Consider the following 69545-nt stretch of genomic DNA (forward strand, 5'->3'; position numbering starts at 1 on the left):
GTGTAAAGCAAGAACGCAATCTATTTTACTCCAACTGTTTGCATTTGTCAATGGATGACCCTGTTTTAAAAATGTTCCATTCATTTCATTTTCAGATTTCGTCATTTTTACAAAAATGCATTTCTGTTGCAGAGACAAAAAGAAAGATGGGGCGGGGAGGGGTGGTGTGGTTGGGGGCCGGGTGGTGTGCGTGTACTGATCTCCACTCCTAACTTGGCGAAAGTCGAATCCGGTGCGAACTGACCTCAGCTGCTTTCCGCCTCCATCTGAGTGGCTCTGTCCCACCGTCACCGAAGATGGACCGGGGAATGTGCCGATATGATACATAATCAATGACTTATCTTCTGGCCTGTTGTTTCATGCATTACATCTGTGGCCTCCCGCTGTTTTGTGGCTTTGAGTGGAATTCACGACTTTAACAGAGAGAAACTTGACGTCATCTTATTTGATTCATATGCTTCCCCTGTTTTTCTTCATCCACATTAGTTTTGATTAATAGCTTTTATACAATCACACAGAACAAACCGATACGATGACTTTCTCAGTTCAGTGTTTTCTTCTCCACACTCCTGCGTTTCCTGTCGTCTCATACGATGTGTAAGTTTATCGACATGGACTTATTACCTTTATCCGTTTGCATTGCCCCTGAGTTTTTTTTAAACCACAAGATTGATGGTAGATGATGCACTTTGCTCTGAAGGGGGCAGACGTAGGGAAGCGAGGTGGAGGCCGGCCCAAGTTTAGCATTACAGACCACCCCCGACCCCCTACCCCTCTCTCTTCAGTCATGTTAAATACTAAAACCGTAGCATTTTGCAAGATAAATCTCCAGAGACAACTTCGGCCCCTGGAACGAGAGTTCTGTTCTGCACAACGAGGCGATGAAAGGTGAGTCGGAAATTTTTCACGGCTCAGTTATTCAAGTTCACTGTGATCAGTTGCTAGCTGTACTTGATTTAACTCACAAGGTTAGTATTGCACCTGTAATGCATAATGTACACAAAGCTCTGTTTTTTCTCGATTTGTGGAAAATGTTTAGTTTGGAAAAAGTAAAAGAAGTTTATGCCCTCCTTCACATTCATACTTTTAGTTATCATCTGTGCAGCTGTAAGCGTTTGGCATCTGTGTTTTTTTTTCAGTCAAGGGGCATCTTGAGAACATGGATATCAGCTCCTATTCAGGCAACGGGCAACGACAAGCAGCTTTTTAAAAAATTATTATAACTTTTATTTAACCAGGAGTAAGAAGAGAAACTCATTGAGATTAAAAAATCTTTTTTCAAGACTGTACTGGCCGAGATAGGCAATAGCTCTTTATAACACTGTTGCAGACAAAGTACAAAAAGCCGTAAAACAAACTTCTATAACCTGCTGAAATATTCCCCCCTGGTCTCTGTCTGAATTGTAGGAGAAGTCCCCAATGGCAGGAGCCAAGCCAAGGACCTGCTGCCCCCCTCAGAGGAGAAGATGGAGGAGCGGGGCCAGTGGGGCAACAAGATGGAGTTCATCCTGTCCGTCGCCGGCTCCATCATCGGCCTGGGCAACATGTGGCGCTTTCCTTACCTCTGCTACAAGAATGGAGGAGGTAAGGGGCTGACGAGCCGGCAGGAGAATCAGCGAGCCTGATTAACCAAAGTGTGTTTCCCCCCCACCACTTGATTTTGGAACGCGTGTCCGTGTATAGCTGCTGAATCGGACCCCTCTCTCTCTGCCTCCCTCCATGGGGTGGCAGGGTCAAGGGGTCGAGGGGTCAGGGCCGAGCAGGGTCAGACAGCTGTTGCACCTTGAACTCAGCAGCTGTCCCTGTGGAGAGGGGCGGAAATCTGAGCAGGGCAAACATCCTCGGGCCGCCCGACGGGACGTCGGCACACACACTGAAAAAGAGAGGTGGCGGCGGCGGCGGCGGCTCAGTCCAAAAATATAAAAACTATAATATAACACTTTGGTTTTTCATACCTTTAAAAAAAAATGTCTTGCGCGTTTAAGTGACCTTTCAGCCTATGTTCAGGCATGTATTCTTTCATGTAGACAGTCTTGTACACCTTGGCATGGTTCTTAAATTGGATGTGGTTTACTTTTGTTTTTTTCCAAACCGGGTTGAAATCTGGTTGAAATCAAAGATTATTCAAAGGAAATCCCAACCAAACAGTAAGTTAGAGAAAGATAAACTCAACTCAATAGGTCACAGGTCCCCACCATCTTAAATAAATCTTCCTGTCCTTAAGTTGCTGTAGGATACTCCATAACCGGGGACTAAACATTGACTCTTATTGTAAATACTTGCCTCTACATTTGTAGCAGTTCAAGATGGCCCTGCGTTTGTGTTAAGATTTTACCTCCGCATCCTCCTTGTGTTCCTCTCCATGCTGGCGGATCGGAAGCCCTTAATATTTGTGTGAATGAGAGTATGCGTAAAAGGCGTTTTCACCTGCCCTGAATCCTTTCGCTTTCCCCTCTTATCTCAAGGTGCGTTCCTCATTCCCTACATGATCTTCCTGTTCACCTGTGGCGTCCCTGTCTTCTTCCTGGAGACGGCCCTGGGCCAGTTCACCAGCGAGGGAGGCGTCACCTGCTGGCGGAAGATTAGTCCCTTGTTTGAAGGTAGGGAGGGGCGGGTGGCGTATCACCTGAAGACGCACATGCGTTGAGTGAATGAGCCTTTTGGACACAAAGAACCAGGGGGCTCAGGATATCCCTGTGCTGGAGTCTGTGTATTATTAACACTCGCACAACCACAAAAACAACAACAGAAAATGACTATAAAGAGACTCAAAAGGGACTATGAATGGACAAAAAGATGGTAAACAACACAGACACAAATGATTCAACAGACTCAAAACATCCACAAAGAAACTGGAAATGACCACAACATTTTCTACAACAACAACGACAAAGACTCTCAAAATTACTATGAAGGTGAAAAACAACCACAAAGAGACTCAAAACAGCAATAAAGAGACAACAAGCAGCCACATTGAGGCAACAAATAACCACATTGAGGCATCAAATAACCACAAGAGACTGCAAATGGCCACAAAATATACTGTGTAATATCAACTACAAGGAGGCAAAATGACTTCAGTCTGGGGTTCCTGCACAGATGCAGGAGGCTTTAAATATGTCTGTGCCCAGCGGCCCATTGTCTCATAATCCATTCATGTCTTGAGCCAAGATCACTGTGGTGCAAATTCTTCTCCCTGAGGTAATTGCCAAGTTGTCAATTCATCACGATGCTATAAAAAAATATTTGCCAACATAAGACACAGCATAAGACATAAGTTGACAACTTTTCAAGATTTAAGAAAAAATTGGCAGCTTTTCACATTTAACGTGTCATTGTTGTTATTATCGTTATTATTTGTGGTGTTTGCTCCATATATGAAAATGTCCGTCCCGCAGGTCTTGGCTACGGCACGCAGGTGATCGTGACTCTGCTGAACTTCTACTACATCATCGTTCTGGCCTGGGGCATTTTCTACCTGTCTTACTCCTTCTCTTGGGACCTGGCCTGGTCGTCCTGCAACAACACATGGAACACAGGTAACAAGCGTGCGTCAAAAAAAGACGACGCGGCGTCCCGCCGATGCCTTTGGCCCGTTTTAAAGATTGTTATTTCCATTTTGTCCTGTTCCGCGCCAGAAAACTGTGTGGAGTTTCAGAAGAGGAACTACTCTTTCAACTCGATAGCCACCCTGAATGCCACCTCTCCTGTCCTGGAGTTCTGGGAGTGAGTTTTTCAGACTGCCTGGCCTCATGATGTGATTACTGATATAATGATAATAATATTAACCATGATGTGATTCTTCGTCACCTCTGCAGGAGAAGAGCTCTGAGAATTTCCCCAGGCATCGACCACATGGGCTCTTTGAACTGGGACTTAGCCCTGTGTCTGTTCATTGCCTGGGTCATGTGCTACTTCTGCATATGGAAGGGGGTGAAGTCCACAGGAAAGGTGGGTGAGAGGGGATACTGAGTCTTGACCCAATGACCCAATGACCCCCCCACCTTAAAGAAAATAATAAATGTATTATTACAGTTGTAGGGTAAATTAAGGCAGACATCTGGTATTTATTTTTCCTTTTTTGTGACCATATTTAACATCAGTGTGTGTGTGTGTGTGTGTGTGTGTGTGTGTGTGTGTGTGTGTGTGTGTGTGTGTGTGTGTGTGTGTGTGTGTGTGTGTGTGTGTGTGTGTGTGTGTGTGTGTGTGTGTGTGTGTGTGTGTGTGTGTGTGTGTGTGTGTCTTTGTAGGTGGTCTACTTCACTGCCACCTTCCCATATCTGATGCTGATCGTGCTGCTGATTCGAGGGCTCACTCTGCCCGGTGCTGGGATTGGCATCCAGTTCTACCTTTACCCCGACCTGGGACGACTGGCGGACCCACAGGTACCAAGATCCAGCATAAAAAAAACAATATTGAATACTATCTGACATCAACCTTAAGGTTAATTCAAGATAAAAGAATGTGGGGCAGTTTTGAGTTCCGCTCCCCACGGGCAAAGGGTGCACCAGGCGCAGGAATCCCATGGTTTTCCGCAGGGGGAGCCCAGTTTCTGCTGGGCCCATCTGCTCTCCATGAAAGAGCCAGAGTCGGCAGGGATCGAACGCAGGGCCAGGACACCACTGGGACTGTAAACACGAGCTCCACCAGGCCTGAGACACACACACACAGTCTGTTAACCAGAGAGAGAGAGAGAGCAACTAACAAAGCTCTTTACATCAGCTCAAAACATTTAATCATATCTCTTGTTATTAAATTCAGATGTTGTGTTCTCATCTACCTACTGGTCCGGTCCTGTCCTAGTTTGCCTCATCATAAGGTGTCAAAATCATTCAGCACCCGATTATGGCTCATTATCATAAAGGATCTTTTTGTAATTTTTTTTTAATCATTCTATTTAGCTTCTCATCTCAGCTCCTGCTGCTCTCTATATGTACGGAAACTTGGTTAGTTAATCAGTGTTAGGACAAACAAGACGGAAAACAAGACTGCGATAACCAAGTTAACAGTTTACTGTCAATGATTATGCACGGGAAAACTTAGCACGTAAATTCCTTTGGATTTTCTAAACAACGTTTGACGTATGTACATCAGCCTCAGTGTGTGTGTGTGTGCGTGTGATGTGTGAATACTCGCACATACATTGTATGTAAGTCTGCATCACTGTAAAGCAGCAGCTCGGCAGCTTTTTTTGAACCTTTTTGAATGTTTCTTTTGTGTCAGGTGTGGATGGATGCTGGCACCCAGATCTTCTTCTCTTATGCCATTTGTTTGGGGTCACTGACCGCTCTGGGCAGCTACAACAAATACAACAATAACTGCTACAGGTTTGTGAGGAGTATCCTCAACTTCCGTCCTAGTACATTGTCGAATGCACAGGTGATTCATTTTTAAGATTATGAAAAAAGAATAAAGCCATTGAAACTTAATCCTTCTGTTTATACATTCAAACAAATCGTCGTCCGCTGAACTATGCTGCAAAATGAAATGTGTCCATTTGCGTGGCCAGTATATGTTTTTTTTTAAAGCATCTTCTGTCTTTTTGCAGGGACTGCCTCGCACTGTGCATCTTGAACAGCGGCACCAGTTTTGTGGCGGGCTTCGCGATCTTCTCTATCCTGGGTTTCATGGCTTATGAACAGAACGTTCCCATCGCAGAAGTGGCAGAATCTGGTGAGGGTTTCTACAAACTTAGAAATATAGCAACAGTGATCTGTTGTTATCCTAAGTTTTCTTTCTTCCCTGTCATCCCTGTAGGTCCTGGCCTTGCCTTCATAGCTTATCCCCGTGCCGTGAGCATGATGCCCTACCCTCCTTTGTGGGCCGCCCTCTTCTTCATCATGATTGTCTTTCTGGGGCTGGACAGTCAGGTAAAAAGTCGTGTGCTACTTTTAGTCAGCGGATGATTCTCTCAGACCTAAAATCAAGGAGTATTGAACAAAAGTCTGTGTCTGCCCGTCTTCCTGTTCGTCCCTATCCTCTCCCATCAGTTTGTGTGCGTCGAGAGCCTTGTGACGGCAATAGTCGACATGTATCCTGCCGTGTTCCGCCGCAAAAACCGCAGGGAGCTCTTCCTCCTAGTTGTTAGTTTCGTCTCCTTTCTCATGGGCCTCATCATGCTGATGGAGGTAGGGGGGGGGGTCACACTCTGGGACCACACACGCACACACACACGCACACACACACACACACACACACACACACACACACACACACACAGATGCATGCACAGAGACAAATACTTGCATGGGAAATAACAGTAGTTTCATAGAAAAGGTGACAACATTTTGCATATTCAGTATTCAAAAGTAATTTTAATGTCATTATATCTTGCACTAACATCGTGAAATAGCTTCTAAAGCAGCGTTTAGACCATGTGGAATTGAATGTGTACTCTGAACCAAAGTAAACACACATGTACACACCAACTCGGGCTGTTGCTCGAGGAGAAGGAAGGGAGGCAGCTGATGGTTGTTTAGGGATAAACCAGGTCAGGATGCTTTGTCATGATGATATAAATTCTTCCCGAGTCCAACGTAGTTGACATGGTTTCACCTCTGCACAGCTGGAAACATGAATGCTCTGCAGAGGTGTCAACAAGTCCTCATTTTGTAAGTACAAGCTGAAAGGTTTTGTGCCACACGTCCCAGGTAAGTCTCAAGCATCGTTACGCAAGTGCCACTAGTCCCGAGTCACGACTGACGTCTGTGTGCTTTCAGCCTCAGCGTTCAAATATATCTCTTTGATACACTGTGTACAATGAGCATGCAGACGTCCTGGAAAAGATGCCGCACAAAAATACTGTTAACATTTGTACTAACACACACACACAGACAAACGAGTAGTCAGTGCAAACAAGGTAATGTTGTCTAAATGAGCACCACGAAAAAGTTTGTTGCTTTTCCTCGTCCACATACGGTTTGTTTCCAGTCGAAATGATTCCCTGACACAGATTCACTGTACTTTATCCATACTTCGTTCCATCACCCGCCCTCTATCAGTTTCTCAGCGACAACACATGAACATTAAAAGCTCAGACATTTCAGTTGACACAGAACACAAATTATTTTATTATTTGTCAAATGTCAAGTTGAAGATTTTCAGATTGTTTTGTTTCTGACCGTCCCAAAAAACTGTTCCTGAAAGTCCCATAACTTATGTATTCACGTTCACAAAGAGCATAACCTGAACTTGATTTCAATTCAGCTCTTTAGATTATTTTTAATTAACCATCAGTCTGTTTTGTGTGAAAACTCATTAAGTGACGCACATTCAACATCCTGGTATAATTATGGCCTGATATCTTTCTCTCTCTAGGGGGGCATGTATGTCTTCCAGCTCTTTGATTACTACGCGGCCAGTGGCATGTGTCTGCTCTTCATGTCGATCTTTGAGACTGTCTGCATTGCATGGGTCTATGGTAAGTGTGATGCACAATTATTTTCCGGTGATACTGTTTCTTTTGTTGTTGTTTTTTCAAATCAATGTAGAATGTTATTGAGGTGCATGCATCTGCGTCGTGTCCTATGTGTTTTTGCAGGTGCAGATCGCTTCTATGACAACATTGAGGACATGATTGGCTACCGTCCAGGACCTTACATCAAGTACTGTTGGTTGTTCTTCACCCCGGCCACGTGCATTGTGAGTATCAACAAATGAATCTGTGAAGCATTGTGGCTTTCCAAAAGTGACAAAGGCCGACCAACAACCCCGAGGCCTTCTCTTCTCTCCCCTTGCAAAAAGGAAAAAAATTTAAAAATAAATATAAAATCAGATATTCGTTATTCGTCAGTAGTAATATTTGTCCACTTGTTTCCCCAAGGGTACCTTTGCTTTCTCCCTCATCAAGTACACTCCTCTGAAGTACAACAATGAGTATGTGTACCCGTGGTGGGGCTATGTCATCGGCTGGCTGCTCGCTCTCTCCTCCATGGTCTGCATTCCGCTCTGGATGGTTTATAAGATCAGCACTACCGAGGGGACACTCCGAGAGGTAACGTTGAGTCAGAAAAGACGGGCACAGACCCATGGTACTTATTAAAGGGGCAGTAAGATTTTGGAGAAAGATAATTTCTCTCTTTGTTGTTGTTGATGATTCGACCGCACTGGCCGGGGCCTCGAACCCGCAGCCTTGGGTACGGGAGACAGCCGCGATAACCACGAGGGCCAAAACCCCTAAGTCGCTTACTGCCCCTTTCAGTGTGACATGTCTTGTATGAAAGCTAATTTCCCCCTGGTCTTACTTTGACTGATTTGGTCTTAAACCCCTCTGAGCTCTCGACTTAAAAATAAACGCAGCCCCATTAACGCTGGTTTGTTTTCCAACAGCGCATCCAGCTGCTCATCACACCATCTGACAAATTACCCAAAACCAAGAGGGAGCAAGAGCGACTACTGGCCATCTTTGCTCCTGAGGTAGATGCCACTGTGACTAGAAACGGCTACTCCCCGGTCTTGGAGAAAGACTCTGACGTATGAGGACCCCAGTGGTGAATGTGAATGTGGGTTTTGGTTCCATTATTGACTTCCTCCATCCCAAAGATCACTGCAGGGAAAAGGACAACAAACTGTAACACCATCTACTTTAATTTGTGGAGGACTCAGGAGATCGTAGGCCTTCAGTGTTGGGGTTTGGCAGCGCCTGTACATTTCAGGGATAGCAGTAATGTGATAAAAGACCGATAAAGAAAAAGATTTTAAAAAGTAGCTTGTCATTTATTGGATTAAGCAGAAGCTTTAGAGGGGACAAGGGCATTTTTTTTCAGGGATTAAAGTAATTTGCTAACACGTTCGCATATCGTTCAGCTTTGCATTTCATAGACGATGTAAATAACATAATCCGATGTCAGCTGAAATTCATGAGTCTGCCTTGTACAATTTTATAACTGAGGTTAGTGGCATTTTGGCTTCATCCAAACGTGGTTATTGTAGACACAGACACACGGGCGCCACCAAGAGTTTCAAAATAAATGTTGAAGGATGAGTTTTCCGGTAGTGTGCATGACTACAAAATCAGTAAGAGTACAGGTTAACCATGTTTTGCCACTGAAAAGTGGGCTATGTGAAAGTTAATGTCTCCTTGTGTATCTTCATTATATTTGTATCATACATTGTATTATCATAACTGATTGTGGAAATTCTTTTTGTATTTAACGAGGATTCAAATAAAATGTGTTTTACGTGAGAGTAAGAATTAAGAATGCAAGTGGAAATTATAACTATTACTCTTATAGCAGTGCAGTAGGTTGAGGACTAACACGGTACACACAGTGTAGTTTCATATTTTGTGCTGTGTAATGTGAATCTTGTACATTTTTGAATAAACATGAAAATGTTCACGTCTTGAAAGGTCATCAACTTTTAAAAAAAATTCCTTTATTATGAACTGAGTCTGGCAGAGAGACAAAAAATGACACCACTAGGTTGCATCATGGGAAGTGTAGGACAATGCTTGCACTACAAGTCTGTATAAATTTAATTTTGATCAGTGTTTTTAAATCCATCTCTCACAAAAGTCCCTTAATTTGATGACAGTGCAATACTACATTTTTGGAGAGCCCCTTTAACTAACTAACTTTAAGCCATTATCGATTCATAATTGAGCTCACCTTACTGATTCATTATTAGTCGGGATGCAGAAAGTAAAATGCATTGTTATACAATAGACAAACAATGTTTCATTAGTGATCGGTAGACTGTGCCAACACAATGATGGGGCAGTTTTGGAACATTTTCCAGAATAAGTTCACCAATAGGTGTCACGCTGCCCCCCCCCCCCCCTCCGGCTGCGAGCCGCTGATTGGCTGCGAGGGGCGGGTTCACTTTCTACGTGCCTCGGTGACGCCCCACGCTTTCCCAGCATGCAGCGGGTGATGTCCGAGGAAAGATGGCGGAAGGAGGAGCGGCGGATCTGGATACCCAGAGAGGAGAGGTCGCGGCACTGTTGAAAACACAGCTGAGGAAGGGAGACACTTGGTAAGACTCGAGCGGAAGCCTTTTCCGGAGGCGCAGCGCGGCCGTCGGCGTCCTCCACCGGGGCTGTCAGCGCCATGCGGGACGAGGAAGCCGAGGTGACGAGCCGTGTTGACAGTTAGCTTCGAGCTAGCTAACGGACTGTCGTCAGCTTCATGTGTGTCGGTCGGGCAGGCTAGCGGCGCTTGAGCTAACGCGAGCTAGGCAACCGACAATGAAGAACGACAGTTCCCCGCGGGTCTTATAAGCACTGTGATGTGGGTACTGGACTCACCACTTGCAAACTACCGCCTCGCGTTTTATCTGATGACATGATCTCAGCGAGGCTGCAACCAGATCTCGTTAGCAGGCTAATAACCGGCTAGCCGACTAGACCACCGAAGTGGTTCCACAGTCAGAGGGTTTATCTGTCGACTTCGGCAGGGCGGAGTCGGGGAAAAAAAAAAAAAAAAAAAAAACACCTGTCAAAATCACAGAGCCAGCTAGCCAGGCATGCAGCAACCTGAACTCAACTCGGCAGTCCCGACAGAGCGCAACTGTTACAACTGTCCATTAGTCCGTGCTGGCGGAAATGTAGCCTTTCCCTGCCGAACATTTTTAACCTGTAACACCAAATGCTGAATATGATTTGTTGTCGTTGTTGCATAAACGTTGAATAAATCTCACTGTCCCAAGCTTGCTTTTATCAGAGCTGATGTGTCACCGCCTGCCCTCCTCTGCAGGTACCTGGTGGACAGTCACTGGTTCAAACAGTGGAAGAAATATGTGGGGTTCGACAGCTGGGACAAATACCAGATGGGTGACCAGAATGTCTACCCGGGACCGGTTGATAACTCTGGCCTCCTCAGAGGTAAGACGGACCTGTGTCTCTTTTCGCGTCGTGGGATATATATCGTGAATACTCTGGGGGCTTTCCTTTACTCCAGGGCCCCTGGGTCAGACAGTGTAGCTTAATCATTCTGGAAGTGGCAACAAAGAGTTCAGAGGAAAAGGGGAATGAAAGCAACATTGTTGGCGAACTCTACAGAGTGTGCATTTTTGCGTGAGGCTCGGGGGGGGGGGATAGAAAGCTTTTCCAGCATTACCTTTTCTTTGTGTTCTTTGTGTTGTTGCGGAGTCATTAGTGTAAGGTGACTAGTTATCACAAAATATCCGTCTACCTTCCCCCTCCTCCTAGACGGGGACGTGCTGGCCATCAAGGAGCACCTCATCGATGAGCTAGACTACATCCTGGTCCCCACGGAGGGCTGGAACAAGCTGGTCAGTTGGTACGCGCTGTCCGAGGGTCAGGAGCCAATCGCACGCAAGGTAACGGTTCCGTCATTAAGCATGAGAATGTGAACGGATGATTTTTTCGTCTGATGAAACATAATGGTTGTGGTTAGCAGGTGTTCAATGTGGCCGAAAGAGAAAAGTGTGTGTGTCCTCTCACGAGGCCACTTGAGATCTGGGTGTCAGGAATGCTGCACGATCGCAAAACTGTAAAACAAATTGTGAAACTATATTGTAGAGCTATCATTCTTAATGATTTTGTGGATATGGCTCCATTGCTGCTCATTGTGCATTAAGTTTGGAATGGAATACTGTTTGCTGGTGTTTCACCATAGGAAATGCTGTATTGCTGGTGTGACTTGTCAGTTAGATGTACAAAGATTCACTGTACAGATGGAAATTGACCTTGCATTGATGGAAAGCAACAATGATGCTGCTTTTCATTCATTTCCTTCAGCTCCTCATTCATTTCTGTCATGACTGCAATTGTTTATTGTCGGTTTAATGAGAACTCGGTGGTAACAATTGTTTAAGCAGCAGCATACTTCATTTCATGATGGTGGCTAAAACTTAACTGGACCCACGGTATCAAATCTTACTAGTCATGGCATCATGTCTGCTAGAAGAGGTTCCTCTTCCCCCTCCATCTCTATCATTCTCTCTCTCGTCCCCCCTCCTCCTTCCATTGACCCTCCCCTTTTGCCATGTATGTAGTGGGACATATCAGGTGGCCGCCGGGTTTCTATTTTCAGGCAACGTTCTGGATGACTGAAAAGCTACATGGAGCGATCTGCAAGACACAACATGCAGGAGGTCCATTATTAGTTTTCCTCTTGTTTTTAACCGTTTTTTTTTTCGTGGGGTTGTCATCCTGAGATATCGGGGGAACACACGCGTTAAAAAAGGATTTAGGAGGATTTGGGTTACAGCTTTGGTTCTGTGTTTTTACCTCCACTGTCCCGATCTGATTTTCCAACACCAGCGAAGTGTTCCTGCGTGTCCTTGTTTTTTTTTTTGAAGTGGAGGAATGCCAGCTGAGGTCATGCTGAGAGACGCTTCTGAGAGGAGTGTGACAGGCATAACCAGTATGGGAGGAGTGGGGGTGGGTGGGATGAATGAATGGTTCTGGCTTGGCTCTGGTTTGAGAAATTCCGTCAAGCGTTTTGGCGACAAGATGGGCTTTTAGCTCCCGGCTTACAAACACATGGGTGTTGTGCTGAGGGGTAGGATGGGCCCAACGGGGGATCGGGGCTTTGGTAGGGGAGGGGCTGTTGGGGGGGAGAATCTGAGCCTTGACTGTGTCCACAGGACTATTGCACTTCTCCGGGACATTTGTGAAGACCGTACTGCGTGTGTGTGTGTGTGTGTGTGTGTGTATATATATATATATATATATGTGACCGTGTGTGTCGGAGGGGCTCAGTGGGGAAATAAATAGGCTGGGACCCCTCAGCTGTTTCCACGAGGTGCTGCTAATTTCGGCACTTCACTCTGACGGAGCTCCTATCAGGACACCCTATGAGTGGCAGGCAGGGCAGCAAGGCCTGCTTTGTTAACCACTAGAAACAGTAGCTTATTCAACCCACAATTAACCTGTTTAATTAAAATTTTTAAGACAAGCAGATGATTAGAATAACATTTTACAAGCGCTGCATCTGGTGTGCTGGCACAGTTGCTAGCTTACTAGATCCTTGTCCGATTGTCTGTTTGGTTGTTGCTAGCTGTCAAGCAGGACGCTACTTTCTATTCACTGTGGGGACATATGGAGGTAATATTATTGGGTGGCTTATGTTATCTTTAGTTTTGATCTCACCTGAATTATCCTCAGAGCTGTCTATATAAAGCTTGTCTGACCGTAGACATATTGACACTTGTATATCTGCAATATACGCATCTATAAAAGATGTGAATAGTTAACAATACACCATTTTTCCATTTATCCCCAGGTGGTGGAGCAGGGTATGTTTGTGAAGCACTGCAAGGTGGAGGTGTACCTGACGGAGCTGAAGCTCTGCGAAGACAGCAACATGGACAACGTGATCACCAGACGCTTCAGTAAAGCTGACACGATAGGTAGGTCTGATCTAACCTCATGTGACTGTCTTTAAACTCAGGTGGTCATCATTTGAAGTTGATTTGAACTCTGTTAGATTTTACATTTCCACAACTCGTATTTCCCCCACTTTTCCTTTTCCCTCTTTGCGACACGCATGTTTATTTACAGGACAGGGTAACTGTCTTGGTTTTTAAAACATTACGTAAAACTCTAAAGCCACTCTCATCATTTTTTCATGGAGTACCAAGGATTTGTAAACCCAAACATACTCCGACACACACTGCACACATTCACAAAATGTAACAATTATACACAGTGCCTATGTTATTAGTAGGTATTCTTGTAATGTCTGAACAAACATGTACACAACTCTTTTGATGATGCTGTTATTTATTAGTCTTACTGCTAATATGCCTTCATTCGAATAAAAAACACTTTGCTAGTCCTTATATTTCCCTGAAACCACATTTCATTTTATCACTATTGGCCTTGTGCATTCAAATCCTGAAAATGATTTGATTCAAGAGCAAACATGACAATGGATTAATTCACCAATTAGTTTTATTTTAATTTTTACACTTCCCATTCTGCAAGTAAGTGTGTGTAAATTCCTGTCTATTATCTGTTTTAAACCAAACTATTGTTGTCTATTTACTTTTTTTTTGGTGTGGTGATATTCTCACTTTGCTGCAGATATGATAGAGAAGGAGATGAGGAAGCTGTTCAGCATTCCCGACGAGAGGGAAACCAGGCTGTGGAACAGGTACATGAGCAACACGTTCGAGCCGCTCAACAAACCTGACAGCACCATCCAAGACGCCGGCCTCTACCAAGGACAGGTAGGAACAGTCCTGCACGGCGCCTTTTGCCTCGAGATGGCCAAAATATGTGATAAAATTGACAAAGAGGCGTCCAAATATAGCTTGCTATGTAGACGGTTATTATTCCTGAGCTCAGTGAAATATGCTTTAGTTGCACCAGTCTCTATCGATGTCCTTTTTCAGTCCAAGCAGAGTGGAGATTCAGAAATGTTTTCTTTTTCTACTTAGAGAGAGTCAGCACGACCAGCAGAGGGCACAGTAACAAATCACAGCGCGGCTTGATTTGAAAATCAAATGAACGACGTGCGCTCAATTGTTCTCAATCATTTAAACGGCGTAGGTGATACTGTGACTAGTTTAGCCTTTCGCCGCTCTGTTGACTTTTAAATCTCTGAGGGGGCGCTCTTGACTTTTTCCTTTCATCACATTGTCACCGGAAAGAGGCCTGAACAGGAAGCGGTTAGAGTATAAACATAAAACCGTTGATGATGGGAAATAGCAAAATATAAAGAAGAAAATTATGATATTATTTAATTTACCTTTGACATTAAAGCTGGAGTTTTGCTAAGACAATTCGGTAAGACTGTCCTGTGATAAGACGAGCACAGTGTCAAAACTCCAAAAAGCTTTTTGTCAGCTGCCACAATGGAGACTCAACCTCTGTGTATAAGCTGCTTAAACTTAACTCTCATGTCCTGGCATCCGCCTGGCATCTGACTCTTAACACAGATGAATGTAGAAACCTAACCATGGCGAGCCGGCAGGCCTCAGATCAGAGGGCCGTCCTGTTCACCGGCAGCGGCCCCAAAGGACCTTAGCTAAGTCTCAGACAAATCCTCCCCCAAGTGAAAACGGCAGATAGGATCCACGCTGCTCCCTGTGTAACAGCCGCCTGGTGTAAAGGGAACGTTTAAGCAGTGGCAGTAACGGGGTATATCCATTAATGCCATTTCTCAAAATATGTCTCAATATTCTTCCAGTTGAAAGTAACACAATTAAACGCAGCTCATTTGTGTAGATGACTGTAGATGAGCTTGACATCTTTGAACTAGCGGAAGCAGACGGAGCCCTCTTCTCTCTGTGCCGTCTCCCACAGGTTCTGGTAATAGAGCAGAAGAACGAGGACGGCTCTTGGCCCCGAGGCTCCACAGCACCCAAGTGAGTGAAGGGCACATCACCTGCCTTTATGTATTTTTTGGTTTACAGAAAGAAGCAGTTACCACGGGAATGGAAATGCTATTTCCATGCTGTGTCCGAACACTAGTGGTGATCATTGTTTTCCAAAAGATCACACAGATAGTAGGCAGTTAATGTTTCGCATTGCTTAGGATTTTGTTTTGGTCAGTATGAAGGGGGGGGGGGGGGCGATGTGACACAGCAGCAGAATTCCTTGTCTCGGAAGTTGTCTGAATTGCAAAATTTAAACATTTTTTAAAGTTTCACTGCTATGTCACTACAGCACCTCATCTTCCAAAGAAAAAAAATCCTACTTTGTCTGCCTCTTTTGCTTGACGTTCTGTTGCCGACATATTATTTTTATCCCATCTCAGTTTTATTTAACACCTTTTCTTGTATGGCTCCTTACTTTTCTCTCCTCTAACCCATGATCTATTCTTTTATCTTTTGAAGGTCATCCGGTGCTTCCAATCTCTCTGCTTTGCCAAAGATCTCGCCTTCATCTCTCACAAACAATCATAACAGCAGCTTCAACAGCAGGAAGTAAGAGCTTAGTGGTGGGCTGCAGTAGCCGAGGGGGGTGGGTGTGGACTGTCGACAGCCAGAGATGGAGCCTGGAGGTGCAGCTCAGGGCTGACATGGCGAATTGGCTTATAAGGTGACGACGTGCTAAAGCTAGCTCTACGTAAAATTCATGCTAAAATGAAACGACTGAAGTTTGATCCAACTCAACTTCAGCTTTGTTCTTCTTAAGTTTTTACAGTATCCCTTTATAACGTGTGTCACAGTGTGTTTTCTACTGGTCTATCTCTGGCTGTGGTCTGGGGCTTTAAACTATCTCCTGATGATGCAGTTTCAGCTTTAAGAGCTAAAGGAAGGGCGGGGGGAAGGGGCTTACGAGGGATTGATCTTGTTGGAATTTTCTTCAGTGACAGCAGTGCTCTCTATAAATGCCCCCCTCCTCTGTGCCTTCGGGTGCCTCAGTCAGCATTTAATTGTAAGTTATAAGTTTTGCATCTGATTTTCGACTCGGCTGATTGATAGCCTCGGCTCGGTCTGCATAGTTATGGTTAATGCGATCATTATTTTACCCATTAATCTGTGCCCTACAGCTGCTTTCAGACCAGCAAAAATGCATCTGGGCGTTCTCCAGAATTTGCCGTCCACATATGACGGAACGCAGCAGTAGATTGTCTCGAGTCAAGACGCGTTCACACCAACGGGAAAATCTCCAGAACGTTCTGTGGCGTCCGTGTAGAGCAGCAGGAGGCAGGACATGATTGTTTTCAGTCATCAACGCTCCCACCCGCTCGCGTGAATCCTCCTGAGATTTCCTGCTGTATTCTCACATTGGCTCATTCAAATACTCTCTGGAGATTTTACTATGGGGGCTGGCAGGAAAAGGTCCAGAGAACGTCCATACTTCGGTGCATGTCTGACAGCAGTTTAGGTCTTGATTTCACACCACCCTTTACCACCGTGGCCTCATACAATTCTACAAGTTAAATTTTCCTACTGTGCTGAGTCTCAATGTCTTACATCTCCTTTTAGGAAAGATTCAGAACGACACAACCTCGTCATTCATTTAAGTGAGGCCAGTATAGTGGGATTGCAAATACAAGAATTAAAAACTGTGTTTCTACTGCTGCAGTGAAAGATAAAATAGTCAAGTTCTAAAACCCTGTGTCAGACTTGTGTAGCGTTTGGTGTCTGATACAATATGCCCCACACCAACGCAGTCCCTTTGTGTTGTTTTATCGCAGCACTGTTGTATCTTATTCTACACATAATTACAACAGTGAGATGATAAAACAACTCGACACAGAATCTTTGGACATGTTTGTCATCTTTAAGACAGACATTCTCCACATGAAAGAAAATCACTGATTGACAAAAAATGTTTTTGTGTCCTGACTACTTTGGTCGGATCCTTTTCGTTTCTACTTATTTCCAAAGATGGCCTCCGCGAGATTTGTTGGCTTAACCATTCTCCTTTTGGCTGTTAAACGCCTTTGCCTTTCCAGCCGCGTGTAGTGAATCGTTCTGGTATCTACCAGTGCCCATGCATAAAGGAAGCTGATACACCAGCATCAGCACTTTCGGAGATATAAAAAATTCATCCCTACAAATAAAGTACATCATTGTTATCATTTAAAAACATGCAGCCCTTGTGCTAGCCAACATTTTCAGATGTTTCCTTTACTGCCTTTACACAGCAGAGGCGATGGGCGTGTGGCTTCGCATATGAAGCCTCAAGCTTTCAGTTTCTGAAAATGTGACTGCGGCCTGATTTAAGGTTTGCCTCCAAAGCGTCGGGCCCCGGAGCGATGTCGGCCCTCTGCTAGAGAGCACTGCTCCACTGTGGCGGAGCCCCAAGCATCTGCTGTCCAGTAGAACTGTACTGTCCCCTCCTTCCACCTAATGTGTGTGATTTACTGCATGCTGGAGTGTATCTCTGTGTGTGTGCGCGCCTCATATATATATATATATATATATATATCTATATATATATAGACACTCTGCACTGCATTTCTCAATACTGTTGGGATGCATAAATAATGACCACGAGCTTGCCACCCGAAAAATCAATATTGATAAAGAAGGAAGGTGTAGAAGTGAACTGAGGCCGCCCGTCTTTCACCAGTTATATTTCAGTATTTTCTACCACAGGCTCGTGGCCCGAAACGTGGTTTCACATTGTCGTTTCTCTGCATTATATCATTTGATGCCAGCGTAATAGTTTCTGTCGGTGGATTGTGGAATGCAGAGAGTTGGTGACTTGGGGGGGAAATTGGATCTTCAGTCCCAGCAGCTCCCCGATTCACTCTAGTGCCAGTATTGTTGTCTCCGCTGAATTATACATGAAGTCTAGATTAAAAACGTATATTTATATAAAAATATATATAAAAGTGTTCCCACATTACATAACACTTTTCTTTTTGATTTTGCTGTTTTCCATCTGGGTAGGTTAGCCTCGGTAGCGATGCTCGGTAACAGCAGTGTGTGTCACAGGAGGCGGTGTCCCCTGATTCTGGCAGGCTCTCTCTGTCGCTCTCTCTCTTTCTCTGTCTCTCTCTGTCACTCTCTCTCTCTCTGTCTCTATGTCTCTACCTCTCTCCTGAGCTCATTGCGATGCTCATGTTCTGCAGTCTAAGTGACCTTCAGAATGCATTTCATCTGCTCCTGCTCCCCTCGTCACTTGCCTCCACGCCCTGCGAGGAAACCGCCGCCCCCCTTATCTCTTTTATTTATTTAGACCCTCCTTTTTTTTTTTTTTAAAGCTCTCACACAGACACCCGTGGCGTATCGAGGACTAGAACAGGAGCATCTGTCAAAGTGTGCGTTTCGTTGAAGAGGGCTGACTTTAGGTGTGTTGCGATGAGCGAGGCGGCAGTCTAATGTGTGGACAAGTGTAAGAAAGGGGGATAAATGTTGTGTCGACATGAGGGAATGTGTTAATGTATGTTAGAGAGAGAGAGGGGGGGTAGAGAGACACTAAGATAGAGTCGGGCCTGCAAATACTGCAGCCTCAGCTGGATGCAGTGGATCAGCTGCCCCCTCCATCCCCATCTCATTTCTCTTCTGTCAGCCTCTCCCCCTTGTACTGTCCGCCCCTCCCCCTCTATTCTCTCTCCCCATCTCTCCCTCTCCCTCTCTCTGTGCACCTCTAGCTTGGGTAGCGGTAGTCTTGAGCATCCTCGCTGCTGCTGCTGCTGATGCTGCTATAAATATCTGCTTGGTAGCCGTAGCGCGGCAGAGAGCAGCAGGCAGGCCAGAGGGAGGAGCAGGAGACCAGAGGACAGTGCAGGACAGGACAGGACATCTGAGGCACAGAGAGGATAACAAGATGACGGGCAGTAGAGGCCGAAAGAGAAGAAGGGGGGAGAAGAAAGGAGTGGAGCTGCTCAGTTAGCTCTGAGAAAGATAGAGTGCGTTTGTGTTATGGTTTGGTTGTTGGCCCGTGCTGGACTTGGAAGACAAGTGTAGTGCCTAAACTTGATCTGGACTATATTGACTTAGCTGCTGGTGCTGCACAAGGTTGAGCTGAGTTGAACATCAAGACTCAACAGTGGAAGACTGGAGCTGGACTTTTCCTTCCAGGCCCCGAAAACCCCCAGGACTGAAGCTCAACCGAGGCCGCTGGCGGTTTAGTTTTTATGCGGACATGTGGGCCGGCATGGGCCGGGGCGGTGCTGAGATGTCATGCTCCTTTGTTGCTGGTGGTGCCTGAGGCCTGAGGCGGTGGAGCTGGACAGTAGAAGGGTGGACCACCGCGTGTTGAACTGTGAGGCCACCGCTGCCACCGCCATCACAGACGTGTCCCTTGACCAGTGGGAGGCAGAAACGACCGGCGCTGACCTGCAGCCTCCCCAGAGGTCTGCCGATTGCTGCAGTTGGCGAGGCCCAGTTTTAAACTATTTGATTGTCCAGGCAGCCTGAGAAAATCTTTGTACGGGGGGTCATAGGTTTGGATTGTAATTGGGTCTACAGTCAAAAAAAAAGGAAAGATTGGGAAATTAACCTGAATGTTTTCCTTGTGTTTTTTTTTTTTACTCCCATATGATTGTGATAACATCTTTATCTTACAAGATCTGATTGGTTACCTTCACATAGATGTAGTAGATATTCTTATGTCTGTGTGCAGTAGGATCTTCATGATCCTACTCAACTGTATATAACCTTCCTGTTTGTGCATCTCTATGTTTATTGCACAGTGTGAAGAATTCAAGCTACAGTCTTCCATCCTACCACCCCTACAGTAACAGCTATGACTACTCGGAACAGGGCAGGCAGAGCGAGCGCTCGGGCCTCTGTGGACTCTCCAACCTGGGCAACACCTGCTTCATGAACTCTGCTGTGCAGGTGACAAAGCGCGTCCTCCTGGGAGCTCTCCCAAAAAAAAAAAACTGTTCTAGGAAAGTATGGGAAGTTCTTTCCAAGTCTTCAAAGGTTTATTCAGGGAGTCTGGAAGCATTTGGAAAAGAGCTGCAGAACTTTGTTGGACGCCTAGACTGAAATGTAGAATGTTTGTGCAGATGAAGTTGCTACACAAGAAAAGAAAAAGTGTTGAATGTATGCATTTAAGCTGTTCTGAAGGCGTTAGTTGACCCAACAACAAAATTAAATAATTTATGTTGGTTCTTTTGGCATATATATAAATATTGCCAGTCGCGATACATATTTAAACAAATAGCCAGACAGCGTTAATGTTTGAGTGCCTTAATCCATCCTCTGATGATCCTCGTCATCTCCCTGCTTTTTGCTCCCCTTTAGTGTTTAAGCAATATCCCTCCACTGACGGAGTTCTTCCTCAAAGACAAGTACACGGACGAGCTGAACGAGGACAACCCGCTGGGAATGAAAGGGGAGATTGCTAGAGCCTATGCTGAGCTTATCAAGCAGCTGTGGTCGGGCAAATTCAGCTATGTCACCCCGAGGCCTTTCAAGGTGAGTACATGGAAAAAAAACATTAAAGCAGGAAGATCATTCCGAAAGTTCTTATGTTAATTTCAGTAAAAACAAACAAACACTGGAGATCTGAAGAAGTGAGGTCTTGAGTCACACACAGCAGCTGTTATATTTCTAAATATTTGTACTGGCAGTTGTATCAGGAAGCAAAAGTACGTCTTTGGAATATAAAGTATATCATCACTTCCACTCTGAAAGAGACCACACCACAACAAGAATTTACTAACATACTAGTGTATAATGATCCTACAGATAGACAGAAGTAACAATTCTATCAGAGTGTATACAACACAGTGATGAGTGAAGGTTCACAACTGCAGCAGACAGTTTGAATCATGGGATATCTAAAAGATTTACCAGTTTCAGATTGGCCCGTTAATATCTGCAGTTTTGTTGAAGGCTTGTATGGAACTGTGGGGGTTAAATCACAAAACGTAGTGATGAAGTCTAATAAGACAAAAACTTATGGGCTACCTGAGAAAACACCCAAGTGAGTAATTATTATATTATATATATATTATATTATAGTAAAATTATTTAATTTTATGATAATTTAATACTGGAAAAAAAAACTCTGAGCTTGTCTTTTTTTTTTTTTTTTTTTTTTTTTCATCTGTGGATGTGCTCTCATCCTCCAGACCCAGGTGGGCCGCTTTGCCCCCCAGTTCTCAGGCTACCAGCAGCAGGACTCGCACGAGCTGTTGGCCTTTCTCCTGGACGGCCTCCACGAGGACTTGAACCGCATCAGGAAGAAGCCTTACATCCAGCTGAAGGACGCGAACGGCAGGCCCGACAAGGTCACTGTCAGGGCTTTTGCACGAGTTCTGGAAAATGTTGCAAATGTGTTGTGCAGTTAGCCAAACATATTAAAAATGATGAAAGAAAAGTGTTGATCAATCCCTGTAAAAGATACAATTCCTTCCAGGTGGTGGCGGAGGAGGCGTGGGAGAACCACATCAAGAGGAACGACTCCATCATCGTGGACATCTTCCACGGCCTTTTCAAGTCCACGCTCGTGTGTCCTGTGTGCGCCAAGGTCTCCGTCACCTTCGACCCCTTCTGCTACTTGACGCTGCCACTTCCCATGAAGAAGGAGCGGACGCTGGAGGTCTATCTGGTCCGACTTGACCCTCTGGCCAAACCCACACAGGTGACACGCGAAAAACACACTTCAGCATTGCATCACGACCATTACGATTTCACGTGGTTAACGGCCTCGCGTTTTTTCTTGTTTCAGTACAAGCTTACCGTGCCGAAGGTGGGCTGTATCTCTGAGCTGTGCACCTCCCTCTCCAGCCTGTCTGGGGTTCCTGCTGAGAAGGTATACCAACCTTACAGTCGGCCCCGCTCTGCACTTGTTATCCATCACACAATAGTGCCGAACATCTGCTCAGACAGCACCACCCGAAATAGTATTTTAAAGACTGTCCCTGCCCACTCAACCCCAGCAGCTATCGGAGAAAATGTTTTATATAGTCTCTTTTTAGATAAAGGAAAAGGAGCTGGATGAAAAATATATACGAGTATGCTTAATAAACTCATGGTCAGTTTAACCAGGCCACATTTTCAAGAGACTACTGTACATACATTCTCTTATCCTCCAGATGATTGTAACTGACATCTACAACCACCGCTTCCACCGGATCTTCGCCACCAACGAGAACCTCAGCAGCATCATGGAGAGAGATGATATCTACGTGTAAGTATCGTGCTCAGCTGATGAGCATGCGCTTTATTGTCGGCTGTTTTTTTATGATTGTTGTAACTGTTTGTGATTCCTTCTTGTTGTATGATTGCTGATTGTAAGATTAAAATTTAAAAAAAGAAAATCCAAGTGTGATTAGGAAAACCGCATTAGCTGCATTCTGATTGAAATTAGACTGCTTTCATTTGAAGTTTATGACATTTGTTTACTATATCATACTATATGCAAATTGTACCCATTATTCATGGTATGATTTTAGAAATTCATCATCAGTTCTTGCCTATCAATCATCTTTATTTATGACTGATTTGAAGACTTGCTTGATGAATTTATGTGTTTAGATTTAAAACCTAGAATAGTTGGCTGTCCACCAGTTTGAATTGCTTTATTAGCCAATGATATAAACATCGCAGAAACAGATTCTCTGACCCCACCTACATCTTGTCTGCAGATTCGAGGTGGCGGTGAACAGGGTGGAGGACACGGACCACGTGGTGATCCCCGTGCACCTGAGGGAGAAGTACAAACAGTCAGGCTACAACCACACCAGCACGCCGCTGTTCGGACAGCCCTTCCTAATCGCTGTGCCCAGAACCCTGAGTGAAGACAAACTCTACAACATGCTGCTACTGCGCCTCTGGTGGGTCCACGTCTCGACGTGCGTCTACTGAGGGAAATTGACACGAATGAAGAGCTTTGAATAAAAAAAATCTTCTTCCTGTTTTCAGCCGCTTTGTGCGATCTTCTGTAGAGGAGGAAGAGGAGGATTGTGAAGAGACGCAGCCACCCAAACAACACACTGTCAATGGTAACGCCACTAACGGACTGCTGGAGGAGGGGTCACCAAGTGAGTGCTTTTCCGTTTTTTCTTTTTTTAAATTTATGCAAAAAAGCATGTTTTTACTTAAAGATATTTAAATGCAGCAGAGGTGATTTAGAAAGAAGCCGTTCTGTCGTCCCGCAGGTGAGATGGAGACTGACGAGCAGGACGACGAGTCCAGCCAGGACCAGGAGCTGCCCTCAGAGAACGACAACAGCCAATCGGAGGACTCGGTGGCCGGCGACAACGAGCTGGAGAACGGCGTAGGCGGGCCGCAGAACTGCACCAAAGGCCCACAGACGGCCGAGCACACCAGGAAGAGACTTTTCACATTCCAGTTCAACAACATGGGCAAGACGGACTTCTCGCTCATCAAGGAGGACACGAGGCAGATCCGCTTCGACGAGGGACACCTCCGACTTAGTGGTAATAGGAGTGCTAGGCACACATTTCAGTAAAATAAAAAGATGACTCATTTAAATTGGATGGATGGATGTAAAGTCATTCTGTCCACCTTTTCACAGACCGCTCCTATCTCTCCTTGGACTGGGAACCAGAGATGAAGAAGAAGTACTTTGACGAGACTGTTGTCGAGGTAACGCCAACATTAGCAGCGTTCGTGTATCACTTTTCACATTTCATTTTTTTTCTAAGAACACACACACACACTCAGTGTAGAAGAAAAGCAGTCTGCCGTCATGTAATGAAATATGTCAACGTGACCCAGACACGATGAGCCTCACTGTCCTATAATCAAAAGGTCAGACCCATTACAACAAGCAGTGAATAAGTACGCCTGTTTGACAACTATAATGTAAACACTGCACTGCTACAGCTTCTTTTTACAGCTTTTAATTAAATAATTTTAATGGTTTCAAATAATTTATATATATATATACATATATATATATATATGTGTATATATATATAATCAAATAAGGTGTAAATCATGGAGATTGGCTACAAAGACGTGTAAATGAGCAGCAAACGTGTGCTTTTGTTTAAGCTCATCTGTACATTTTGTCATTTCCAATGCGATTAAGCATGTTTGTTCTTGACTTATACACCAAACCCCGTCCCTAAAATGTCTTGAATTAGTTTTCATTCATAAGTAGCACACATGTCTCTTTATTAGCCTTTACTCAAACACACAGTACAGTGGTCTGTCTCTCTTCAGGGTTTAGCGTTATCAGTTTTTGGTTCTATTTTTGGACGCGGCAGTAATCTACGTCCAATGAGAGGCATCGGTGCCACAAGTAGTGTTTTCTAACAGTCCTATACTTGTGTGTGTGGGAGCAGGACTTTGACAAGCACGAGAGCATGGACTACAAGCCCCAGAAGAAGGCTTTCTTCAAGCTGAAGGACTGCATCGAGCTGTTCACCACAAAGGAAAAGCTGGGAGCAGAGGACCCATGGTGAGAAACACGTTCACACAGTCACACCAGCTGCCGGCCCCTAACGCTGCATCTAGTGATATGCATTTTCGTAAAACCTGTGTCCCGTTTCGCAGGTACTGTCCAAACTGTAAGCAGCACCAACAGGCCACCAAGAAGCTGGATCTGTGGTCCCTGCCGCCGGTGCTGGTGGTCCACCTGAAACGCTTCTCGTACAGCCGCTACATGAGGGATAAACTGGACTCGCTTGTTGACTTCCCACTGAGGTGCTAACACAACACCACAATTTGATGATGAGCCAGGGTGTCTTTAGTTTCAGAATTAGCTTTTTTTAGATACGCAGCACGTGACACCTTTGTTTTTTGTGCACTTTTCCTTTAGGGATCTGGACATGTCCGAGTTCCTGATCAACCCCAACGCTGGGCCGTGTCGCTACGACCTCATCGCTGTGTCGAACCACTATGGTGGAATGGGAGGAGGCCACTGTAAGACCCACACATATGTCACACCGTCGCTCAAATTCCTTCTGTCTTATTGTTTCTCAGTAACCACCAACCGACAAATATCTGTGTGATGCTCATATTCTCTTTGAAATATCGAGGAGAATATCTGCGCAAATGTATTCCTCAGACGTTGCAGCAGACTGACTAGTTCAATGTGAACATCAGTCGTGTCTCGTGGTGTTCGTAGCTTGTGATAAATCTCGGTTTTGCTTGACTCTGAAACTCGCCACAGGCTTTTACAGCAGGAGTTTTCTGCATTCGTCACTCACCTGTTTGTTGCTTGAAGGATTTAAATTGTGTAGAGATTGTTTTGTCGTTCTGTTGTCACCACCGCTTGTTGTGTTACTGAAATATGCTTTTCAGTGTCAGGAGTTTGTCTATGTTATATGTGGAACGTCTCCTTACACAACTTTAACCTTTTTTTTTAGGTTTACAAAAATCAAAGTTTGAGTTTGTGAAATTATACTTATACAAAAATATACAAAAACAGTGTGGGTATAAATAAGTGTAGCTATCAAGAGGAAAACCTGTTAAATATTACAGTAGTGAATATTCTTGTCTCTAATCTGCTCAGATACTGCTTACGCGAATAACAAGGACGATGGAAAGTGGTACAACTTTGACGACAGCAGCGCGTCTCCTGCCAACGAAGATCAGATTGTGGTGAGTGTCCTACTGTACATCCAGCAAAGGCACATTAGAGCAGTCAATTTCATCCGAGTAATGTCCTTCCAATGAATTATTATCCTGCCAAACAAGTTTGATTTGTCACAGACGTCCGACTGTGCTTGATCTCCCAGAAAGCATCACTAAGTTAGTGAGGACTCTGTCAAATGAAGATATCCTGTGTTTTTTGTGTGTATCTCAGTCCTTTAAATTAAGTAATATGCATCATTTGTCATATCTGAAAATCAGATACTTCTTCAGGATTAGGTAATTAACCCTCATAAAAGGGACGAGCACATATTTTGTCGCCCAAAAACACTTATCAAGAGTCAAAATCTTTGTTTTCAAAAGGTGTCCTTTCACTTTTCCTGGACAGACCCGTTAGTCCTCATTTGTTTAACAATTTAGAATTCAGCAGCTGTTCCCTCAGCAGGTTTCTTTTCTCTTTCTTTGTAATGTCATTAAGCTGCAAGTCAGTGTAGCTGAGTAACTTTCTGTGTGTGTGTGTGTGTGTGTGTGTGTGTGTGTGTGTGTGTGTGTGTGTGTGTGTGTGTGTGTGTGTGTGTGTGCGTGTGCGCGTGTGCTTGTGTAGTCCAAAGCAGGCTATGTGCTGTTCTACCAGCGGCAGGACACAGTGAAAGGCACAGGCTACTTCGCTCTGGACCGCGAGGAGGAAGATGAGGAAGAGGAGGGAGAGGAGGAGGGGGAGGAGAACCAGAACGAGGAGGAGGAGAGGCCGGAGAGGAAGACCGCCTCCGCCTCCTCCTCCTCCACTCAGGGGGCCTCCTCCTCCGCCTCCGGGGTTGATGCGCAGAATGACGAGGAGGACCCGAACAAGAACCGGTGCAGGAAGAATGACAATGATCAGAAAGAGGAGGAGGGGGAGGAAGACGAGGAGGAGGAGGAGGATCAACAGGCGCCCAATCGAGAGGCCGCCATGAAAACCAACTGAAGTTGACGCAGGGGATGCGGATCAATGGAGAGAGAGAGAGAGAAACTGGGATCTTTCCATCCAAAGCCATATGAACTCAGCATGGCAGCGGGCGCCACTGGCTCCTCCCAGCAGCCCCGACCCGGCCGCTCCATAGGCGGAGCCGCTGTCGGGGTGACGCCTTGCGTCGGTCAGGGAGATGCCGCGGTACACGTCTTTCAGAAATCAGGGCCCTCCTCTGTGGTTGAATCACGATGTGTGTGTGTGTCTGAGTGTGTGTGTGTGTGTGTCGCCACGTCCATTCGTTTAGGATTCGCTCACTTGAACGACAACCGGGGACAGATTTTCTTTCCCGCGGCTCCACAGTACAAGTACGTACGTCAGTGCAGCGCTTTGAATCTCTCTCTGCTTCTTTTTTTTGTGTTCCTTTTTTGTTATATTTTTTAATATTTTTTTTTTGAGAGCAATGAGTTATCGTTATATCATTTTAAGTATCTTTCTGATATTTTGTACATATTTTAAAACACTGAATCATTTTTGCGCTGAACCATTTTGCACAATCACCAACCATCCACTCTGTTTTCTTTTTTCTTTTCTTTTTTTTTTTTAAGTATTATTGCCAGACACACTGCAACTGTTTCTCAAAGCGTTTTCCTCACGTGAGAATCTGAGGAATATGCCTTTAAGCGATTGAGCGGCGATCGAGCGGCGAGACTCGCCTGCGGTCGAGACTCCACATAAAGGAAGTACTGCGAGCGTTCGTGTGATTTTTATCGTGTCAATCAGCCAAACTATCCGAGCTTCGTGCTGCTGCTGCTGCTGTGATCTGACATTTTTTAGACAGTTTAGTGTTTAGTGAACCGGCTCGAACCTCCGTGATTTGAGCTCCTGCTTCTGCGGCGTCTCTCTCTCTCTCACTCTGGGCTCTCTTTGATAACTTAATATTTCCTAGCATCCAAAATAAGCTCAGAGTATCCTCCAGTTAACTTTCTTGAATATCCAAACGGATTCCTTTCATCAAGAAGAAATCCCGGTGTTCAAATTTCTGTCTTAACAAACTCAACTCGGCAACTGCGACAAATATACGTGTGCGTGTTCAAGTTAGCCTCGCAGACCCAGCTCTCCCCTCCGAACCTCCCTCCCCTCCCGCTGCGTCGTACTCTGCAGGAGGTGTTTGAACGCTTCACCGTGGCTCTGTACTCATTTCTCTTCTTCATATTGGAGGCAACCGTGAGATCGGGGGAACATCGGTGATCTCGCCGGCATCAGATGCATCATCTCTTGTTTGGATCACCTCGGCCTTAAAACTCTTGATCTCAGACCCAGTCGCCTTTTTCTTTGCACATCACTGTCACCGCCAGCCGTCGTCTCTCTCTCGCATGATCTCCCCCAACCCCCTCCCACAAGCACCAACTCTCTAGTAATAATGTCCACATGTGCTCGTTATATCGTAGCCATGTTAATAAGTCACGAGTTGCTGTTTTTTTGTTAGTTTTTTATATAAAAACCCACAAGAGGGCCAGAATGTATGCTGAATGGAATGATGCCTTTTTGATTCTTTATAGGGCCATCTGTTTGGGGTTTTCCTTCTTTTTTTTTACCACGGCTCCCTTTCTCGTTTCGGTTGACTGTGATGGCAATGGGTTTCCTCACCTCCGATACTCGTATGAATTTATGGGTACTGCTGAATCCATCCCATCCCAAAACGGAGAAGGAGGAGTGGGGGGCGGGGCTGCTTCCTTGTGGTCCTGAGCTGTGAGGATGGGTAAGGAAGGGAAGGGGAGGGGAGGAGAGACAAAATGAACTATGGGGTGAGTCTGCCTAAAAAGGCTTTTCAGCTTTTTTCAGAATCAAGACAGTGAAAAAATTTTTGGGGCAGCAGACTCGCAGGATATTCTGCCATCGACGTAACTCGTGATGAAAGTCTATTCTCCACGGTGGAGTGTTTTACGTTTTCGTGGCGCCAGCGTACCAGGTCATCGACCTACAAACATCAGATGTAGTACTGCACCTTCACAAGCGCGTCTCTGCGCTTTTGACCTCCGTCGCCGCAGCGCCGCCTTGCTTTTTCGGGCGACTCACCCCCCCCCCCCGATGTGATGTGATCGCTACTATAGGCTCATACAATACTGTACATAGAGAGTTCACTCTGTGAGTGCACATTTGATAAAAGTTTATTTATTTATATGTAAGCATTTAATAATAAACAGACAATATATTTAAAAAAAACCTAGACGTGTCGCGCGCACGTGGGAGGGAGGGAGGGAGGGAGTGTGTGTGTGTGTGTGTGTCTGTCTGTCTGTGTATGCGTATGCGTGTGCGTGTGTGGCTCTGGTCTACACGTACACCAGTGTGCAAAGTCTTGCCTGCGCTGTTGTCAGGGAGGGAATATTTTAAAAAAAGGAAAGGGATGCTTCTGTTGTTTGGGACTATTTTTTTCGTTTTTGTAAAAAATAAATAAATTAAATAATCCAGACATCCTTGCATGATGACATAACAGGGGGTTTCCAGGTTTGGCTGCACTTGAGTTCACTTGGGTTTACATTTGAAATGTGCATGTGTATTTATACACAATCTTCAATAAAGTTGTGTAAAGCTTCTTGTGGCCTCCACTCTGGTTATCTTTCTTTCTTTATTTGTATGTGTATGATAGATGTAGATATAGATGGATAGATAACTTTATTCCTCCCCAAGGGAATTTGCGGTGTTCCAGCGGCAATAACTTGGATCACACGATCGTATCACTTACACATAAGACACAAGGTAGGTAAAACCTCTATATATACATACATAAACTACTGTACAACAAGATGGAATAAAATTGGCACAAATGATGTTAAAAATCTTTATGCAGTTCAAATGCCATGTGTGTGTGTCTGATGTATTTTACAGTGCATCTTTCAGAATTAAGGGAAAACAGTTATGTTTTCTGGTTTTCATCATAAAAAGCAGGAACAGATCATCCTGTTGATGAAGCAGCTTCTAATCATCTGAACCATGCATGAGTTACTTGTTTAGTTTAGTTGTTTTTTTTCTCTTCCAGGAGGAGGAATGCGGTGTGTAGTCTGAGCTCCATGTTCTCCTCCACTCTGTCCCAGTGTGGAGCAGCTGCAGCGGGATCTGTGAGCTGGGAGGTCCCGTCCCCCCTCTGACCCAACAGGAAGGAGAAGCAGGAGGACCGCCTCTGATTGGCTCACCTCGATATTCTTCCCTGACTTGTCCGCCAATCGTCTCTCTTCATGCCTGAACCCAGCCCAATCAGAGGGAAGGGGCAGGGGCGCGTCTTCGTGCAGAACGAGCGGCTCACTCGTCGACATAAAACAGAAACCAGCGTTCAGTGAGAAGGTGATTGTCAAGCTCATAAACTGTATATTGAGTCAATCTTTAATAAAACTGTATGCACCGTCACTAGTTAACTCGAACCCTAAACTTCTCAACTATCGCAGAAATGTAAGAAAACACAATAGATTAACATAAATCCACACTGTCACCATTTATGTTTGTGGTTAACAGCTGAAAAAGTTTGATTATTAATTGTTCAAATCCCTTTAAAAGAAAAAAAACACCGCCTAAATATTTAAGTGAGGCTTTGTTGATTTCCCGTTTTATAGCACAATTGTCTAAATGTATTGACCTGGCAAGACGAGCAATTTCATAAAATGTCATTGGTGGTTGTGAAATTGAGTCAATTACTTCATATGTAAATATGAATTGGTTGATTGGAAAATACAATTGACTTAATGATCAATAATGCTAATGGTTGTTGTAGCCCCGCATATTTGTTTGATATTAGGATTTTCCTGAGACTTGTACGTACAGTGTGAGGGGCGGTGTGGCATACGGCTGTGCTGAACAGGATGAATAATAAAACAGATCTAGAAAAGATGAACAAATGTTCCACATATTTTGTAAAAAAAAATTGAATGGTGTTCTTACCACTGGGAGCACACCGATGAAACGTGAAACTTTGCATTTATTTTGTATCACATGCTTTCATTATTTTTCTCTTCCCTTTTCTCATTTCTCAATTATGTTTTCTTCTCTCCTGACTGCGACCGGCGGGTGTCGCTGTCCCACAGCCCCTGACCTCCGCTCGTGTGTTTCGGGAAAACCCGGTCGGAGTGGGACCTCTGTGTTTTCCCCTCTCTGCTCTCCGCTCGTGCCTGTAGCCCACACCCCGTCCTGACGTGACGTTCCCCGCGAATTTGATCCCACGCCGCGCTCCGCCACATCCACTCATTTCCCCGCACCGCTGCCCGACGAGAGGCGTCTGCGGGTCGGACCCAGGCACAGAGAGGGGCCAGAAGAGGAAACCCGCGCATCGCCGCTGAGGCTTCACGCACAAGGTTCGTGTTTCAAATCGAGTGCAATGGATTTTTTTTGGGACAACTTTTTTCCCCCCCCTCATGAGTCTCCTCCTCCTCCTCCGACGCAGCGAGAGAAACAGACAATAGACGATAAAGGCGGCTGCTGCAGATCAGCTGCAGCCCGAGGGATCGTGTCAGGAGTCAGTGTGGGGCGGTGGGAGTCATACGAGCTTGGGTGTGTTAGACCACCGCGATGCCTTTTTTAAAAAAAAAAAAAAAATGTTGGTCATCGCCAAACGGTTTTTAAAAGGGCAAATGAAATCCCTCCACAATCTCGTGTTTCTCATTTGTGATGCGCGAGTTTTCAATGGTGGACCGCGTTGCCTCCGTGGAGGCATTTTTTACGCGCGTAATCGCGTTCTCTACTTGCATGTCGTGGTTTGGCCCTCATTTCACCCATTGTCAGTCATTATTATGCAGTCAGTTTTTGTAATGCCGTAAGACACTTCCATGTGGTCCGATTAAAAAAAACTAAAACCCGCAAGAATGTCGCCAGAAGAAAAAAAAAACCCCACGCGGGGGATCCTGCGTCCCCTCACCTGCCATATGTCACTTCCACTGAGGTCATCCGAGGAGAGCAGCGGGTGCGGGGGGAAAGGTACAAGGGAGGTGGTGGGGTGTTTTTCTTCTTCTTCTAATTCTCATTCTGGGTGGGGTTTTGTGTCTCGCTTTAGTGCGGCCACGTTTTGCGCGCATGTCGGGCGTTTTTTTCTTCTTCCGTGTCTGTGCGCTTTTACGCACAGCAGAGACACTGGCTGAATGGAGATGTCGGGGCTTGACACTGGAGCGAGGAGATCTGAAGGCAGAAGACAAATGAAGAAAGGGGCCAGGCGCCGGCTGAGGTAGTAGTTTGTGCTGTTGGTCGGGTTGTCATGTTGCCCCTTTTATGGAGATGACTGCGCAATCTACTGCCTTGCCGGCGCTGGTGACTCGCGACGTGATGGATGGAACCGGATGGAGACGGTCGTGCTTTCACTATTACCGAGCGCTCATGGAAAAACGGGAGCGTCAGCTGACAGACTGTGTGTGTGTGTGTGTGTGTGTGTGTGTGTGAGAGAGCTGGGAGCAGATCAGATCAACTGGAACACGTGCAAAAGCTGAAACCTATCTGCCTTTTTTAAAAATCATCTATGTTCATTGAAATAAAGCAGATTTCTTTTAATGGTATGCGTCAACGTGGATTTGTGTTTCTTCCCCCCAGTCTTCTTGCTTCAATTCATTTTCAAACCTCAATTTCAGGCGGAGGATTATGTGATTGTCCAAGAACAAAATAGGGACGTGGTTCAAGTTAACAATGCAACAATGTAGAGGACATTGTTATTAAGTTTGCATTCAAACCCCCCACTTAAGTGTTATTATTACAGTTTATTATAAATGACGTGTACTGAGAGCATGTAAAGTAAAAGAAACGTGTCCCCTGTGACTCTTATGTTAGATTATGATATAATGTAACTGTATAATGTATAATGTTATATTATATATTACATAATCAGTAATATAGTTTGTTAAGCAAAATGTTTACTATACATTATATAAACGTAACTACGGAGCCCTGGAGGTGAAGTGGCTCCTTAGTTAAGTTTATGTAATGTATAAGCAACATTTTGCTGTTGCAGCTGGTCAGCGTGAAACATGGACCAGAGAATTAAAAACCTCAGCATTTATATTTATACACTGTAGGCTAATTCTGTTATGAAAGGCACCTCCTTTCATCACAGTGGAGGTAGATTTAGCGACTGTTCAGAAGTTACTTTAGATTTTTTTTTCTCTTTTTGATAAAGGGAAGGATGGCAACATGTTCCAATGAGTGACGGCGTTTACAGACTGAATGCGCTCCCTTCTGCCATGTATTTGTCATCTGTCAATAACCTCCAGCAGCTAAGTTGTAAAACTGACGAATACACAATGGCCGTTAGAGTCGGTAAACAGGACGCAGTCTTCCATTTCCAGTTTTTCACAATTATTTTGTGGCTATGAGAAAGTGATTAATCCATTTCACTTCAAAAGAAGTTCAACATTATGTTCCAAGATCAATTATTTTCATGAAGTCCCTTCATGGTTTTAAATACAGGCAGCAGTACATCTTGTAAACTGGCCTCGTCAGTAAATACGCCAATAATTTAACAGTTGCACTAGTTATCCCTCGCGTGTACAAAGTAATGGGGACATTCATCTGTTTCTCTGCATTTCCTCGGTGGCGAGCGTAGATGATTCACAGGAAAGCAGTTGGTGGTGATGTTTTTTTTCTGGGTAAACATCATCATCATTAAGAATTGTCCATATTATTGTCCACATTCCTTGTGTCCACATGTCAATAGACCCTGTTCTGTCATCTGGCGGCCAGCTCACCCGTTGCTTAGTTGTTGCTTTCAGGAGAACCCAGACAGCAACAGTATTGATCAACTAGTGTGCACTTCCTTCAGATTGAAAATCTTAATTTCTCTCCTTTTTTTAATGACACAAACAACATTTTGACATTGATCTTTAACATTTATTGTATGTTTTTTTCATTTCGGGAAAAGAAACACGAAATGGTAAACATTGCTTTCCCTCGCTAAAATCAAAGTTGCACAAAGAAACATTAAAAATATTTCATTTTGACTTCATAAGTACATTATTTTTCCTTGTACAAAAATCGACATTTCACATTCACAAACAAGAGGGGTTTGCACAGTGGTCACTTAAAATGGTTCCCCACTGGGCTTGAACTTCCTCTTTGCTACGGAAAAAAACCCTCCAAGTTCTTGTCATGTTCCAATAATGAAACTTATAGAATAAGGTGGCAAACGAACAGCACTGACTAATTTAAAAAATAAGGAATTTACAGTCGCGCAGAAGGGGCAAAGCAAACTTCAAGTCTTGAGGTTGTTGTACACACCAACCAACTCGCATTTATTTACAAATGAAGTGGAACTAATAAACCACCCTGATGGACCCCGTGTCCCTAGACAACCACAATAACCGCATGTCCAGTTGAACTACACCATAGTTGAACCTGAGTTGATGTGCAGCAGTTGGGTGGCACAGAAGGATGAGAGAAAATATAGAGTATATTTTCAATCTTTTGACATTCATCTAATAGAAAAAGGCTTGACGATGGGTAGAAGGATGAACATTCAACACGTGATCTGTTGCCCGACTCGCACTCCGTCTTAACGTGCTCACAGTTCAAAACATTCGGTCCGCGTTGGAGGAAGTCTGGCTGTTTTGAATTTGCTGTGTTGAACTGCGGCTCGTGTCGAGACGAAGCTGCGGTGGCAGCAGGACAGTTTTGACTTGACAAAGCAAATACATTTTTAAAATATATCAATAAATTATTAGATAGAGAAAAAGTTTAAAAGCTTATATCATGGAAGAAACAGATGCAACTCAGAAGCTACAACAGTACGTATGACAAATGCATAACATTTTTTTTTTCATGGAATGTGACGAGAGGAAAATGCACCGTATGAATGTCAGCGAATTGTACACGACTGCTGCTCGTAAGAGGAATGTAGGTCATAATTGTCAACTGATGATAAATAGCCCGTACAACACAATGGCACATATCAAGAGACTTAAAAGAATAGTTTGACAATCTGAGAAAAAAAAAAAACACACTTTGTGGTTGAGAGTTAGACGGAGTTAGACGAGATACTGCAGTACACCGACCTCAGCATCAATCTTAAAACATGTAAGCCTATTTTCCCCCAAATTTCATTTTAACGGCCTCATCTTTTACCAATATAATTACATGTTACCCGCATTACGTCAACCACCTGCCTTTGTGGCTTCCAGACGGCCGACCCTAACATTAACATCAGTGTCCATGTTGCCATGTTCTCACGCCTTGACCACTTAAAAAGGCCGAGCGTACCTCGCACGCCATCGACTTCCCGCATTGGGACCACAAGCTCATGAGTTCCATTTGAAGGCGAGTAACGTTCCCCGCTTTAAACTCAAGCCTGAAAGGGATAGTTCAATGATTTCGAAGTGGGGTTGTATGAGTTACTTACGGATAGTTAATATGTTACTTCATGGAGATGCTGATCAGCAATGTCATTTAACAGAGTTTGGCGGAGAAGTGGAGCGTAAGTCTGAGTCCCACTGTTTCAGAGAGGACCACCGAAAAACTAACTGTGCATAGGTAACTCATACAACCCCACTTCATAATCACTGAACTATCCCTTTAAAGCTACAGTGTGTAACATTTAGGAGAACTTATTCACAGAAATTGAACATTTTGCCCATAGCTATGTGTTCATAAATGTATAATCACCTGCAACAGAGAACCGATGTTTCTTCGTCAATTTTGAATGAGTTAAATAAAGTAACGTGAGGTGGACCCGACCTCCGTGTGAGTCGCCATGTTTGCTACGTCGCGTTGAATACGAAAATACAAAACGGTCCAGAATGAGTATTTGCGTTGAATTTTCAGCGCTGCCGGAAATGGACTTAGCGGTGCGCCACCATAAAGTGTCCCCTGTCGAGTTCTCAGTTGGTTGCTGTTTGCAAGTTTACAACCAGATGCCGCCAGAAAATTACAAAAATTACACACTGTGGCTTTAAGTAAATCAGTGCTACTCCAAAACTCGACAAATCCTTTTAAGACAAGAAAAAACACACCCTAAAACCTAAGCAAAGTTCCCTTTTTTAAACATGCAGTTTGTTTTAATTCTACGCTGTCAATCTTTTTTCTTCTTCTTCTCAGTTTGGAATCAAACCGCAAAACTTCTTATCGATCCTCTGAAGTGTAAGTTTCTCCTTCCCCCGGACTACGTCTCATCTCATCTCCGGCATCTTGTCCCAGAGAGGCTGGCTGGTGCAGAGCAGCCTGCGCGAATATAGGATAATAATGGACGGAAGGGGTTGGTCGCTTCTACATGCCCGTCCGTTTCTGAGGACACGACTGTTGCGAGACTGAACTAGCTTTTCTTTCTGAAATCCAGTTCACAATATGACAAAAGTGCAAAAAACCCCCCAACAAAACAACATTATTTGATTTCTTTTCTGGCCAAATAGGATTTCTGTTCAACTTAATTCTCTTTCCGTTACAATGAATCGCATCCAGCTATTACGCACAATGTCCTATTTATGCTAATATTTGAAAAAGAAATGCAACCTAATAAATATATGCATGGTTACGGCACATTAACAAACAAATAACCTTATTACTATCTCCGATACGTTACAGAAATGTAAATTCAGTCCATGTAAAAACAAACTGCAGTGTAAACCATTGCACCGTCGCTCATATTCCCAGGCCTACGCTATGTCACTGCATGCACTGACACAGTAAATCACTACATCCAACACAATGCATCATTGTTCCCCAACCTGTCCAACTGTGATCTGTTCAGCATCTAAAGCTCATGAAACATGCAAAACATGTTCAAGCCAGAGGAAGTGTACCATGTTTGTCTCCGTGGAACTCGTCTTCATCTCGGCTTTGATTGTATTTCTTGATTATTATTTCATTTTTTTTTTAAATCCTCCCTGCTGCAGGGAATATTTACCTCTTTCATTATTTCGTGTGTCGTGGCCCCCTCGGTGAGCAACGCGGGTCGGGCTAAAGTGCGACTACACTGCAGTGCAAGTCATTTAATCTGATGTTTAGTCTTGAGCTTTTTGGGAAATTTTTTTGCTTAGTTTAAAAAAAAAAAAAAGTGTTCAATTTAGAAATAAATTAGCTTAATTTGCTGGGAGCAAGGGGAGAAGATCAATACCTATCCACATTAAAGAGACCATTAGCTTAGGTTATAAACACTATGGCAAAAATAAGAAAAGATATGCCTTCCAACTTTAAATCTTCACCTTTAGAGGTTTTACATAGCCTAGAAGAAGAAAAGAAAAATCATATTTGGACTAATAAGCAAGCTGTAGTCGTCTTTGCCTCTTTTGAGTCTTTCTGCTACGCTTCAGTTATCCAACGGTCTCCTCTAGCCTCCAACATGAAAGTTGTATCAATCTTTTCATCAGAAAAGGAAATACATGCATCTCCCCAAAACATTAAACCAATCTTTTAATTACCCATGACGGCAAACAACAGACGCTGCTAATCACCACCAAAGCTGCAACCAATGTCGAGATACCGAAGCCCAATTCAATTTTTTGGAATCAACATCAGATTAAATGACTTGTAACAGTGGACAATTTTCTGGAGCAATTCCCATATCAGACTCTGCCCGCTCACCATATCAAACTATGATGCTTCTTGTTGATCCGTATAGGCTTAGATCCTCATATGAGTTTATTTTTCTATCCCATCAGTGAAACAGATTCCTTGTCAGTCTCGCTACCATCGGGTGGATGACTCCCAAGTCTTCATCTTTTTTTCTTCTGCGTCCGCATCGTCGGCTCCGTTATCTGTTGACCACCGGAAGTGTTTGTTTTTTTCCAGCGTAATAATCCTTCGCAGCCACACTGTGGCAAAAACAAGAAAATGCACCTGACCTGTCAGCTCCGTCCATGGTCAGGGTTAGGTGGAAGAAACAAACAAGATTGACTGTGCAGGAAAAGGGGACTAAAAGAGAGGCTAGAAAAAGAAGAAGTCAAGTATTGTACAGCATTACAAGAGAGGTAGGGAGGAGAAAAGAAAGAAAGGGGTCTATTCTTCACTTTGGAAGAAAAATTGCCTATTTTTCTTTCTCGCATCTCTGCAGAAGTTCAGCTCAACCGCCCAATCACTACGTTCCTTGATCACGGTTCCGAACCGAATTATTTCTTTCGAATAATGCCACAAGATGAATTAAATAACCAAGTGTCTAAGAGTGTCTCTGACTGCTGTAGTTCCCCCCCCCCACACCCACCAAATTAGTGTCTGGGCAATCCTGAACTCCTGTAGAGGAAAAAGAAAATCAAGCATCGTCAACACGTCCCACCTGACCTTGGCCTCAGGAAGAAAATAAAAGTGCAAACGGCACTGCGGAAAAAAACGAATTCGAGTACAGGACTAACCCAACAGTCCTGTTGGTTTGAGAGCCCGCAGGCCCCTCAGGGTCCCTCTTACGGCAGCGTCTCTGCCGGGCTCCCTCAGGGCTGACGATTGCCGTACATCAGCGGTATGATGAAGGCCGAGATGTCGTCCCCGGAGCCCAGGCGCTCGTTGGTGATCCTCCAGCCCCTGTCCCTCAGCACGCCACGGGCTCGCATCACCAGGTCCTGCGCGGCCATCGTGTACCTGGACAACGGAGGCAAACGATAACAAAGCCTTCAATTTCACAGCTTGCCGGGCCCTTAATGCTGCAATATGATAATCTGGCCTCTTGAAATGTGGGCCACGATGGGGATACTTGACCCTCCATGTGTCAAATTGTTTTAGTTGGAAAGTGCAATGATGCTGAGAGCAAGTAGTTTAGGGGCCAAGGATGTGATTTATCCTTGAAATAAATTCACATTTAGGCATAGGAATGCTTCAAAAATGGACACGAGGCTCAGACAGAATTTCAGCCACCTCCAAAAAAGACAAAAGACCCTAATTGAAGAAACAAAGCGAGAAGAAAGTTAAAGAAACAAAGCGTCCCACCTGTGCAGGTCGTCGGGGTCGCAGTTGGCTAGAAAAGAAGTAACTGCCTCGGCCACTTCCTGGTTGGACAGGACGTCCCAGAGCCCGTCCGTTCCCATCACCAGGACGTCGTCGGCCCCGTGCTCGTACTGCGCCAGGTTATACACTTTCACCTGTGTGTGTGCCGAACCACGAAACGCGAAAAAAATATATTAAGTAGCAACACAATTCATTTTTATTTCTTAATTTGCCATCTTGCTGTAACTTGAGACACCAGCCTCTGGTATTACTTTGATGTTGTGTCAACCACTGAAATGCAGACTCCTCGGTCGCGCCGACCTAACATTTACACAACTTCACGAATTCACTTTCCCCTTTTCATTCGCTCTTCATTTTTTTGAAAAACCCACTCGGGAGGCTTTGATGAGACGCGAGCGAGTCGTCGTGTTTGCGCGAGACAAGAGAGGCACACATAAAAACTGTCGAGAGGCGTTAAAGTCTTGAACCCGGAGTGAACCCGGGGCTATTAATGAATTAAAGATTCAGCGGAGAGCTCTGGGAAAGGGAAAGTGCAAAAGTCCTCAAGAGGAACTGCGTCGGGAGATGAAAGCACTTTGAAACCCGCCGCCAGACAGGTGAGCTCCGGTTCTCCTGCAGGCGGAGCACCGGGTTCAGACGGAGAGGCGGCGGCATGCGACTTCTGGGGACTGAGGTGCAGATGGGGCAGAACGCGGGGTAAGTCACGTGGCAAAACGAGGTAAGGAGCTGTTTGTTGGGCTGGCGCCAAAAGGTTAAAAGATGACATGGAGGAAAGAGGAAGGGAAACAATCTGCAACGCCGGATTTTGTCATTTGAAGAGATAGATGCTGACATGTTTAGCCCACAACTGTCATGTGTTTGGAAAGCCAAGCGCAGACGTAAGACGATATCTGACTGTATTTGTCCGCCGTGTTCTTGACCGGTATGAGCACCGGAGACGGGGACAATCGTCAAGGCTGTTACAGCTCTTGTGTAATAACAAGGCATTAATAAAGCAAGCTGCTCATGAGCACAATGTCACTTTAGAACGGTATAATTCTCCCAATCAGACTCTCGGATGTCTGCAGCGAGTGCCGCGCTTCTTACCTCGGGGCAGCAGGAGAGGAACGGCTTGATGTAGATGTTGGAGTCATGGACTTTGAGGTCGTGGTCGCCGAGCCCGCGGGTCACACCGATAGTGGCCAACACCCGAGCCTGCGAAGAAAAGCGCTTTTATTTCCACAAAGCTTTTTTTTTTTTGTGTTGTTGTTGTAAAGTTTTCCAAGGTTGCCGAAACTCAACGAGGCTGTTGTTCTGTTCATTTAGTTATCAAACTACCTATCCAGTGTTCTTCCGCTCTTCTATATGCGTGAATTCAAAATAATGGCGCAGAATGGTTCATGAAGACGTGTTCCGTCCTTCTTTGAATAGACTGAACAGAACGAGTGTTTTCAGTTTCCGTCTTTTCTCCCCCTGATTTCCTAGTGGGAATTAACTTCACTCCTCAAAGAGATAACTGTCATCTCCCGTGTGTGTGTGTGTGTGTGTGTTGTGTGTTGTGTGTTGTGTGGTGTGTGTGTGTGTGTGTGTGTGTGTGTGTGTGTGTGTGTGTGTGTGTGTGTGTGTGTGTGTGTGTGTGTGTGTGTGTGTGTGTGTGTGTGTGTGTGTTAGACATAGCTACTGAAGTGAAACTGATGGACTGACTCCCCTCTCTTCTAGTGGAGGTGTGCATTGTCACACACGTGCACAATGTGTTACTCGCACATCAGATACCAAGTGTTCGCCCACTCTCTAAGTGGCTGGCAGGCGTGTGTGTGTGTGTGTGTGTGTGTGTGTGTGTGTCAGACTGACATTAGTTACTTTACTTTAGATTTCCTTTTTCCTCCGCAACTCTGAATGCCAGAGTTGGAGTGGCTGGATCCCTTGGCTTTTTATAGTTTGTAAGCCACGTTCTTTCTGATACGTGGCTTTATCAAGAACGACAAAAGCACACAAACATGTGCAACGCTTACCTTTTTCCCTTCCCCGTATATTAGCGGAAACTTGAGGTCGTCATCTTCAATGGTCTTGTAAGCCCTGTGTTTAAGGGCAGAAAAGAATATTGAGATTTTAAGACAGCCTAGCGCGCGCGCGCACACACACACACACACACACACACTTCTTGAGGTCTTTTTAATTACACCGCCTTAAATGCTTTCCTTGTGTCACAGTGGCTCAGAAATCAATTATGTTTCTTTAAGATCATGTCCATATGCATAGATTTCCTGATTCTGTCTTCCACCTTTAGTACGGCCAACATTGTTGCAGCAGGGGCTGAGATACATTCACCTTTAGTCCCCCGTGTGGGAAAAAGCTTTAGAAAATTCACTTCCACCAAATGCAACTTGACAGCATCTCTTTGTTCGACCCTCCCTGTTGGTAAAAAGCCCACATCTTTTCAAACTACACACCACCTCCTCTTGAATAAATAATAACGGAGGAGGATTATTAACATACTTAAAAGTGGGGAGACAAAGCAACTGCCATTCTTCTTTGTAGATTCCCGACACTTAGAGTTTCTCCTGAAAAATTTAGTGAGAGAATGCGGGGGGGGGGGGGGGGTCGAAGGGATCGTACGATAAACACGCATACGAGAAATAAGTTCAGCAGTGCACAATTGGAAGCAGAAGATCTGAAAAACAGACTTGGAAATGGAGCTTTGAAGTCAGACCCTGCGTCTGACGCTGATGTACTTAAACCAGCTCGATTTGACTCGGCGTCGCCAGTCAGTGGAGGATATCAGCAACTTCAAACAGCCTCACGTCTGACCCGGGATGGATCCGTCTGTCGGGGCCGCGTCTCTCACCGCCTATTTGTTTTTCTCACAACTGAGACGTGTACTCACAGACGTAACGCACACTCTCTCTCTTTCTCTCGTCTGGCTCTCTTTTTGCATCCGTGCCGGAGAGGAAGAAACGCAACGTCTCCCTCCCCCCGTCGGCCACACCTCCCATCCCTGCTCGTCGAGCGTTGCACCTCTCGCAGAGAGAGACGGCGATGAGTCACACGCCGCGCTACTTTATCGTCCGGGTGTTTAATCTGGAAGGAGGGGAGGCTGCCGAGAGACAATGCTCATTTTCAGGATCATCAACTTTGCACGTCAGCGTAGTGCACTTTAAAAGAAACAGCAGAGGGGCCACTGCTCTTCTCCGGTTTTATATTTAAAAGATCTTTTCAGTTTTGAACCGACAGAACAAAACACATCACATCACCTCGGGCAGCGGAGAGATTTCTGAGGAAATCTGATGAGCCCTGGCTCCAGATGAATACCGTCATGCTCCCAAACAGTGGCCGCGTCTGCCACGGTAGCCGAGGGCAGAGTCATTCCAGTCTCTTGGATTTCTAAAAATTATTATTCGGCTGCCTCGACCCGGGTTGACCTTCAAGCTGAGGGGATTTGAGAACTGGAGAGTCTAACGGACAGCTGAGACACAGGGCTATGTCTTGAACCTACTTTGTTTCGATTAATGTCAAGTTGGCGGTTGCAACGCCTGTTCAGACTTTTTTTTAAAAAAATGCATAAAGTATTTGTCAGGCAGCTTCTATCTGTACAATATTTAACATTTGGGAAGTTTTGCTTGATGATACAAAAAAAAAGGTTTTGTAGTAAAAGCCACTGTAATCGTATTTCTACATCAGCAATGGATGAGATACCAATGTTTCAAGAAAGAGACAGACTCACAGAGAATTATCACCCGTCTCTGAGGAGTCCTTCAGCTCTATGAGCCATTTTAGCATATTTAGGATTGTTTTGATCTTACGACGTCCCTAAACTTTGAATTTTTTTTGTTTTGTCTCACCGTCATAAGCATGGCCTCTAGATGTAGAAGGCTGTTCGCAGCCTGAACAAAAGTTTTAAAGAGCACAAAGCAGAGTGAATATTTACTTTTTTTTATGTATATTTGTCGGGTAGCTAGAAACATAACTCCAGTTGAATGCTATTCAATATCATGTCCCGTTGAGACATGGACAAAATATAAAAATTACAGCTGTGACTCTTCGACTGCTCGTCGCCAGACAGTCTTCTCTCGACCGTTTAACACTCGGCCAGCTGTCCGGGGATTTTGCCGAATCCGCCCTGTACCGCAAAATACCTTGGGAGTGGGGGTCGCCGATCAAAAACCTGGCCTAGGGGCGCCAACATTGCCAGGGCCGGCCCTGGACATCTTATAACAGTAGGCCATGCAGTGGCACATCCTGGCTGGATTCGGAGGGGGCGGCGGCGGCGGCTTTATCGTGAAACACACATCACACGCCGCAATACACATGGTACAGTACATGTGTGTGCCTCAGCGTGTCAGGGAGTGTCGGTAAAAGCACATCTCGTCACTGGCTTCCACTGCAGCGTGGTGCCCGTCGAACCCGCACAACACTGCACATGCAGGACCACATCTCCGCTGCATCATTATACCGCATCAGGTCGGTGCTTCTCCCCTCGTCGGCTCTCTCTGCAGACGGTCTCTTCAGCTCTCGCTGAGGCCAAAGAGTTCAAGCGGCAGCAGAGGAGAAGCAGGGATTCAGACCACAACCCCCCCCCCCCCCTTTTTTTTTCCCTGATTATCTTTTCATTTAAATGCAGCCGGGATGCGGCGGGGTTGGGGTTGGGGGGTAGCAATCCCAGGAAATAAGCTTTCATTTCAAATCACATCACAGTTTGACATAAATCATGGGCATTTTTTTGTGGATGACAGAGTCTGCCATTTTTCTAAAATCCTTTAGGTCTGCTCAGTGAAGAGAGCGCGTAAAAAGAGAGAGAAAATGAAAAGAGGCTGAGGGCGACGACCGGAGGGACTTACCACCCGTTCATGGTGAAGTCTCTGTAGAGCATCTTCTTGCCCACCTCCTTCCTCTGAACTCTCCGGGGAAATTCCAGGTGCGTGAACTCGTTTCCTAACAGGTGAGGCTGCATGAAACCCTGGGAGGACAGACAGCGACGGCCTTCGAGTCAATCGAGATGGAGCGAAAGGCGTTCTCCATCACTTTGGGCTTTTTTTTTTGTAAAATACTTGCAAGAAAATTTGTGTTATACTGTTATATAACATGTCATGAGATTAGTATTCTTATTATTCATCCATTAGTGATGTGTAAGCAGACTCTTTTCGTGGTTCATTTCTGATGTTGTTAACGGTCTTATGTAAGACACATAAAAACCATACAGGTCTGTTTTTTCTTACCAGGAACTGGAGCCGCTGTCTCTCCGATTCCGGCGTGAATTCCGTCGACATGGCCACGATCTCATTGTTTCTAATAATGATAGCCCTGCGGACATATGCAGATAGTTGGGGGGAAACAAAGAAATGTGCACTCAACCTCACATTGAAAAGAACAAGCAGCCTCCCCTCCCTGCCCCGGCATGTCGATGCACCGCCATTATACAGTGTGCCCCCTCGGGACCCCTCGGGGTCTAACTGCAGTGTAATTAACCCTGGGCCCTTCACGCACAGACCCTCTCATTTAGAAGCACGAGTGCGCACACACCTACTGTCACCTGCATTCCCCACGTATAGCTTTCCGAGCAGGTAGACGACAGCGAGAGCCGTGCATCCCCCCGTGATGTTATAAACTTGCTTCTCCCTCTCGATCTGGGCATCCTGGGAAACAGAGAGAGACAGAGACAGGTTGTTTTTTTTTACTCTGGGTTCCACATCCACAGGGCACAGCTGGAAATGTGAGCACTGCTTTCCATCGCCACCTAGTGGTAAGACCCGGGGCTCTGACACTCCTATTAAAAACATCTTTTTTTCTTTTTCTTTCCAGACCCCATTCCCTCAAATTCAAGGACCCCCACACGGATCAAGGTGAGTCACTGCTCCTATTTAACTATTTGAGGCTTGAATGTGTGAACACAGACAACAGTTAAGTGGTCTCCTGCCACAGTACAGCAAAACAATATACGGTGTAAATTCAGCGAGTCGCAAAGAGACTTATTCATGGGTTGAAGAGCTGAGAGACGGCAGGATTAAATTAAAAATATATGTATACAAAAAGAACTTCAATTTGTAATTTTGCACTTTCAGTGACCCATGATGATCTAAGTCTATTTACAAAAACTTCTCAAATTCAAACCTTTCCAAGGATTTCAAAGGACCACTGGGAACCTCTGGATACACTTAAAATGATGGAAAATGAAAAGGAACGGTATAAAAAAATTATGTTTGCTGAACATTAATGAGTTCACATTTGATTCAAAAGTAGATTTCCTGTAGCCTTTTCTCCTGAAATGACTTTGATTCCAAAGCAAAAAATATTTGAGGCATATTTTCCGTGAGACGTGCCGCCGCTTTGAACTCGACGGAGCGGCAGAAATCCACAGGGTGAACGTGTACGGCTGAGTGGCATTCAGCCAGCAGACATGGTTTCATAAGCTCTCTGACGCCAGACGCAAAATTGGTCCAATATTAGCTGAGAAGAGGAGACGCTGAAAGGTTGCGGTTTGTGTTTTTGGCATATATGTGCCCTCGGGTCAGAATGTGAGCGAGCCAGTTACGTACAGCACGCCTTACATAACAACACCAGGCACAGCGTGTAATTTATATCATCTCCATCAGTATCTACATTTCCATCTTTGGCTGGTAGCCGTGTACATGTTTACTGTACACACACATTAGGCGTTGGTACACACAGTATGTGGTTATTACAGGAAATATCATAATCTGCGTGTGATGCGTTTAGTTGTTGATTATTATTTAAGTGGACTCCACGGTGAGAAGGTTCCCTGTCTTTCTGTTCAATAGTTGGCAGGATTTCTATTCCAGTCACATTATAATATTTGTGAAATGACATCGAGATAATTCTCAATAGCTTGATGTCAGTCTTCAATCAAAACCGTTGCTATGTTTTTATGCTCATCTTGAAACTTTAGACAATTTTCGGCAATTTTCTGTAGGGCTGCCCCGAACAAATGTTTTCATAATTTGTATTTCATTTGACGTATTTAATTATATGAGGTGTCTGGGTGTCTAATCGTGAAATGCTGTTGCAGTGATTCTTCATTCTTGCTCTAAGAAAATCAATCCAAATATATAATCTATTCATTATTTAACTGATAGCATTTTGAGGGAACAGTAAGCTGATCCAAATTATGGGGAAAAAGTCACCAGATGCACGAAGTTAATGAGTAACACTAGGCTTTTTTTCATGGTATGGTATTTAGACTTATGTGCAAATAATAACATTAATTAATTACCAATGTAATAGGAAAAGGAGCCGCCATTTGTGTCATTATTCACATTGTGAATAATTCCTGCGGTGACATTTTCAAAATGTCACAAATTGCTGATGGTAGGCTGTCGGTAACCGTGAGGACAGACAGCTGATCTGTGCGAGAAGATAATGAAAACATTTCCTGTTACCTCACAGGACACCTCCCATGTGTGAGAGCGTCAGCCAAAAAAAATCCCAAATATTAATTCATGATGACGGAGGGACGTTCAGCGAGTGTGACAGCCTTCAGGACCGATCAGGACGAGTGGACACGGACACGTGGTGACTCTGTGCCAGCCGCTCACCATCTCTTTGAAGGCGTTCTCGATGGCTCCTATCACCAGGCTCTCGTGCTGGACCTTCTTCTCGCTCAAGAAGCGAGGCGGCGGCGGGGTGCTGGACGGGGAGCCGGGCGCACCCGCGGCCCCGCGCAGCGAAGCGGCCCGGGTCAGTGCTCGGTGGGGGCCGGGGGTGTTTCCCTGGAGGTAGGGGTTGCTGTCGGGCTCCTCCCCCAGCAGGGTGGGAGGCGGGGAGGCCAGGTTGTGCAGGATCTCGATCACGGCCTGGAGCTGGCAGGCGATGTGGTGCTGCAGCATGCGGGAGGCGACAACCGCTGCGCCGGAACCAGCGTGGCCATCGAACAAGGCCCAGTAGTGGAACACCAGCCCTTCACTGTCCTGCAGAGGGATAAATTATTAGCAAAATTAAACGTAATCATATTTAACCACACACAGAAATTATATAGGAGTTATAAATAATCACAGAAACAATGGAGTCTGGAGTGTGGAACAGGTAAAAATTACAGAATCATATTTATCTCCGCACACGTACAGAAAAATGCTCCACTTAAACCACAACCAGATGATTTTCACTGATGATATGATTGTTCTGTATTCTAATGTGAACAGGGCATCAATGGAAACACAGTTCAGGTCCCTCCCTTGGTAAAATAAGTGACTAGCTATGGCTAAGCTATTAACATCCGTCTCGTCCTTCTCATCAAAATTTCAGCAAGAAAGCTAATAAGCTTTTTTACCAAAATGTTATTATTACTTTAAATCGTTACAAATTTAGAAATTAATATTTAACGTTGATGGTATATGCCAGGCAAGGGCAGTATTTGGTTTGTTCTCTCCCATCCTGTTATTTCTTTTTTATTTCTTCTCCAATGTTATTTTTCTCTCCAGGTTAAGTGGCTGATTTGATTAGTGGCTCCTCCCCCTGACTGAGCTGGCCTATCATTGGCCTCACATCCAGAATTAAAACAGGCACACCTGAGGGAAGGCGCTCTCTCTTCTTTCTCTCTGCAAAACTGTTCAGAAATGCACATGTACATATTCTAATGCATCGGATCGCATGGTGCGTTTGTGTTGTACGCACTTCCTCCAGCTTGCTGGGCTCCACTTGGAGCCCGAGGCCCTCTCCGTTGGGCAGGGAGATGCGTCTCTTGGCGGTGGGGGTCTTGCTGGGCGTCGAGGGGGGGCAGTAGCTCATTGGCCTCCTCCTGGCCACGACCACCGTGCAGCACGCCTGGTCCTCGTTCAGCGCGCTCTTACCGGCGTTAATCACCCTGTGAGAGGAGGGGAGAGGACAGTGGACATGGTGTTTACACAGGTCGAGTCATTTCTTTAGGCTTTCATGGTCAGTTTGTTTACAGACATCCAGAGGTCCAAGGCTAATACATCTTTTGGCATCAATTTTTCCAGTTACAATTTCATGCCAGATGCACCTCTTGCTGTGATTTGCCCGTCTGACGGCTGCGGTCTGGAGCAACAGGGCGGCTGAATTAAAAAAGCCGACATCAAATGCTTTTTGTCTGACGAAACGCCACCGCGGCCTTTCATGGTTATTACGGCTCACTGCAGGATCACAACAATTAGTCTGAGTCACTGCCTGAGGTTCGTCTCTGTTCGCCCGGCGACGCAGCTGGCCTCGCATGTTTCGTGTTCCCGACTAAGATCAAACGGGGAGGCGCCCGTTTGTGGTAGTGCTCTGCTCTCACGTCAGATACAGTCAGGTCATGGGTCCAAAAACTTGTGTTTTGAGTACACGATGGCCGTATTTGATTTGGGACGTCACTAGTCGTGTTAAACTATAGTATATAATTGCCCCTGGTTGCTGAAATCATCAAAAGTCCCCCCATAAATACCATGTTTCATGACCTCAGCATCCATTGTCACGTATATATAAAAGAATATAATCCAGTTTCTCCTTGCGCCAACTATTGTGTAAAAAAACCAAACATCTCACATAGCTCTTCTGCGTTCAAGAAAACAAACTAATCTGCACCACTAAGTTGTTTTTTTCCCCCGTGGCATCTCAAAGGCCACCAAACTCGCAGGACGAGAGCTATTGATAGCAAACGCAATAATGAATGTCTGTGTGCAAGACGGCGAGATGGTGGAGGCGGCTCAGCTGAGACGAGCAAAGTGCAACCGCCATCGCCGGAGGGTGTCGTGAATGTCTGCGCAAGTCGATTAAATTGACATGTCTATTTATAGCCTCAGACTGTGGGGTGCTCCCTGTGAGGCAGCATCGTCCTGTCTGGTTCCCGGCCTCAGATGGATAGAGGGACGGGGTTATGAAGAAACAGACAAAGAGCTATAGCGAGAGCGGAGGCATTTATGTGTATTTCTGCACATACTAGACCTTTTGCGGCTATTCATTTATTAAGGGCCACAAATGTTTGGTTGATGAATGTTGTGATACAAGTTGCTTTTGCCACAATGGCTGACTAATTGCTTTAAGAAGCCTCGCGTAGCGGTCTACTGCGCCTGCCTGACCACCATCTGGGATTCAAACGGAGGGGATGGAGGTGGAGGGAGGGTGCTGGGGGGGAAAAAGTCTTCTTGTCTTCTTCACAATGGTCATATGGAAGGAGACCACGTGAATAAAGGCCTTTGGATCTAAAAGTGTAAAGAGCATTTTTAAATTGTTTTCCATGTGTTTATTCTTATGACAATTTTTTTCTCTCTTATGTAGGCTCTGTGTTAAAAATTGAGCCTGCAAAAACTTGAACGTCTCCCAAGTATATGTTCATGGTATGTCATTGCTTTCTCTTTTTTACTGATCTGTTATCATTGGATCGAAAACTGTTCATATTTTAACTGCCAAAAGAAGTGATATTCGATAAACATCACCTTGTCGCAGGTTCTTAGCAGTGACAACCCATACGACGACAGCACCTTGGGCTTTCGTAGATCGAAAAAGTAACCAAAAATAGACATTGTGCTTTTGAAAATAAAACATTTCCCCTTCTTTAGCACAACAATGTGAATTAAAACATGGTTTCACTTTATTTTTTTTTCCACCATGTCCTGTGGTGTTGAAGGAGCTAAATCTGGCACTACTTTGGTCCCAATTTGTCATTTCATCATCATGCGTGTATAGTGTAAAAGTCATTAGGGCCAGGGGGGCTGGTTTTCACCCTTTGATTGATTTCTCAGCTCTGCTTCAAACATAATGTGTTACAACTGCATCCGTAATTACAGTTAATATGGCCCCAAAACACCGACCATGACATATCAACCACGTTTGAGTTTGTACATTTATCTAATCCACTGTGAAAGAACTCAGCATTGCCTCGTGCTGCCGACTGTAGTGTGATAAAAATACATGTTTATGTGAACTTTGATCCCTGAATATAAAAGCTAGCAGCCAAAACGGGTCTCATCCTTCATAACTACAGTGCATTTAATTTAATCCTGTTGTGTTTCCTGACAGGTGCAGCTGGTGCCATTGTGTGATTGGGAGAACTCCTGAAACTCATTCGTCCTCATTTTCCCCGTTTCCTGGGAGGAATGATCCTCGTTTTATTTCCCTGCCAATCAAATTTCCGTTTCATTCGGAACAATTACCTTCCCCCTGCCATTAGGAACAAAACCTAATTTCCCCTCCATTGTCAGACGTCCAATTCCCTCTTTGTTTCTCTACCCGCAGCAACAGATTCTGAGGCAGACATTGGTCCCCAAGGATGTAATAACTATTTGCTGGAGCACAATCGTTGAAAGCTTTGCCTCAGTTTAACTTGGAACATCAAAGGAACAATAAAATACAAAGGGTCTTTCAGAGAGTCCAAATGTATGTTGAAGATCTTGGTCAGGTTTGGACTACCACCGGAATATACAGGCTAGGAAAACACAATGGCAAAATGTGAATTTGAATGCAATGTCAGAACGGATGGGTTTAGACAATGGCGGATGATTTACCAATTCAAAAAAAAACACAGATCTTTGATTTCGGACTTTTCCGAGCATATAAGAGCATTCGGGAGCTGCCACCCACCACGCAGTGGATGCGCTGGTGCAAAAGGGAAACTTTTTTTGTCGTTGGCCTCCGTAACACTCGTATAACTTCTGTAGGTTTGAGTTGAAAAATGTGAAAAATGAGAAAAATGTTTTATGGTAAGAATTTCTCTAATGGTTGTTTGTCTCCATATGTCAGCCTTACGACGACACCCCGGCAACCTGTCCAGGGTGTATTTCGCCTCTCGCCCAACGCTGCCTGCGATTGGCTCCAGCCCCCACTGTGACCCTCAAAGGATGATCAGTAAAGCCGACGGACGGATGGATGGATGGATGGATGGATGGTAATCAATACCCAATGTCTATGCTACTGTTATTTGTGTGAGCCTCTATGGTGACCAGCGGGGGGGATTTTTTTTAGATTTTTAAAAACAACTTTACCAGAGACCATCACAGTCCTCTACAAATGAATTGAAAAACAAAAAACAAAAAATAAATAAATGAATGTACTGAATAAATCAAGTCATAAAAACAAAGAGTGAAAGATGAGCTCTTCCTCAGAGAGAGAGAGAGAGACACTACATTTGAGCTGGAAGAGGCGAGAGCCAAAAGCGGCTGCTGTAATGACAACACGCGAGGCTTTAACTACAGATAAATGCTGATACGAGCTGAACTCATTAACCACACCGGTCCCAAGGAGACTCTCCGCGCCCGCTCTGAGCATCAGCGTGACTGTGATAATCCAGGGGGCAGGGAAGAGGCACCGCAATGGGAGTATTTGAGAGAACAACTTTACAGGATTCGGAATGGGAGCAAACATGTATATACGGACACAGATTCAGGGCGTCAGCAGCAGCGTGCATGTGGAGAGGGATGCGGCTGCAGCTGGCTGTAGGTGAAATGACATTAGAAGCCACTCGCGTTCAGAAAACTTGCCGCTGACATTTGGGTAAAAGCCATTCATGACATTTACTCGCTGTGATCGTACTCACGAACCAAACCCTTAAGGCAACTCTCTGAACATTGATCATACTTTACCTCGGTGTTCCCCTTTCGAAATACGTTCCTTAATTCATTTTCTCGTGCACGTTTTGCAGGTTATATTTAGTTTATAACACTGCAGCTTTAGGGAGTTTATACATATCTGTCATATTCAGCACAATCATCATCGAGGCTTTTAACACCTCAAACTCAGCAACTCCTACTGTATCAGTAGCCCTCTGTGTTTTCAAGACTTCTAGAAATAGTGCTGCACTTGCAGCACCCTCGGCACTCCTATCAGTACATGTACATGTGCGTATGTGGTGGAGTGGATCTACAAATGGGTAAAACTGCTGTGCACAATGCAGCCCGATTATTACATAAGCACAAACGATTTCACTGGCACACAATGAAAAGGCTGATGGCAATGACATCATGATCGTGATGCTACAGACAGTATAGATATCTGGAGGCTGGTGACATGCAATCACACGCGCACACGCGCACACACACACACACACACACACACACACACACACACAGCCATAAATAGAGCACAGGAGTGGACCCTTAATACCCAGATGCTGCTGGCTTGCATGTGAAAACCAGCTTTGAGTGCTGTGATCCTTTGGATGAACGTGGTCGTCTATATATATATATATATACTGTATATTTATTTATTTGTATTTATTTTTTTTAAGCAGCACGCGATTTCAATGTGGTACAAAGCAAGGAGGTTTGCATTCAGCAGCAACAACAACAGAAAGAAAGAAACACCACAAAGGCTGGGCTGCTCTCCTCCGTGGTACCCAAAGCGCGCAGCAGGAGGATGCAGGTCCCAACAGGTGTGAGCATCATCTCTGACCCGAGAAACACAAGTGTTAGGATGAAGCCCCCCCCGGAGGCTCCTGGGCCCTTTTGACACTTGGAGGAAAAGCAGGAGCAACGGGGGGGGGGGGTTTACTTACTCGGCGTATCCGGTGGCCCACGGCAATCTCCTGGTTTCCCTCAGGATTAGAATGGGCCGCGCCATGTGATCCGCGGAGCACTCGACCTCGTCCGCGGACAGGCCGAGGAACTCGGGCCGCCTGTACGGGAACTTCAGCGGCAGCTCGGAGCCGGTGTTGCCCCCCGCGCCGCCGGAGCCGCCGGAGCCGCCGCCGCCCACGATGCCGCCCATGAATCCGGCCACGGCGGACTTGACCCGCGTCAGCATGTTGGCGGCGCGACGCGGCGGAGCGGCCGTCGGCCGGTGCGCGGCGCCGCGGCTCCCTTTGCCCGGGTTTCCCCCCAGCTCGGCCGCGCTGGTTCGACGGCGCGCTCCGGCGGTGGAGATGAAGAGGAGGAGGAGGAGGAGGAGGAGGAGGAGGAGGAAAATCCCTCAGACGGTTACGGGTTCATTCATTCGGCGCGGAGACATCGGCCGACCACCGGGGGTCCAGCTGCGACGAAGACGGCGGTGATGCTTCAGGTGAAACCCTGCGCGCCCCCATGGACAGTCACTGATAACAGCTCGGCCGCCGTCAACGCGGAAATACGCCGAGGATTAACGGGTCACGTGACGCATCCACAGATGCACACACTGCAAAAAAATGGGGGGGGGGGGAATAAATACAAATCCATGGACGGTCTCCGGGCGAATGAATGTTGCCCTTTTTAAAATTGGGATTTAAAAGCACGAGGAATACTCTCATTTATGTATCATCATTATTTGCTATTGTTGTAAATTGTTCTCAACATTTTAAGGGATCAAGTGCAACATGGATTATTACTTTATGAAAGCTCCTGCTTTTGGGAAAGAGTAAGCCAACTAACCGAGGGCAGGTTAAATTTGTTGTGGCATATGATTTAGTATTCCTTTATACCAAACAAGATTTCAAGGTGTGACAGGGCAGGGCAGGGCAGGGCAGGGCTGGGACAAAAGAATGAATTGGCCCTGGCAGTTTTGGCCCAGGCGGCACCGCCGCAGTCGGTTGGACACCACTCCACCAGTACACCATGGGTACGGTCGAATTGGCAAATTGGCTTAGGAAGATTCCTAAATGTTGACGTGACCCGGAAGTATTTGATCGGCAGCCATGATGAGAGCTGGTCGGATTCTCTAAATGCATAGGAAAGGAGCTTCAATGCTTCCTTTTCCTATCTCCTTTAGCACAGGGCACACTGGACCTTCCTATGCGAAAGGAAAGGTGAAATAGACGCCCCCACAATTCATTTAACTTGACTTGCCATGCACGGACGCAAACGATTAAATCCGAAATAGAAGAAGAAGAAAAAGAATAGTATGAATATGACCCAGAAGTGATGCACCTCATCATGTAAGTTACTGTTACATATGAATCATTTACATCTGATGTCACACGGTGGTAAAACACTGAAACATGCTGATGGAGCCGCTGCGCCTTTTGTAGTCCATCTTCTGAAATTTGTAGTTTCACCACGGCAGACGCACGTCAATAACATCGACCGTTGCGGGATGACGTAGTCTCGTGAAAGTGGAGTCTGATTCCCTGAGCAGCGCTGTCGGCTTTTCTTAAGTCCTATGAGTTCACCTTTACACCTTTCCTTGACCTCCATGACAAGGTCAAAGAGTAGTAGATAGGAAGGACAATTCGACCGCACCCCGTCCTTGTGGTCCCGTGGACCAGTGTAGCACTGTGCTCACCCACTCTCGACTGAGGTGGCTGCTGAGAGCAAAATCCCCACACTCTTGCAATGGTACGAGTCATTTTAAAAAGAAAAGAAAAAAAGCTCTGCTAGAAAATCAAAGTATCATTTCAAATGAATTCATAAAAAATTCAAGTTTACAAGTGTCACTTAATGGGAAAAAAAATCCCCCCGGCTCAAACAGCTTTCACGTGCAACTTTAAGTAAGCAATTGGCTTCTCCCACAGTTTGCAGTGCATTTGAAAGCACCCTGAAGAGTGGTGACGAACACACCTAAAAAGCATTTGAGTGATCAGTGTGGAGCATGTTGCATGATGAGCTACATTATGTTTCAGAGCTCAGTGTGGAGAGAGCTGGGATCTTCTCATCTGGAAAAATCCACCCCAAGAACTTGGAGGATAAACTGGAACCCAAAGGAAAAAAGGAAAGTAAACCACTCAATTGATGATCTCATTCCCTTTCTCACTCTTTCGCCTGAGTGCTGTGATTGCCAGCCAATGGACGGCCAAAGCTGCAGAGAACACGAACTTGAGTTCGAGGGGAGTCCTCTGTAGAGAATGGAAAAAAACCCTAGCCATGGGGGCTGAAACAAAGTGTTGAGGTAAAAAGACCTCTTCTTTGAATCAACCATTTTAAATAAATTGGGTTTTGCCCCTTTTTAAACCTGCGGTCCTGTGTTGTAAGTATGTATATATTCTAGACCGGCCACCTCTCCTCCGTCAAGGTCCACCTGTTGATTTACATGTGTCGGGTATAGCGTAGATATTGAAGCTGCCTGCAGCAAACATTTTGGTTCTTTTTGCGCATTTGGTGGCATCCGCCGCTATATTTTTATATTTTTGGGGGCCGGCACTAGAATGAGATGTGATTGGACCAGTCCAGTGTCAGTATAGAATATGGGTCGCTGTGTTTAATTATTATAATTTAATTTAATTTAATGATATCAGAATTGTATGAGATGTTCCCCCAAAAGAATACCGGACCCACTGGGAAAATGCCTGGTCTGCCAGATTACCAGTCCAGGCCTGGCGACAGGCTGCACAACTTTGTTGAGACATTTTTTTTACAGTGCAGAATGAGCAGAGATTGATAATTCCTACAGAGCAGTTGACCACTTCTGAGCAGCTGACTGCAGGTCAAAGGTCAATTGGGCCTGTGGCCGTTACACAGGCTGTAGAAAGACTTGGAGAAATGTGTATTTGGAGTTTTGCCCAACGAACGTCCTCAATCTTTGATGGAAGTACCCGGAGGGATGTGAATTTGTTTTGTGAAATAGTTAACTCTTATAGTGCGTAGGACAAATTGTGTCCTTTTTATTTTGTGATTATGGAGACGTGTTTGATTAACAAATTTATTTAACATGGAAGATGTTGGGCACATTCATCAAAATATCAACTTGTCTGCAGCTGAGGCGTGGATATGATTTCTGCTGCTGTATTATGGCGCCATGTAGAGCATCAACTGAAAATAAATGACAGTATGTACTTATTATTATTATTATTAAATTATACTTATAAAAAAGTATATTTGTTAGGGCCCGAGGTCCACTGACAAAGTCAGAGCAAGGACCTTTTGTAATTGAGTGAATTATTACCATTAGTAGTCGTCATAATAGTATTTTATTTTATTGTGATTTTTACTTCTGTTAGTATAAATTTAAATAAAAGAAAAGAATAAAATAGTATTGGATGCATAGCAGCATAAGAATTCTGGGACCACTAATAAGACAAATATTGACACTTGGTCATGGGATTATTGCTTGTTAAGAAATCATAATTTATTGAAGCTTTATTTATAAACAGTAATCTCCATAATAACATGCTCTGGCCATCTTTTTTAACCATCCACCCATCCGTTCACCAACAACTCATTAACTTTTACAACTGCAGAAATATTTTTTTTATTCCCGTGGTGGAATCACTTATTAATGACTTAACAAAAAAAAACTGCACACCTTGTGGCTTATTATTTAATCACTTGCAGACTTGGTAGCTCACCATGCTACTGTATAAATGCCAAAACTCATGCACTCATTATGAATGGCTTGTACTGACATTTATTACTTCATTATTGTCACAGAAACACCTGCCACCAAGCGTCATGACTGTGGGAAGCAACAAAAACCCTGCAGGTATTGTAATACACACACAATCCCAGTAGATAGAGCCATTACACAAAAGTAGTGAAGACAAGTTTAACCTACAGATAAGGTTTTTTTTTTAGTTTTCTTTTTACAGTGTTACTTAGGAAATACTTCAAACCCACATCTGTGAAATGGCAACAGACGGAACAAAGAAAATGCGTTACCATCCTATGTCAATAGCTCCATCGTTGAGGTTCGCTCGAGGTCACGCCACTGTTCCCGTCACTGGCTAGGTGCCATATATGCAAACTATCTATTGCCTGCTTCTTTATTCACAGCTGCTCGGAAGCTTGTGTGTGCGTGTAAATTGAATTATTTTTAGCCGGCGAGTACATGTGGGCGTTTGGGTCCTTTGTGTCCTTTGTGTCCTCGCTGGGTTTGAAACAACATTGGCAATGTAGCTGGATAATCTTGTTCAGATTATTAGACCCATGTGTGACAAGTCAGTGCAGTGGTTGTGGTGGTGGTTGTTGTTGTTGCTTTTTATTTCAGACGGTTTATTCTCAGGATGGAACAGCTTTTACATATCGGAAAACCTGTTTTTAAGGGCATGGTTTTAACCGAGCGCGGACGCCATTCAGTTTACTTGTGACCGCTTTACGGTCACGCAGATGATGTTGCTGAACACTGCATTTAAAAGATGTGTAGTTCCTGACAGGAAAACGCAACTGAAACCACTGTACACTGCTCATGCGGTGGTCTGCTGGGTCACCGCGGCCTTGTTGTTGACTTGTAGAGCGGCCCTCTTTGCCTGCGTTGCTCCAAATGTTGACATCCAGTTATTAACTCCATCGAGACTCATATCCTGTCATTATCGTGGAGGTGCCTTGGGGCCGTATTTGCGTTAACTCTTCCCTGAAACTGGTACAAAGATCAAATGTTGCCTCGAGACATTCCAGTTCTTTTATTGCGGGAACTCAGCAGAACACTCTGTTCCCAGAGTTGTTGCAATGAAAGTCTGGAAGAAGAATAACTTATTCGGGGAAATTGAATATATTGTCCATAACTACGTGTTCATATATGTATAATCACCTGCAACACAGAACCAATGTTTTTTCATCACCTTTGAATGAGTTAAATATAGTTATATGGACCCGACCTCCGTATGAGTCTGCGTGTTTGCTACGTCGTGTCGAAACCGTTTTTCGCACAAAACGGTCCAGAACACTTCGCCTTCGTGTTGAATATTCAGCGCTGCCGGAAAACGGAAAAGGAATCAGTGGTGCGCCACCATAAAGTGTCCCCTGTTGGTTGCTCAGTGGGTTGCAGTTGGCAACTTTACCACCAGATGCCGCCAGAAAAGTACAAAATTTACACACTGGGGCTTTGAAAAAAAATTGTATGGGAACTTGCTGCCTCAGTAAAATAACTTGAGTTAATTTGAGTTTTCAGCTCAGCTTAACTCGCTGTCAAGTTAAAGTTTATTACGAATTTCCATACTTTTTTCGAGTAAAGGCAGGTGTTGTATTTTACAGTATGAGCAGCTTTCATGCGCGACGTGCCTCAGTGCTGCATGTTGCACAGTATTAGGGAAAAAGCTGTACCACCAAGAGATATGAAAGAAGATATCAAAAATGAATCATTACAAAAATTGACACAGCATTAAAAATTTAGTGAAATTGATTAGCGACATTTCTCGCGTTTCTATATTTTAAAGACACTGGCTCATTTATTCGAAGCTGTTAAAATCCATATTTTTGAAAATAACTGGATAAAACGACTAAATGTGTCGTGAAATAGAGAACCTTTTCAATATGAACTTAAAAGGTGATGCTATGTCAGGGTGGTTTTTACAGCTTGTTTCCACTGCTCCCAAAAAAACGCGACTGCAGTGCAGAAATATTAATCGTTATTAGATACAATAGATAAAGATAACGCAACTGCACAAACGCTACTGGATAGTCGCCATACAAATGTGTTTTTGCTTGTGTTTGGACATTCGATAGGAGCACGGAGCCAAGAGGAAGTCGCCTTTCATGCAAACACAAAAGGGAGTTAAATGTCAGCTATTATGATTAACTTGCACTGCCGCCTTGGTTGAAAGTACTTCTCTTGTTGGCAGATCAACCAGATGTCAAGAGACGCGATGCCCATTGAATTAACAAAAGTGGGCTATTTTGCTATTCTTACCCGACTGAATTGCAAAATTACTCAACAATTATCCATCCATCCATTATCTGCACCGTACTGTCCTTTAGGGGTCGCTGGGGGGCTGGAGACGATCCCAGCTGACATGAGAGGCGGGGTGACACCGTGGACAGGTCGCCAGCATATCGCACAGCCGACATACAGAGACGCACAACTCGGGGAGGGGGGGGGACTTGCAAAGGCCCCTGGATAGTCTGAACCTGAATTGGAACCCAGAACCTTCTTGCTGTTGGGCGACAGTGCCACACCACCATGCTCATCAGTAATCATGTTTCTGCCCCTAAATTATAATAAATAAATAAAAAGACTATAATAACACTCCTACCTTGCCCTGCAGCATTCAACCTTCAGAAAAAGACGTTGGGACAGTGAACACAAAATAGGTTGTGTCGAGTTACAGCCTCGAAGTCGTGTCCCTCCTTTGATTTGACTGAATTGCGTGCATTGGATTGCAGCGGTTGGGGTATTTTACAGTAAATTACTGGAGGAGGTTTCCTTTCAGGGAAGGTTTTTAATGATTTATTAAATAAATCATGACATGGGATTTTGTAAAATATAACTTGGAGCAGGATGTTGTGAAACCTATTGCTCCTTCTTCTTGTAAACTCTGACACAAGATTTACTGCTTGTTCTGTGTCATCTCCACGTAATCATAGTTCATTACTAAGACAGTCAGGTGGATAAAAAAAAAAGAAGAAAGATACAAGATGACTTGTATTACAGTCCCATTACACAAACGAATGACAGCTACATTCAGAAAGCCCCGCCTCCATATTTAAATCCACTCTTTCCCAGCTGCTGTACTTCACTCTGTCCTTGACTCCGCTCGGTCCACTTGACTCTGGATAAGCATCACAGGCACCAATCCGACGCCCGCGCCGCAGGTTCTGCCCCTCGTTCCTCCCAGAAGAAAGAGGATCAAAGAAGTGCCGGCCAGTGAAGATGATCCTGTGGGCCGTCCTGCTGCTGTCTCACTGTCGCCTGGGTCCGAGTGGAGCTGCAGCAGAAAGCACAGGACTGGAGAGGATAGGAACATGCGGCACCAGGTGTTCTCAGGTAAAACGGCAACCTCAGGAGCATATGAGATTATGTCAGTTACTACTGCTGCTGCTGCTGCTGCTGCTACTTCTTGTATTGTTTCTACTGGCTTGAAGAAACACAACCCAGGTCAGGGTTACATCATTTCTGTACTACTGCTACTTCCACTACTTGAGGTTATCCCCAAACGCTCTCCAAGTATGAATCAGATTAATCAGGATGCGAGTGCCCAATCTGTAAAAAGCCAATTCCTGGCACTGCGCGTGACTCAGCTGTTGACTTAATTGAACCTTTGCATTAGGGAGCATGCATACGAGCCACTGCAGGCGAACTCACGTGAACGGGGGCTAGTGTTTACTTCCTGGAGGCTAAAGTGCTTCTTGAATCCCCTACACTATACTTAATCATTTGCTCGAAACCTGAGCAGGAAACCAAAGCAGCGCACACACACACACACACACACACACACACACACACACACACACACACACACACACACACACACACAGAAAAACACACACACACACACACACAGAAAAACACACACACACACACGGATAAAACACACACACGCACACACACAGAAACACACACACACACACACACACACACACACACACACACACAGAATTTATTAAAGCAGAAGCAAAAAAAACAGCTGAGATTTTTTTTTTTCTTTTTGCTTTTACCACAGTTAGGAAAGCTGTGAGGTACTCCACAATGACGAAACGCTCCTCTGTAGGAATAAGGTGTCACTCGCCACGGATTGCAGGAATAGCAGCTCATACACATTTCTGCAATAGTTCTCACAGGGCATTATTATTTCCTGGCTGATGAAAAGGATAACAAGGATGTATTTCAAAAAGCCTCTGTACGAGAGCGTCCCCCGGGGCAAAATTGTACTCACTGACAGGGTGACACACATTGTTGCGTGGTTTCGTATCTCCGTGTGAAATTATCGTCCATTATCGCTTCATATAAATTCAGCGCAGACTCTCGTCACCACTGCCAAATTAGAGAAGCGGAATGGCAGGCGACAAATAGATTTGTCCCTGAACCATAACGGAGCCAATACCGACAAGTTTGGCTTCCCCCGAGACAACGAGGAGGAGGATGTAAAAAGCTCTTTGCTGTGGTTAGCGCTGTTCTCTTCACTTGATTAATGGAGATCCTTCTCCACAGAAAAATAATCCCAGGGTGTTTCTCTCCCTTGTTCTTCCCTCCTCTTTTTCGCAGGGTCTTCACTGCAAGGTCAGGCCAGATTGTGAGTATAGACACGCGTGTGGCCGCGGAAATCGCATCTGCACTCACGCATGCACACGGCGCCTGATTCGACACGGTAGCTCATCTCATATATTGTGTGTGTGTGTGTGTGTGTGTGTGTGTGTGTGTGTGTGTGCGCGCGCAATATTGTCAGCATTTTAATATCTTATTGAAAGAAATTATGAAGCGCTTCATTTTTGCATCATATTATTCTCACCCTGCCGTAGAATGCGTTGCCGCGCGTGGTAGTCGAATTAGAAACCACTGACCTTAATGGCCGACAGCCGCCCACATGGACTCATTGTGGTATCAAACCCGAGCAAGGGGTGTCAAACAGGAATCATGATGATGTCTATGACAGCTAATTCTTCCCTTTGAGTAACAGAGGACATTTTAAAAAAAGCATATATTGTAGCTTGTGTATTTTTCCCCGACAGCCATAGGAGCAAATACACTCAACGCAGACGTTTGCAATTTTTTTTGTTTGTTTCGGCTGAAGTGAGCTTCCTTTGACAAGAAACTGCATGCACAAGCAAATGATTTCTTTCGAATAATGCCACAAGATGAATTAAAATAACCAAGTGTCGTCATGTTCTTTGCTCCTGGCCCTGCCCAGATTTGTTTCCTCCTCAGTGTCTGGCGGCCACCGACGCCCTCAACACGTCCTCCGTGTTCCACAACATCAGCCTCTCCACGGTCATGAGGTGTGAAGGGAGGCAGAAATGTTCTCTCCACCTCAGAATGGAAACCGTATTACAGCTCGCCGGTATGTAAACACAGATAACGGCTGTTCTGTCGCCGCGTGGTTGTTCTCAGGTATATCAACGTGCTACCGCACGCATGTCAATGAAACATGAAGCTATGACAGCGCTACAGGGGGAACATGAATGTCTAAACCCAATTTCTTGGAAATCCATCATGCATTAAGTTTTCCTTTTGTCTGGACCAAAGTGGAGAAACTGGCGAATCGACCAGCAGATTGATGTCGCCGTCCACGGAGTCATGTGGCCAGGCTCAACAACCTTTAAGTTGTCAGTTGACCTTTTTCTCCCGCCGTGACCATTTTGAAATCAGGCCAGTGGCTATTTGTTTCACCCACAAATTTCATTCGACTGTATCATATTTGTACTGCTGTAGGAGCACGGTCATAGACAGTTATTAGGCCCCTCACCTACACTGCAATAATTCAATGCTTTAGTGTCAGACCAGGGAAGTACTGTCTATGTTGAATGTCAATTGCGTTAAAGAAAGAAACCCCCCCCCCCCAGCATTTGTTATTTTGTAAGGTTTTATTTTGATACTCAAATTATTTAGACAGGTCTTAACAAGGAAGTTTTGAATGCAGCTCTTTGGGTGTAGTCAAGCCAACACGGGATGTTGTGAGAGATGGTTATCACTGACAGATTTACAGTGAAGGAAGTCTCATTTAAAAAAAACAATCTCTCTCCATGCTCAAACTTCTGCTTTTGCATTTTTTAATACATCAATTGAAATTTCTCGGTTCCTGATTCTGCACCCACCATCACGATTCTGAGGAGGTGTGGTCAAAACGAACGCACGCACGCACGCACGCACGCACGTGCACACTTTTCTAAATCAGCAGCACAATGTCATAACCTCTTTGGATTTCCTGCCTGACTGGCCCGGGACGGGAAAATCCCTCTGATCCCATTTTAATCTTTAGTCCACTCCGCCAATCAGACGTGACACTGCTGAGCACGGCCGTTAACCAATGGGAACTCACGCCGGCATGCGTTAGTAGTTTTTGAATTGTTAACGGTCACTGTAACTGTTTGACAGTCATCGTCTGGGCTCCTAACCCTTTGTGCATTTTACTCCCCAGAGCCCATCCGCGGTTTGTCTATTTGCACCGCCACTGCAGGGATGATGGTGAACTGCCAAATCTTCAGCTTCACGAGGTCGTCGAGAGAGAGAATGTCTGGATCGCAGGTAACATGGAAAATGCTGTTGTCGGGGGAATTTCGTCCAGAGGATGACGTGAGAGGAACTTCTCACTGTAGGTCGATACGGGTGCAAACGATGCAATTTTCCCTGATGACATCGCTGAACTGTGGCAGACACTTTTATACATTTTTTTTTTTGCCCTTTCTCTGAAGGTGGAAGTTGAACATGATTGCACTACCGTTTCTCCAAACCAACGAGTGCAAGTGATGGTGAAAACTGTGCCGAGCTACTGTGACATAACCTGGTCTGGCACCTACGATGCTCCAGGTAAGAGCGCGGCCACCGTATTTGCATAATTACGAGCAAACGCACTCTGACGGAACACAACACAGAAACTGAAGATGGGATTTGTGTATGCCTTGTAAATGATTTACACCAAGCAAACTGCAGTAGTGAGGGTATTATAGTAAAGTTACACACAGTGGAGTCACGTCACATTTCTGTTGCTGTCATCCCCCCCCAGGCCTCATTTAGTCTTTTTTTTTGAAGTTTGTTACTTCTCTCCACAGATTGCAGTAGCGGAGATTTGAGGAGACACGTCCCTGAATGCATCAGTGGGTGCATTTTTTCTTTTCTTTAGGCAGTGCTTGAATACAGTATTGCAAGCTTTTTGAAAAACCCCTTACATGTTGAAAATGTGCTTCGCCAACGCCAGCTGGGAGGCTGTCGTACGACGTGAACCCCGAGAAGAGGGAGCTGAGCGTCAGTGTCTCCGAGATGCTTGACGATCACAACTACCACCTCCGCCTGTGCTACAAGGACTTCATCTGTTCAGGCGCAGGGCCGAATGCACTGGTCAGTCCCCCCTCAATGACCCTTTTTTTGGGTTTCAAAATATTGGAAGCGACTACAGGATCATTTAGTTCCACGGAACGTTGAGGGAAAAATTGAATTTCACAACATGCGTACAATTTACCTTCATAAAAGTGTGTCTCTACAGTCCTACGACCAGGATATGGTGGTGTGGGTATAGATGATTGATGAATGGCTCAACTTTGTTCAAAAATCATGGCCCTGAAATCACATTCAAAACTGAAAATATGTAGTGAATCGTCCTTGTTAATTATTAGCAGTGTGGTCGTACTAACTATTGATATTAGTGTGAGAGCGCCCTTTGTTACTTGAAACTCCTCTCCTCCACCACGCGTCAGCGTGTCATCCAATTTTTATTACTAAATCTAATTCACTCACTGACTCACGTTCTCAAACTGCAAATGTCAGTAGAGCAAAGGTTGGATGGAGGGCACTAATGCAACGCCGTCATCGTTGATAGCCGGAAAAGTCTCCTAATCCTAGTGGAGATCCTCACAAATAAATCCTCACCGAGAATCGCCCGACGCTGGATGGATATACTGTGTGTTCTACAACTTTGTTTACCTTTCAGATAAAGAAAGAGGAACCCGTAAAGAGCGCCACCCTCCCCTACTCGCAACCTTTGCCCTGCCTCTGCATCGAGGTACAACTTCTGTCAACACTTTGACACTTTTGACATTTCGATCACTTTGTGATCCGTGTGATTGATTATGCGAAAGAGGTTCAACTTTTGATACCCGTTAAATACGTCTCTCACAGGGATGGTCTGCGGTGATGGACGCCCCCAGAGTCCAGCTCTGCCCGTTCAAAGACCGTGAGTCACTTGATTGCTCTCAGTCCCAAGCTGCCGTCGCACAAAGCATAACAGATACTGTGGGACGCGCGGTGCGACCGACCGTGACTTCCCCCTTCTGCGCAGGGCTCGAGGAACTGTGGTTTGGAGTCGCCTTTGACCCACTGGAGGAGACGCTGTCCTGGGAGCTAGTCTGCCCAGTTCCCACTGGTGTGGCATTGTGCCAGAAAAGAGGGGACGGCGTCTGCGTGGATCTGCCCCAGGCCTTCCGCAACGTTACCAGTGGAAAGGTGCGAGCCTTTACGTTTCTGTGTTTGCGGCTGCTGGTGATGGTCGCCCGTCACTGAACGATGAGGCCAGCGATGCACAAGATGATTCGACACTAGTATGAGAACATGTCAAATAGAAAGGCGTCGATTGAAGCAGGACAGGGAGACGGAAATCCCGACCAGCTTGTGTCGCAAAGGTGAGTCACTGCCTCAGAAAAAATGTCTTGTGACTCATCGTCACCAGACGAGTGGCCAACAGCGAGGCATCAGGAATGCAAACATATTGGCGGACAAAAGTTTTGAGAGTCACTGATCAGAACGTGGCTAAGCCGCGAGCTTCAACATTCACTCAACGCGCAGGAAAGATGTGCTGGCATAACATTCTTTGGGTGTAACCAGATGATGCAACGGTGCAACGTCGCACACTAACGAAATAAAGTGTTACAACTCTGTCATTGGATGTACTTTTTTCCCCCATTTATTGATAACAATTTCGTCAAATTATTTTTTTCAGGTAGCCTTCACTGAAGTGGACCCACACCCTCAACTGTGCATGAAGGTAATGATCACCTTCCACCCTTTGGCTCTTTGGGAGTTTCGCCGTCGAAAAGCATTTTTAGTGGTGGAGATGATTTAAGATTGAAGGTTTTTCTTCTTCTTATTGTAATCGACTGTTTTATCTGTGTCTGATGCACTGAAACGAGAGCAAGCCGAGAATTCCCGGTCTGTTTGATACGTACATTTTCTGGAGTTCATGCTGTCGCTCGCTCGCTCACTCAGTGGGGCACAGACTTTTTCGTCCTGTTTGCGGTCCAGCCAAGACAAAAAGAAGTTGTACTCGGTCGGGAAGGGAAGTTGTGTTCAACCCCTCATCCGTTCTAGCTCATTTCAGCAGGAAGACATAACTTGTAATCTAACCACAAAGCGGAACTTCTGTTCCCCACTGTTACTTTATACACTGAAACGTTGATACAGCTCACTGTGCCCATGGTATAATGTTTAATAAGCTCTCTGAAGCGAAAATGTAACTTAAATCTCTTCCTCCACACGAATGGTGACTGAATCTTCATGCGCTTTACCTAACTGCTGCAATAATTTACAATGTTACGTCCTCCGCAGTTCACCGTGGGCTCTCAGTCCTGGACCCGCTGCCCCTTCGCTGATGACCGATTCCAAGGTAGCACTTTTTCGTCCATTTTTCTTTTCACGAGCCTCCTCCGATATCATGAAGATAATGGTCAATGGTTGACCTTCAGCAGTGTGCCGTTTGAACTGTAGAATTGCTCATTGTAATGCTTGAGTTGTGCAATCATCCCCAGCGTGGGATGTGGTCGTGACGAGAGAGCGGGGTCACGAAGAGGCGAAGATGATGTCGAGGGTCCGCGCCACTTTTTCGGTGGGGCAGTGTGTGAAGTCGGCGGGTCCTGCTGCGTGCCACATCACCAACACGCACACCGTGCACGCGGTGGGTATTTGCCGCTCGCCGAGGCAAACCTCGTCTGCCGCGAATTTACGGGCAGTGCCAGGGGTGAAGATTGCAAAATGAGGTTTCCTTTTCCTGGGTTATTTGAAGATGGTGGTGGAGAGCGTGTTCCACAGTTGGGTCCCCGCCGAAGCCCCGGGCATTTTTAATTCACGCCGTTTTCATACTTGTCAAACCTTTCAATGGCCCCATCCGTACAAATGCATCTGCCCCTTTTACATGAAGGCGCTGTCACAACAGGCTTGTGCCCGCTTGCTGTTTGTTATATATTCCCCTTTTTGTCGTTTGTTGCTAGGACACAATATTTTTTTTTTCCTACTTAAAATCCTAGCAGCCGGATGACTTCCGTGTTTGTCCAGCTCCTTAAGGTCTCTCGTCTCCTTTGTCCGTTTCGCAGGAGAAAAATCGAGCTGTCAGTTTGAACCTGACTGGGGAACTATGCAACTCCTGCGTCCAGGTATGTTTGCAAAGATAAAATCTCCTTTCAGGCGTGTTCCTTGACAATTCACACTGACTTTGAACGCTGTATTTGGACAGGTGAGGCGGCTCGGCATGAAGTACGCTGCCACAGTCGTTCACTGTGTTGAGTTATGCAGTAAGTACGGGGGGGGGGGGTTGGGCCTCTTGTGTTGTCTTCACTTCTCTTCTCTCTCCAGTTTCATCCCCCGCGTGTCCTACTCTGGGTGTCTCCCAACTTGGCTGTCACCACATCAGTTTCCTGTTGTTTTGAAGCAGTGACTGAGCTTACCTTTACTCTCACGCAACATCTAATAGGGCAATCACACATGCGCATTTGCCTCTTTTGCCCTCAATGTTTACTTGGCGCCATTCGGAAAACCATGAAGGACTGTATCGGCATTGACTTGATTTCTTTTATGTTTGCCGTCAACGGAAGAAGGCTTGTGTAAACATCAGGGCTCTGACGAACGCGAACAATACTGTCTTTGATGAGCCTGCCTCTGTGTTTTCACCCGAGCTACAGTTTCTTCGCACGAAACCGAGAACTTGAAAGGCTGGCAGAATTGTAGGGAGCTTGCAATGACGATGCTTTCGGACATTTGCTGAATAACGTCATTGTTCTCCAGAGACACCGTTCATAGGAATAGTTTTGTGTTTTTTCTCTTTTTCCATCACTCTCCTTCACGGGAGTCTTTCTCTCTTGCGAGGCTGAGTTGTTTTTGTCGCTCCCTTTATCCCACCATCTCCCCATTCCATCACTGGGGATAGATGCCGGGAGTACGCCATTCCCTTTCTTGTTTTTGGTTACGTAATGGGTGACGCACTTCGTTTGTGCCGTAAATCAAGTCGTCTTTTTTTGGGGGGGGGGGTGTGAAAAATTGGGGTTCCATGGGGATCAATATAAGTGGTGTAGTTTTTATCACCATTACACAATCTGTGTGCAATCAGTTCTAACATCACAATGACAAGTAAAGGCCATAAGTTGTCTATTTCCACTTCGAAGACACATTATATTCCATCTTTTTTAAGACTGCATCCACTTTTCATGCTAAGCTGATCTCCTTTCTGCACAACCGTAAGTGATGTCAACCTCTCTGTTGTGTTGGCAAAGAAACGATCGAGCTTATCGCCCCTGCTACATAACTACTACATACAATGTCCTCTCAGCCAAATGTGCATCAGTCTTGACTCTAGAAATTCCCTCCCCAGATCAGTCCTCACCTCCCAGGTCCGTCGTCGTCCGTCAAACCTCTCGGGACATGACCTGGGTCATTGTGCCCGTTGGCGTTTGCCTCTCTGGCATCATAATGGCCACACTGGTGCTCCACGTTCTGTTAACAGGTAGGTAGAAGATTACATCAATCAGGTCCCGGGCATGTACTGTAGTATGTAGTACTGTCTGCTCTGTTGACATACAGAATGTAAGCACTCGTAATGGAAATGGATTTGGGCCGACTTCCAGCAGCCACACTTCCAAACTCCCTCACATTGTGTCCACAATCCCGGTCAAAGCTTCAGTGCAGCAGGCGTGATTTAAGAGAAGAACTAATTACACACGAGGTGATGATACTGTGTTTTAAATAAAACACGTTCACAGCTTGTACTGTAACTGAGGAAACGACTTGTGTTTGCAAAGTGCACATTAGTTACTTGATCACTTAATGGACGGTTGTTGGATGGTTAACACTAACCTAGAACTGTGGAAGAATTCAGTGGATGCAATAGATTGTGCAGAATGATTTGAATGAAAAACCAGCACATGTATTTTTCTACCGGTGCATCTCCTCATCTGATTGACCCCCCCTGTGCTCTATTTCAGTGTATCAGAGAAGGAAACAGAAAGAACATGGAAATGAAAAGCAAACGGGTAAGAACAATCACCTGATCTGTTTGACTTTTGATGCCCATGCGGTTACGACTGAAACATGACCCCGTCCCGTCCCGTCCCTGTGTTGCTGCAGATCCGGCTCTTGACTGTGTGGTCCCTGCGTTACAAGCTCACCCCCACGGAGGGATCCTCGTACCGGACTCGCCGCAGTGTGGGAACGCGGAGAAGGCCAACTTAATCTCGCAGTAACTGGAGAGCGAAGCCGTGGTCCAAAGGCGACACGTCCAATGTGCAGTCATAAAACTGCAGAGGAAGCCGTGCACACTGAACAAGTTCTCTGTTGAATGTGGTGTTCAATTGTGGGGACAAATATTAAATATTCAAAAAGTAATCTATGTACGTTACTGTATATGTTCTGGTTATTATGCTTGTTTGGGTGAAAGTTACGTTGCATATTGTCATGTGTTAAGTTAAAATGTTCATTCAGCTCGCAGCTACACGTTTCCCTTCCCTAATTAAAATTTATATTTTCAATAAAAAAAGAAAATGCAAACAAAACAGTTTGGCAAAATTTTAAATGACAATACAGTGGTCTTAATGCATTTATGTTTTCAAATGTCCACACCCTGTAGAGGCCTCCCGCCAGCCCCAACAGGCGAGAGGTGTCCTTAGGTGTTTAAACTAAGCCGTTTCTGAGAAATGAGCGTTGGCTCCAGTTCCCACATTACTTTATCTTGCACACTTGTTCAGACAAGAAAACGCTACTGTTTCCTTTTTTTCTACATAATTTTGGAAATTGTCACCCTGCGTATCCTTCTTACCACAAGCGGGGGGGAAGAAACATTATATTTTCATTCAGTGGAGGCTCACAAAGCATCACACACGATGATGATGGGCATCTTATATTGACCGGCGAGTCAAGGTGTTATTTTAAATATTTCTATACTAACAATATGTAGATATATAGATATGTAGTGAAAATGTCATATCTGATTCCCCAGCTGTCTTAATAATCTTTCAACATAATTAGCTTTTTGGCTCCGCAGCCTGCAACTTTAACATTATCGGTCATCTCTCACAGATGCTCACCGGCGCGACAAAAGTTGGGATAAACTCGCTGGCACCAAATGTGAACCCAGACAAAGTTAGCTGCTGGCGAACGTCGTGGAGCATCCTCGCGGGAATGTTGGACTTTGATTCATCAGGTTTCCAGATGACCATATGTCAGTAAACCTGTTCACGATCGATGGAGATGCAGAGCATGTGAAATTGCATACGTTCATGATCTATTTGAAAATTCTCTGGACAACTTGTTTAGTCACCGTGACATTTAAATTCATGCCAACAAATTGCTGTTTTCACAAAGTGTTACATAAAAGAATATAAAATAACGTAAACTCCCCTTTTTCAGCTTAAAATATGTTTTCCGTTTTGGTCATTCCTAAGCTACTGTCGTGGCCCCATGGTAGATCACTTCTACGTACCTCACAAGTTCTGGCTCATTTGTTCCCATTTACCCCAGTTAATGACTTTGTATAATGATGATGATTATAATG

General features: G+C 45.0%; 4 protein-coding genes and 1 long non-coding RNA gene across 12 annotated transcripts; 3 read left to right on the top strand and 2 right to left on the bottom strand.

Moving 5' to 3' along the window:
* The first annotated feature begins 201 nt into the window (after positions 1-201).
* LOC118288224 (sodium- and chloride-dependent GABA transporter 2) lies at positions 202-9336 on the top strand. Of its 2 annotated transcripts, XM_035614088.2 has the most exons (15): positions 204-888; positions 1408-1584; positions 2466-2600; positions 3399-3539; positions 3639-3726; positions 3819-3951; positions 4251-4385; positions 5224-5327; positions 5549-5673; positions 5758-5870; positions 5991-6128; positions 7318-7420; positions 7541-7641; positions 7823-7993; positions 8329-9336. In XM_035614088.2, the coding sequence occupies exons 1-15, from the start codon at positions 882-884 to the stop codon at positions 8476-8478; spliced, it is 1821 nt and encodes a 606-aa protein (XP_035469981.1). In that variant the 5' UTR covers positions 204-881; the 3' UTR covers positions 8479-9336. The 2 variants fall into 2 exon arrangements, with proteins under 2 accessions (XP_035469972.1, XP_035469981.1); XM_035614079.2 differs by having other exon boundaries at positions 202-888; positions 3399-3726.
* A 533-nt stretch (positions 9337-9869) lies between these two features.
* On the top strand, positions 9870-29384 carry LOC118288195 (ubiquitin carboxyl-terminal hydrolase 15-like). Of its 4 annotated transcripts, XM_035614017.2 has the most exons (22): positions 9870-9975; positions 10695-10822; positions 11150-11280; positions 13191-13317; positions 13994-14139; positions 15218-15279; positions 15751-15840; positions 20013-20160; positions 20572-20745; positions 21405-21563; positions 21692-21916; positions 22004-22087; positions 22371-22465; positions 22923-23111; positions 23200-23318; positions 23436-23717; positions 23816-23886; positions 24591-24706; positions 24802-24951; positions 25067-25170; positions 25763-25851; positions 26447-29384. In XM_035614017.2, exons 1-22 carry the CDS (start codon positions 9887-9889, stop codon positions 26804-26806), a joined length of 3138 nt encoding a protein of 1045 aa, XP_035469910.2. In that variant the 5' UTR covers positions 9870-9886; the 3' UTR covers positions 26807-29384. The 4 variants fall into 4 exon arrangements, with proteins under 4 accessions (XP_035469910.2, XP_035469918.2, XP_035469927.2 ...); XM_035614025.2 differs by lacking the exon at positions 15751-15840 and having other exon boundaries at positions 9871-9975; XM_035614034.2 differs by lacking the exons at positions 9870-9975; positions 10695-10822; positions 11150-11280 and adding an exon at positions 12024-12057.
* A 7160-nt stretch (positions 29385-36544) lies between these two features.
* Positions 36545-52664, bottom strand: LOC118288245 (protein phosphatase 1H-like). Its single transcript, XM_035614132.2, has 10 exons — positions 52089-52664; positions 47276-47465; positions 46201-46572; positions 44171-44283; positions 43867-43951; positions 43489-43607; positions 40666-40729; positions 39761-39868; positions 38657-38808; positions 36545-38311 (listed from the first exon to the last, which is right to left on the bottom strand). Exons 1-10 carry the CDS (start codon positions 52334-52336, stop codon positions 38164-38166), a joined length of 1599 nt encoding a protein of 532 aa, XP_035470025.2. The 5' UTR covers positions 52337-52664; the 3' UTR covers positions 36545-38163.
* A 3161-nt stretch (positions 52665-55825) lies between these two features.
* LOC118288255 lies at positions 55826-65067 on the bottom strand. 2 transcript variants are annotated; one of them, XR_004785829.2, is made up of 2 exons: positions 64960-65067; positions 55826-59147 (listed from the first exon to the last, which is right to left on the bottom strand). It is a non-coding gene; the product is annotated as an uncharacterized LOC118288255 (long non-coding RNA). The 2 variants fall into 2 exon arrangements; XR_004785830.2 differs by having other exon boundaries at positions 55826-59075; positions 64960-65064.
* Positions 59001-68388, top strand: il17rel (interleukin 17 receptor E-like). Of its 3 annotated transcripts, none has more exons than XM_035614100.2 (18): positions 59001-59134; positions 60353-60455; positions 60996-61145; positions 62223-62329; positions 62497-62611; positions 62854-62898; positions 63000-63139; positions 63729-63800; positions 63917-63971; positions 64077-64240; positions 64734-64778; positions 65339-65396; positions 65539-65684; positions 66100-66159; positions 66240-66297; positions 67371-67502; positions 67981-68028; positions 68123-68388. In XM_035614100.2, the coding sequence occupies exons 1-18, from the start codon at positions 59021-59023 to the stop codon at positions 68236-68238; spliced, it is 1728 nt and encodes a 575-aa protein (XP_035469993.1). In that variant the 5' UTR covers positions 59001-59020; the 3' UTR covers positions 68239-68388. The 3 variants fall into 3 exon arrangements, with proteins under 3 accessions (XP_035469993.1, XP_035470002.1, XP_035470009.1); XM_035614109.2 differs by having other exon boundaries at positions 60353-60380; XM_035614116.2 differs by lacking the exons at positions 65539-65684; positions 66100-66159; positions 66240-66297.
* Positions 68389-69545: the final 1157 nt, after the last annotated feature.

Source organism: Scophthalmus maximus, chromosome 12 (genome assembly GCF_022379125.1).
Source record: "Scophthalmus maximus strain ysfricsl-2021 chromosome 12, ASM2237912v1, whole genome shotgun sequence".
Lineage (NCBI taxonomy): Eukaryota > Metazoa > Chordata > Actinopteri > Pleuronectiformes > Scophthalmidae > Scophthalmus > Scophthalmus maximus.

What these genes read in the sequence shown, in the direction of transcription:
- LOC118288224 (XM_035614079.2), top strand. An exon ending in CCTGTCCTGGAGTTCTGGGA is followed by an intron (nt 3,727 to 3,818) that starts GTGAGTTTTTCA and finishes TCACCTCTGCAG; the next exon opens with GAGAAGAGCTCTGAGAATTT. An exon ending in TCACCCCGGCCACGTGCATT is followed by an intron (nt 7,642 to 7,822) that starts GTGAGTATCAAC and finishes TGTTTCCCCAAG; the next exon opens with GGTACCTTTGCTTTCTCCCT.
- LOC118288195 (XM_035614017.2), top strand. Translation starts at nt 9,887, where the DNA reads ATGGCGGAAGGAGGAGCGGCGGATCTGGATACCCAGAGAGGAGAGGTC. An exon ending in CCGGCCTCTACCAAGGACAG is followed by an intron (nt 14,140 to 15,217) that starts GTAGGAACAGTC and finishes CGTCTCCCACAG; the next exon opens with GTTCTGGTAATAGAGCAGAA. An exon ending in CTGGGGTTCCTGCTGAGAAG is followed by an intron (nt 22,088 to 22,370) that starts GTATACCAACCT and finishes CTTATCCTCCAG; the next exon opens with ATGATTGTAACTGACATCTA.
- LOC118288245 (XM_035614132.2), bottom strand. Translation starts at nt 52,336, where the DNA reads ATGCTGACGCGGGTCAAGTCCGCCGTGGCCGGATTCATGGGCGGCATC. An exon ending in TGGGCCACCGGATACGCCGA is followed by an intron (nt 47,466 to 52,088) that starts GTAAGTAAACCC and finishes CTCCTCTCACAG; the next exon opens with GGTGATTAACGCCGGTAAGA. An exon ending in AGAACGCCTTCAAAGAGATG is followed by an intron (nt 44,284 to 46,200) that starts GTGAGCGGCTGG and finishes TCTGTTTCCCAG; the next exon opens with GATGCCCAGATCGAGAGGGA.
- il17rel (XM_035614100.2), top strand. Translation starts at nt 59,021, where the DNA reads ATGATCCTGTGGGCCGTCCTGCTGCTGTCTCACTGTCGCCTGGGTCCG. An exon ending in AACCGTATTACAGCTCGCCG is followed by an intron (nt 61,146 to 62,222) that starts GTATGTAAACAC and finishes TTTACTCCCCAG; the next exon opens with AGCCCATCCGCGGTTTGTCT. An exon ending in ACACGTCCCTGAATGCATCA is followed by an intron (nt 62,899 to 62,999) that starts GTGGGTGCATTT and finishes CGCCAACGCCAG; the next exon opens with CTGGGAGGCTGTCGTACGAC.